This window comes from Chanodichthys erythropterus, chromosome 23 (genome assembly GCF_024489055.1).
Source record: "Chanodichthys erythropterus isolate Z2021 chromosome 23, ASM2448905v1, whole genome shotgun sequence".
Classification (NCBI taxonomy): Eukaryota; Metazoa; Chordata; class Actinopteri; order Cypriniformes; family Xenocyprididae; genus Chanodichthys; species Chanodichthys erythropterus.
Window position 1 is genome coordinate 18581284 of NC_090243.1, and position 72089 is coordinate 18653372.

Below are 72089 nucleotides of genomic sequence, written 5' to 3' on the forward strand. Positions count from 1 at the left end.
ACGTTAGAGAAACGTGTTTTAAAAGGTATGATGTTCCTCAAACATTCTTTCAACTTAATTTTGATTAATTCAACATTGTTTCAATCATTCAAACACCTGCTGTGAACAAACACTGAAAGAAAGAGAAATAAAAACACAAACTACACCTTTCTTCAGCCACAGCCTTAGATGAAATCAAATGAAGATAAAAACCATCAAATCTCTGAAGATCTGATTAAACAACTCCACAAACAGCATTACCAGCTTCACTGAAAAAGTAGCAACTTAACAAAAGTCAAGTGTCAAGAGCTCAACTAAAGAAAACACTGATCACCATAATGGTGACATCATGGCCAAACTAAACATTTTCAACGAAACATCAACATCTAAACCTCTGGTAATTCTCAATAAGAGCTTCTGTAGATGTATGTCAGAAATAAAGTCAGTCTGGTTAGTAATAAGTGAAGCTGGTAATGCTGTTTGTGGAGATGTTTAATCAGATCTTCAGAGATTTTTTTTTTATCTTCATTTGATTTCATCTAAGGCTGTGGCTGAAAAAAGTTGTAGTTTGTGTTTTTATTTCTCTTTCTTTCAGTGCTTGTTCAGAAGGTGTTTGAATGATTGAAAGAATGATTCAGAAACATCATACTGCATTTTCATTCAACATCCAGTAAGACGAGACCCGGTCTGACATTTATCTTCTATCTTTTTTCAAAAAACAGGGGTTTTTTTTAGCAATTTGAGATGAAGGTACATAAAATATGTAATGTTTAAATGTAATAGTTATACTTTACAAATAGTGTGATGCATATTTTTGACACATTACTGGAGCTCCTCTCTTGCCTGCTAAACTTCCATTCCAAGTTTTCAAAAACTCACAGATTCTGTTATTCTGCATTGTCACCATGAAATCAAAATGGACAATTTATTTTTTATGAAATTCTACGGTATTGATTAAAAAAAATAATGGGGGAATGGGGCAACCTGTCACTCACATGAGATCCACCAATAGCAAACCACAACCATCCAATCAATTCCCCACAGACAAAATCAAGCCCCGCCCTACATTTGTTCATTTCACTAGGATATATATATATATCACAACAATATAGGGAAGAAAATATGAGTGCAACATTAGTTTCATGTCAACTTCAAAGTTGCAAAATTATGAAGTTATGAGTTATGAAACAAATACAATTTCAGCTGTAAAGCAGCTCTAAAAAGGCAATAGTGTCATTATTCAGCTCAATTTAGTTCAGTGTTGATGCAGTTTAGTTAAATAACAGTTTTAATGTTGCAAGATTCATGATTTATAAAGCAAACTCAATTCAAATATAAAGCAAAAATAAATATAAAATAGTGGTACAGTAATATTACAGTACATAAATATTAATAATAAAAAAAGGTATATATGAACTTATTTCAGAATCTTGATAATTTCATTATATATTTGATTGTGGGATTGACAGGATGAGATGAACGAGCTCCTCCTGAAACTTCATTTAGAGCCTCATTTAAATACAGAATGAGTTCATTTGCTATTAAATATGTGTTCACACAGTGATAACACACACTTCACACACACTCAACAGTGAAGAAAAACTCAATATGATCTTATTGAACATCACTTTTGTTGAACTGAATCAGTTTTTTACCTTTTTGTGATTTTTTTTGCAAAACATTTTTGTCTCCTGTATAACATAACATCCTTTATGTAGAAATTCAGTCACTTTTGATCTTCACTTCAGTGGATATTTTTCCATTCTTTACTACATTTATGATTTATCCTCATTCTTCTTTCTAAACTGAATCATCACCAGCATCATAAACATGTTCTGCTTGATCAGTTTAATAAGTCTATTGATTTATTAACTTCATCCCTCATAATGCAGATATTAACAGCATAATAAAAAGCATATTTGTCAACTTCAGAACAGATGATAATACCAGATTACCCCAACAGATTAAAAACAGCACATGCATGTCACCAATTATTTTTTTTTTTAATTAATTAATTTATTTATTTTTTGGATTAAGAGACTGGATATAGTGCCAGATACAAGTCTAAATAAATTTAATACACAAACTATGCTTTTTTGAATTTTTAAAGCTTTGAATAGATTATGGGTATGTTTATGTATTGTAAATGATTTATTGTAAATAAATGATCTGTTTTTCAGGCTGTAGAGCTCAGATCACAGTGACTGAACAGCTGCTCAAACACTTTCACACAAACTGTGTTGTTGATTGTGACATAATCAACACAGACACTCAAAATACTACAAATATAAAAAGATGATCTAAGAAAAGATTTTTTAAAGCAGAACATGATCACAACTTGAACAAATGTAACTAAACAGAAGTTTGTTTGAGCGTGTTTATCTAAACCTGTTAATTACAAAAAAGAGCAGAATTATATAAACGACAGTCACTCCAGTGAGAATATTCTTCCGGCATCTCTCCATCTCTCTTTATTTCACTGCAGAAGTCTTGAGTCGAGTTTTGTGACAGAAACAGATCCTCCATCATGGACACGACAGATGTGTTTACCTGCAGCATTAGTGCTGGTGATTTACAGACTCTTTCTGCAAGTTACATCGTTACGCCAGTAGATGGAGACAAGAGACTGACTTTATGAATGCATCAAAGAATCATTAACTCAACTGATTTGTTCAAAACACTGAATCATTCAGGAAAGAAACAAGGTTTTTCAACTCTAAGAAAGCAAATAATGGACTTGTTTTCTCGCGAAGACTGGTCTTGCCTTGAAAGAACGAACTTGGAAGGATACAGAACATGTTGGTGAGAACTGAGATGTGCTGCGATCTTGTTGCTCAAGTGACCGTTCTGATTAAGCAGTAGGACAGTAGACCAATGCACAATAAATGAAACATAACACACAGATGTCATAACCTATTAAATATTTACTTACATTATTATTATTATTTAAATTTTTTATTAAGCGTATTTGTGCAAATGAACGTCACCCCACATGAAAGAATCTATATGTGGATATATGCGCATATATGAAACCTATATGCAGTGTATATGCACATATATGCTGCATATATGCGTATATATGCCACATATAGGCAAAATTGAGGTGCATATATGTGCATATACAGGAAATATAGGTCTCCTGTATTGCTTCTTCATATCCACATATAAGCCCTATACATACAAGATATGTCTTCTACATAGCTAATGGCAGGATCTGGTCATTTTGTAGCTCATATCTCATTTTTGACTGTCATACATGATGCCTAGCTCATATTTTTTATTATCAAGGCAAAAACTAAGAATTAACGAAAAAAAATTATGCAAGAACTTATGTATGTGCGAACACGTGAAATTGGTATCACATGTAATTGGCATGTTATGGAATTTAACTAGTCAATATATTAGGCAACCTGTATGTATCCTTTGGCTCAACCAATGACTTTAGGCCAGGACTACAGTAGCTGTTTGTCACTTTGGGTGACGCAATTGCATATAGTGCTATAATATATAGTGTTTAACCATTTAAATACACACTGGAGCCCCATCTAATAAATTCATCACTGCATTAACTCATTATTATTCACCTCGTCAGTTCCTGTTCATCAGTGTGTCTGTCTGTTCACACCGCCCTCTAGTGGCACAGTGATGTAGTGCAAGATAACATGAATAAAACTGTTGAAGGGTTTCTGTCATCAGTACAGCTGTGATCACCTGCGGTCTCGTACCTGCAGCCGAATTACAGTCGAGCTGATGATCACTAAAGCACTTTTGCTCATGTGATTTTGCTTAGATGATGATAAGTTTCATCTATATTTCATTTTCACAGTGTTTTTTCACATGTGGTTTGAATTGTTCTAAATTTTATGCTACATTTTTAAAGTTCACACTTATATTTGATGTTGTGATTGACAGGATGAGATGAACGAGCTCCTCCTGAACCTTCATTTAGAGCCTCATTTAAATACAGAATGAGTTCATTTGCATATTGATCAGATGCTTCAGTGCTCTGAGAGTGTTTATAGTGCTGTGAGTTTAACACTTCATCACTGACACACACAACAATCTTCATCAACATGACCTTCATCATCATCTGGACGCTCTTATACTGCTTTATACTACAAGGTGAACAGTATACATTTGAAATAAATCGTTTAAATAATACATTTTTAACACCGCTTTAAAATATGTCAAATGATATATACTTTATGGACTAATAAGTGATTTGTTTTTCAGTGTGTAGAGCTCAGGTCACAGTGACTCAAACTACTTTAGTGAAAACTGCTGCACCAGGAGAAAATGTTGAGATGAGCTGTAAACTCAGTAGAGCTGCTACAACCTGCGGCTCAGCATACTGTGTGTACTGGTACTTACAGAAACCTGGAGAAGCTCCTAAACTCCTGATTTATTATGCAAACAGCCGTTATTCAGGAACTCCATCTAGATTCAGTGGCAGTGGATCTAACAGTGATTTCACTCTGACCATCAGTGGAGTCCAGACTGAAGATGCTGGACATTATTACTGTCAGAGTTACCACTATCCAAACAGTAAAGATGTGTTCACACAGTGATAAAGAGTCGTACAAAAACCTCCGTCAGTCAGAGTCACAGTGACTGAACTGATACTGCAGCTGCTCACACACTTTCACACACTTTCACACACACTCAACAACAGACACTCTAAATCATAAAGAGATTCTCTCAGAAAGGTTTCTTTAGATCACTGTAAACTGAACACAATCACAAACTTCAGCAAATGTAGTTGTAAACAGAAGCATGTATGTTCATTCATCTTCAGCTGTCAATCATAACACAAGAGCAGCATATATAAACAGCAGCTTACGTCACTCCAGTGAGAATATTCTTCCTGCGTCCCTCCATCACTCCATCTCCACCTTTATGTCCATTTTAATTCATTTCAGAAGTCCTGATGTTCATAGTCGAGTCTTGTGACAGAAACAGATCCTCCATCATGGACACGACAGATGTGTTTACCTGCAGCATTAGTGCTGGTGATTTACAGACTCTTTCTGCAAGTTACATTGTTACGCCAGTAGATGGAGACAAGAGACTGACTTTATGAATGAATCAATGAATTATTAATCAACTGATTTGATCAAAACACTGAATCATTCAGGAAAGAAACAAGCATATTTGATGGCTCTGTCCCAATGAAGAGGCTGCATGTTCGTTCTGAAGATCAACCAATGAAATGATCCTTCACAGCCACACTGAAATGTTATTGGTTCACGCTATAGTCAGTCTCTGAAGGCAGGAAATCAACTCCTTTTTTTCCCTTATTAATTTAATTATTGCCTCCAGTCCTCTTGACATCATAAAATTTAATATATTAAATTATCTAAAATATTTTATTTCATATATATATGGCTCAGAATATCAAGTCAAACAGTGAAACTGAGTGGAGTTAAATTCATTTGCGTCACATTTGTGATTGTGTTCCTCTGAGAATTGAGCAGATCTCGTTTCATCATGTATCTGCAGGTGTTTTCATGCTCCATTGAGTGAAGTTTATTTATAAAATATGAGCTAAAGCCCTGATCCAATGAAAGAGCCGAAACAAAAATGACACAAAAAAGGACATAATGTTACAATTATGTTTTATTGACTGAATTATAATGAAATCAAGACTGTAAAAGCACACATATAGTCAGCAGATCTACTCTGAACACTGCTGTCTCCTCACAGTGTCTCCAGTGGACGCAGACTGGCCGCTCCGTGTGGCCTCACAGCTCACCGAGACGCTCTTCATCCACTCCTCCTCAGAGAGAGTCAGGCTGCTGCTCCAGCTGTACAGACCGTCCTTCTCCAGGAGCCCAGCGCTGCTCTCCTGAGACCTGCTGCTCCCGTCCACCTTCAGCTCAGGCTCCAGTCTGACGGGAAGCCCTTGTTGGCCACACACACCAGTGTCGCTGTGTTCAGAGAGGAGATCTCTGCGCTGGAGGGCGGCAGGACGCTCACTTTAGGAGGAGTGACGCCTGAGAGAAGCACAGAGAAATCAGTTACCAGTGGCTTTCCATTAGGATTCAAGAGAAAACTAGGAGAAATTCTCCAACAGCGAGAGAAACAACATGAAGAAAACAGTCAAAGAAAATCCCATCATTATTCCTTTAACACATTAATGCTCACAAACTCCTACACATGAAAAGAGAAAATGTTCAGAATTCATTTCACATTCTGGTAAATATGCTGATTAATTATTAAAGCTGCAGTCTGTAAGTTTGCCTCTTTGTCTCCATCTCTGTTTGAAACCTGCAATTGCAGTTATTTGTGGAATGATCTTCCTCACATGGGTTGTGCGTCGGCACGGCTCCTCAGCGCGGACGAATCTAATGTTTTGAGGTGTTTGTGTGGCTGTCAGTCACCGCACTAGTGTGGATCTTCACTTACTTCACAATTACAGATTCAACGTCTTGGAAGTTTGTTCAAAATAAGAAGTTTCACCGGAAAATGTCATCTGAACAAGTACGAAACATGTCTGCCACTTTTGTTCTGAACGACTGAGGAAAAAAAGTTTTATGATAAACCTCGCTACCAATGGCAGGGCTCTACAGTGCGACTGTGAAAAAGTGTTTAGAAGCACCAGTGCGACTGACCCGATCAGACCCGGTTCTACAGGGTACAAAACAGGACAAAAAGATTTTGCAACCACGATGCGTCAGTGTGTATTTGTGTTTCCAGTCTGGAGAGTGTGGAGAGAGAAGGTGTTGTTGCAGCGCTGAGCAATGTAGCCAATCACTGATGATTTCTTGAATACTGTGGCCAATCAGAGGCATTTAAGTTAGACTGTTCAAAACGCTAGGGTTTTGAATATAAAATTATAAATTAATTTTTTTTCTTTTGTTTTAACAAGTTGGAAAAAGAAAATTTTGACTGAGAAAAAAATGACTTTTCAGGTCATTGTGCATCAATTTTACAAACAAGAACCTGTCCTGTACTCTAAAGAATACTTTTTTTTTTTTTTTTTGAGTGACTGTCTTCAGGTAAATGATCTGGAGTGTGTTTGCATATTGATCAGATGCTTCAGTGCTCTGAGAGTGTTTATAGTGCTGTGAGTTTAACACTTCATCACTGACACACACAACAATCTTCATCAACATGACCTTCATCATCATCTTCATCTGGACTCTCACAGCGTTTGCTCAAGGTTTGTGGAGCACAAGTTTGATATCAATTCATTTCTTCAAGTATATTGTCAAAGTTTTGAGTTGATTTTCTTCTTGTTGTGTGTTTCAGAGTGTAGAGGACAGATCACCGTCACTCAGAGTCCCTCAATGACAGCAGCTCAACCAGGACAAACTGTGAACATCAACTGTAAAACCAGCAGAGATGTGTACAGGGATAGTGATGGGGATGATTATATATTCTGGTACTTACAGAAACCTGGAGACGCTCCTAAACTCCTGATTCGTTATGCAAAAAAACTCCAGTCAGGAACTCCATCTAGATTCAGTGGCAGTGGATCTAACAGTGATTTCACTCTGACCATCAGTGGAGTCCAGACTGAAGATGCTGGACATTATTACTGTCAGAGTTATCACTACATCAACAGTAAATATGTGTTCACACAGTGATAAAGAGTCGTACAAAAACCTCCATCAGTCAGAGTCACAGTGACTGAACTGATACTGCAGCTGCTCACACACTTTCACACACTTTCACACACACTCAACAGTGCAGAAACACAAATATGATCTTAATATCAGCTTTGTTGAGCTTCATCAGTCTTTCTTAAGATTAGAAAATTAGAAATTCTTTTGATGTTATCATAATTTTTAGATCATTTATGGTTTATTTATCCTCATTTTCACTCACTAAATATTTTAAAGTCATTGATATTTTTGATAATGAACTTTTATTATTTTTTCTTCCTAATCTTAGTTATACAGTATAGATCATTTACTATAGTTTCATAAAGTTTAATAAAGACCAATATAATTAGTTTGCAAAAAAAAAAAAAAAAAAATCTCCAAAATACTTACAGATCATTCATTTTTATATTAATATTCATTTTATACTATACTATTGAAAACATATTTGTTGTTGCCAGACGTGACTGAATGTATTGCCGTTCAATTGAAGGAAAGAGACAATATTATCTGTCTATTTTAATATAGTACATAGAATAATACTTCCATAAAGAGATATTAAAGACTCATATTTCATTTGAAAAGACACATGGCCATTGCTGTACCATCTACTACACGATTCAAAGTGTTTCTGGATTGAAGTTTCTGAGCTGTAAAAGATCCCAATAACAATTCAAGCTACAAGTTAATCCTATTATGCTAGAGGATGTTCATGTGCATTAAAGCTGTCTAAAGACCAAGAGTTTGTCTTACATTGGCCATATAACCTGTTACGTCCAGGACTACAGTACCTGTTTGTCACTTTGGGTGGCGCAATTGCATACAGTGCTGTAACATATAGCAGGGGTCCTCAAATCCGGACCTTGAGATCCACATTCCTGCAGAGTTTAGCTCCGACCCTAACAGTTAATGATATTAAAGGATTAATTAAGGGATGATTAAGCTTTAATGATGAACACCTGCTGTTAACAAGCAGAATCACTGAAGAAAAGAGAAACACAAGAACTACAACTGACTTCAGTCACAGCCTTGGATGAAATCAACTGAAGATAAAAGACATTAAATCTCTGAAGATCTGATTAAACAACTCCACAAACAACATTACCAGCCTCAATTATTACTAACCAGACTGACTTTATTTGTCACACATCTACAGAGGATCTTATTGAGAATTAATTAGAGGTTTAGATGTTGATGTTTTATTGAAAATGTTTGGTTTGAGGTGTAGCGTATGCACACGTATCAGGATAATCAATAAACTTTGGAATGTTCAGAACGCTTTTAGCATGCTGGACTGGGTTGTAAAACCCCCCCAGAGACTGACCAGATCCACATTCCAACACCCCACACACACAGGGACACACAAAAACACACACACAGACAGACACAGAAACACACAATCATACATTTTGAACTGTATTTGTAAACTACCACTATGCTGAAATATATATTTCATATATTTTTAGGGCCTATGCATGTTTCCTAGTGTTTAAATGAGTGTATTTGTGCTAGTGTGCATTTTAACGATATAATTTTGTCTGTAAACCATAACTTCTCTCCTATGCCTTTCTGCCCTATCGAGTTTGGTCTCTCCGTAAAGCTCCGGACACAAGCTATTCACTGAGATATGTCACACCGCTGATAAATGCATTTTTCTATGTGTTTAATGATACTGTGAAGAATGCACTCCATTTGGAGATCTGATCTGAGAGTCATAAATCATGCAGATTAAGTCGTGAGGCCAAACAAAGGAAAAGCTTTCCCGCCAACTTTGCACCCATGTTATTGGCTACCCCACCTCAAGGAGGTGTGTCGGCTTATCTGTCATAAAAGCAAAGACGCACAATTTCTGGCTCTCTCTCCCGATTGTCTCACGAGCACCTCGTACACGTCTCTCCTCGTGCACGACCACGCGCGGCCATCGCGCTCATCTTCGGGACCACTTCTTTGGACTCTCTCTCTCTCTTCGGTTAAGTTACTTAAGTTTAAACCTCTTTTGAAAACCCCGCCGGAGAAACCCTCTCGGAAAGGACCAACCAAGCCAAGCGCATTGAAACTGCTACTCACGGACTTGAACCAATACGCAAGTATTAGAATTTACCTGAAATTTGTTTAAACTGATTTCTGTGCTGGCTCTCTCAAAAAGGTTTGACTGTGTAATTTGCCATTCTTTGATCATCTTTCTTTTCCTGTCTTTTCTTCATTTTCACTCTTGTGTATATATATGTGTATACCTTCTGTATATATTTTAGACGTAGTATAATCCCTGTAGTCATAGCTGCATATATATTAAACACTTAATTCATGCTCGATTGTTCTGTTTGTTCTTTCAGCTGAAAACCAAGTCACTTTAACGTTTTTCGATCGTTTTATGCTTTGATGTTATAATAGCAAGTTATTTTCATGGCCAGATAATAACTCTGTTTATAATATTCTGTGAGGGACTTAGTTTGCTGGACAAACGAACAGTTTCTCTAAATAATTATTAAACCAGAACTAATCATATATGTAATTGATTATAATTCGTTGTAATTGATTCACAATATATGTTTAATTCCCCGTTGGGTCGATATATGAATCATAATTTATTCATAACCTTATGAATTATTATATTCATATTTCATCCATAAATTGATTAATAACCGCTACACATTCGTTACAGAGGTCACCATCATTGAGTCCAGCGATTGCTTTAATTGAGCTCTTGACCCGTGACGTCCATGATGGTGACCTCAAACCAAACATTTTCAATAAGATATCAACATCTAAACTTCTGTTAATTCTCAATAAGATCCTCTGTAGATGAATGTCAGAAAAAAAAGTCAGTTTGGTTATAAATAAGTAAAGCTGGTAATGCTGTTTGTGGAGTTGTTTAATCAGATCTTGAGTGATTTAATGTCTTTTATCTTCAGTTGATTTTATCTAAGGCTGTGACTGAAGTCAGTTGTAGTTCTTGTATTTCTCTTTTCTTCAGTGATTCTGCTTGTTAACAGCAGGTGTTCATCATTAAAGCTTAATCATCCCTTAATTAAGGCCCCGGTATACAAACGAAATTGAAGAACGAACTGATGTGACGTCATTTCGAACAAAATCAGGCCAAAACGAAGTTCGTTTTGTGTTCTTTTTGGAAGTTCGAAACGGCTTGCCAAAGTGAACGTTCAGGAAAAGTTCGTTCCAGCTGCAAAACACCTTCGTACTACCATTGGTCAGTGACGATAACGTAACAGGAGGTGTGCGCCGAGGCTCCGCCTTCACTCGCGTGGGACGCGTCTTTGACTCATTTCGTGTGTTTGAGTTCGTCGAGGTAAGATCTCTGCAGGTGAAAACATGAACACACTGGATAGCCTTTATAGTACGAAATGAAGTTGTGCTTATAAAAAATGAGGCACTAACACTGTTTTTCATGTTTGATACTGTAAAGCTGCTTGATTTTAAGCGATCTTTTAAATAAAGTGCTATATGAAGATGTGACGTGACTGGAGAGCTAATTTGCAGAGTTTGTGCTAACATACTAATGTTATTATGATCGGACGCTTTTCTTATGCTTTCTATAATAAATGCTTGCTGTTTTCTCATTTTTGTTGTGTTTATTTTGTTACTGAGAAGAAAGTGCACGGCACATATTTACATATTCATCTAAACGTCGCTCTCAACAGTGTGGGCGGCATCACATGTTCGTTTACAGTATATCGCTGGTCACGCATTTTGAACTTCGTTTTACTCCTAAACGAAGAACAAAAAAGAACTTCGTTTGAAGTATATCGGGGCCTTTAATCACTTAATTATATCATTAACTGTCAGGGTTGGAGCTAAACACTGCAGGAATGTGGATCTCGAGGTCCGGATTTGAGGGGGGGGATATATAGTGTTAAACCGTTTAAAGCGGAACTCAGTAAGATTTGTGAAGCTCCCCCTACAGGTTCCTTCAGTGAATCACACTGTCGTAAATACTCCAAGCGCAGCTCTGGACTACAACGACTACAACACTCACCAACGCAGTAGTTTTGCAAATACAGTACAAGAAATCTCGATGGAGGTGGGTAATTTTCGAAATTGTCTTATAAAGTGAAGTCGCTATGTGTATATTGAATTACCGTAAAGCATTTTGTCACTCTTGTGTTACAATACTCTCTAGTTACAATATTATATCAATCAATTATGAAACAAATATAATTTCAGGTGTAAAGCAAGTGTCATTCAGCTCAGTTCAATTCAGTTGATTCAAGTTAGTTAAATAAGTTTTAATGTTGCAAAGTTCATCAGTACTGAAGCAAACTCAATTCATGTATAAAGCAAAAAAAGAAATATTATAAAATGGTATAGTGATGAAGTGAGGATAGCACATCAATATGAATTAAAAAACATATATATGATTATTTTAAGTTTTTCGCACTTCATGTATCATGATAATTACATGATATATTTGTTGTTGTTACTCTGACAGGATGAGATGAATAAGCTCGTCATGATCTGAACCTTCTTTTAGAACCTAATTTAAATGAAAGATGTAAACATTTGCATATTGATCAGATGCTTCAGTGCTCTGAGAGTGTTTATAGTGCTGTGAGTTTAACACTTCATCACTGACACACACAACAATCTTCATCAACATGACCTTCATCATCATCTTCATCTGGACTCTCACAGCGTTTGCTCAAGGTTTGTGGAGCACAAGTTTGATATCAATTCATTTCTTCAAGTATATTGTCAAAGTTTTGAGTTGATTTTCTTCTTGTTGTGTGTTTCAGAGTGTAGAGGACAGATCACCGTCACTCAGAGTCCCTCAATGACAGCAGCTCAACCAGGACAAACTGTGAACATCAACTGTAAAACCAGCACAGATGTGGCCAGTTATTCCGGAACATACTTTTTCAGCTGGTACTTACAGAAACCTGGAGAAGCTCCTAAACTCTGGATTTATGGAACAAACACCCTCCAGTCAGGAACTCCATCTAGATTCAGTGGCAGTGGATCTAACAGTGATTTCACTCTGACCATCAGTGGAGTCCAGACTGAAGATGCTGGACATTATTACTGTCTGAGTTTCCACACTGGTCCAGTGATCACACAGTGATAAAGAGTCGTACAAAAACCTCCGTCAGTCAGAGTCACAGTGACTGAACTGATACTGCAGCTGCTCACACACTTTCACACACTTTCACACACTTTCACACACACTCAACAGCAGAAGGTTTTCAAACACACAGATCTAAACATTCTTCTACAAACGTTTTCTCTCTCATAAACTTTCATCAAGTCAAGTCAGCAGACCAAACACATCTGAAACCAGACAAAATGGACCTGATGGACTCATTTCTGTTTCTAATCATTTATCTTTGGCCACATTTAGCATATGACAAAGATTGGGTATGTGAACGTGTTCAAAGATTTTGACTATAGGAAAAAGAAATATTGAATTGAACTCTATTCAAATAAACAAAATGAACAAAATGACTGAACATAATCTGTTCATGTTCAGTAAAAAGCCTATACCACACATCAGGAAAACAGATTGAGAAAGTGAACAATCTAATCAAATGATCTTGAAGTAATTAAATCCACAATTTCTTTTATGGCTTAATTTAAACAGATTTCAGATGAGGTCGTGTGAAAACAACAACGTCACATACTATCGTTTGCAAAGATTACTTTCAGGTTTATACTTCGTAGTATTCAGTAGGTTCTCCTCATATTTTGATCAATGAATTTCCATGACTTTTCCAGTCATCTGTCATCATGAAAATCATATTTGCACTCATTCATTCACATAAAGCAAATTCTAACCACTAAAATATTTAGAACTCAGTCTTTGGCTTTGTTTTACATTTACATACTTTTATCTTTGTTCCTGATTATTGGTTTTTGCTGCCCCTGTTGGTCATTGGTCCCATGAGCACCACATATTCACAATGCATTCAAACAAAAATTAAGACATTTTTCAAAATTATGCAGTAGAAATGAAAATCATACAGGTTTGGATCATGCATATGAGGGAGAATAAGAGATTTTTAGGTTAAATATCCCTTCAAGACTCTGAGAAGAACCTCTTCTCTGTTTGAACCCTTCACTATTCCCTACATTACTCCACCCAAATGTGCAGCACAAGTCCTGAAAAGTGAAGCCAAAGCATCTCGATGGATGGATGCAGTATAGATCATAAACCCCGCCCTCTCCATGTAATCAAATGAGACGTGAGACAAACTAAACAATGAAATTACACTTCAAATAATTTTTTCCAAAGATGGTTCCTGTCATTTTATATAGACATAATGGGTTGTTCTGCAGTAAAGGAGGAGAAAACAGGACAAACAAAAACAGTGAAAATACTGCAGAGCTCAAAACAGAAGCAGTCATCTTGATGTACCAACTCTCTGCAGGATCACTTCTGCATTTTGTCTCAGCTCAGTAACATCTGGCACAGCGTCAGAAGCCGTTTTCACTAGTGGTTAATTGTGGATACATCACAGAAGAATATGATATTTTACACTCGGTGTTTAAAGGGGTCATAACATGAGAAATTATTCTTGGTCTTTTGGCATATAAGAGGTCTTTGTCTCATTATTACATCCTGCAAGTTCCATAACTTAAAACGTCCTCGTCGTCAATAAAAATAATTTATATAATCAAGCTGTAAAAAAGCTTTGTTTGGAACAGAGGTGGCGTGTGACGTCACATGGGCACAATCATTTGCATATGACTTTTACATCATCGCATCATTGGCCCCGCCCACTGGTGTTCAGTCGATGAGCAGCGAGTGGATCTAAAGTAGGCCGAGATGTTTTTGATAAGATTGATAATAACAAGATTGTGATGTCACACAGATGTTGTGCTGTTCCTGTTTGTGGAAAAACATCATCTTTACATAAGCTGCCGAAGGATCCTGATGTCAGAGAAAAATGAATTCAGTTTATTTTAACGAACGTCCTATAGTCACATTAGCGTACATTTTACCAGCGACTGTTGTGATTGATGGTAAAAATCAGCCTAAGAAGGACCAAACCAGTTCCTCAACACCAAAACAAAGAGACTTCCATGTGGGATCAAAGAAATCTCATGGAAAATACTGATAAACTAAGAAGCTTTGAGTGTGTTGACGTCCACACAAGAGAAAATACATCATTCACCTCTCTGTGTTTAAAGTCACTGAGAAATCAAAATGGACAATTATTGTTTTTATGGAATGTTGCAGTATTTATTATAAAAGATTTATCAATGCACATCATTATTTGTTAATATTCAGCTAAATTTTTAAAGTTCACACTTATATTTGATGTTGTGACTGACAGGATGAGATGAACGAGCTCCTCCTGAACCTTCATTTAGAGCCTCATTTAAATACAGAATGAGTTCATTTGCATATTGATCAGATGCTTCAGTGCTCTGAGAGTGTTTATAGTGCTGTGAGTTTAACACTTCATCACTGACACACACAACAATCTTCATCAACATGACCTTCATCATCATCTTCATCTGGACTCTCACAGCATTTGCTCAAGGTTTGTGGAGCACAAGTTTGATATCAATTCATTTCTTCAAGTATATTGTCAAAGTTTTGAGTTGATTTTCTTCTTGTTGTGTGTTTCAGAGTGTAGAGGACAGATCACCGTCACTCAGAGTCCCTCAATGACAGCAGCTCAACCAGGACAAACTGTGGACATCAACTGTAAAACCAGCAGCAGAGGTGGAGATTCCAGGGGTCAGAAAGTAAAAGTCCTGCCATATTTTTATTCCACCCACTGAAGCATTAATGAGATAAATAAGTGATTAATTGAGTGATGATTGAGCATTATTGAAGACACCTGATGATAACAAGCAGAATCACCAAAGGAGAAAATCACAATTTTTAAGTTACCATCATCGAGGTCAGGGTTTGTTTTAGTTGAGCTCTTGACCCTTGCCTTTTTAATATTAGATTTTGTTTGGGCAGTTTTAACTGCATTAAAACCAACCAGACAAGCAAAGTTAAAAGATGATCAGGTGTTGGTTATGTTTTCTCAAAATCATTATTTGATCTGAATCACTGAGCTCATTTAGAGCCCAATCTCTGAGTTAGTTTTACATTATTGATTACAGCAGCACTGTGATTCTGCAGAAAATCAGCTTATACAATACAGAATTTTTTTAAAAAAAAAGTTGTCCTTATCACAAAAACAAAAAAAAAATTCTTTCAGGCACACACAAACATCAAGAATCAGCCTGTGAATCTCAACAACGGTGACAAGCAACATATTCTGATCAACAGATCAACTCTGAACATTAGAAAACAAGCTACTAAAAAGTCACAGAAAAACAGCAAAATTTTAATAGTGAGAATAAATGAAATTACTAAGACAATTAAGCTCATAATTTATTCATGCAGCAATGCATGATGGGAGCCATGGATGAATTTTGATTGGTGGCTCCCAGAATGCACTGCAACATGCTTTATGATGGCCACCACTGTTGAGATTCACAGGATGATTCTTGATGTCTGTGTGTTTAAATGAGCTCTGCTTTTTTTTTAAAATCAGAACTCTTAAAAAAAAAAAATGTATTGTAAAAGCAGTAATCAATAATGTAAATCTAACTCAGAGATTGGGCTCTAAATGAGTTCAGTGATTCAGAGCAATAATGTTTATGTAAAAACATAACCAACACCTGATCATCTTTTAACTTTGCTTGTCTGTTTGGTTTTAATGCAGTTAAAACTGGCCAAACAAAATCTAATATTAAAAAGTCAAGGATCAAGAGCTCAACTAAAACAAACCCTGACCTCGATGATGGTAACTTAAAAATTGTGATTTTCTCCTTTGGTGATTCTGCTTGTTATCATCAGGTGTCTTCAATAATGCTCAATCATCACTCAATTAATCACTTATTTATCTCATTAATGCTTCAGTGGGTGGAATAAAAATATGGCAGGACTTTTACTTTCTGACCCCTGGAATCTCCACCTCTGCCCAGCAGTAATGTGTATTATCATAGTTCTTTTGGACATTATTTAGCCTGGTACTTACAGAAACCTGGAGAAGCTCCTAAACTCCTGATTTATTATGCAAGCACCCTCCAGTCAGGAACTCCATCTAGATTCAGTGGCAGTGGATCTAACAGTGATTTCACTCTGACCATCAGTGGAGTCCAGACTGAAGATGCTGGACATTATTACTGTCAGAGTTATCACTACATCAACAGTAAATATGTGTTCACACAGTGATAAAGAGTCGTACAAAAACCTCCGTCAGTCAGAGTCACAGTGACTGAACTGATACTGCAGCTGCTCACACACTTTCACACACTTTCACACACAGAGGACAAACACAGGAACTACACATGTGCTCAAAACTGACTTATGACTGAAATCAGCTCTATTAGACTGTGATCTGTCCTGTGACAGACGGGTTTGACTCAAATATGCTCAGATTCAGAGAAAACAGTGTGTGTAAATTAATATATAGATTCATATGTTGTTTTGTTTTTGTACATTAAACTACACTAAAGTCATGGTGTATCAGTAACATGCAGATGTTTTTCAAGCAGCTCCTTCATCTAAAGCTGTTTCTAAATGTATTACTCATAACTCATTTCTCATGAGCAGAAGTGAAAGTGTTCCAGTTGAGAGCGTTGAACCAATCAAAGAGTGAAACTGTGAGTTTGAGGTGAAAATCACATTTGCATTGGCAGGTTTAGTGATTGTGATCCTCTCAGAATAGAGCAGCTCCGTCTCCAGTGACCATGTTCAAACCCCAAGAGCTTCATTTGACATTTCCTGCTAAATGCAGCTGTTCTCAACTATTACAATCAACCAAAAGCAGCTGAAACTTTAGTGCAGGACTTTGAATGAACGACACACTGATCAATGATGCAGTCGGACACAAATGTAACGCGTTCAGAAGCTTTATTGAATGAACAGCAATGGCAGCACATTGAAAGACTGCTTCAGTATTGAGCTGTAAATCACGTGACTGCTGCGAATCCTGCCGGACGCTCAGATACGGCTCGTCTGGACCGGAGAAACATCAGCACTGGGAGCTCTTGAGGAACGAGGCCTCGTGATCAGCTCCGTCATGTCTTACTCTGCAGACGAAGCGATCCGCGCCTTCCCAGCGTGCTTTGCTGAGGCTCAGGACGCTGCTGCGGCTGTAGCATCCGTCCCGCTCGCTCTCTGCGCTGGTCTGAACCCCCTCGGTGACCTCTGACCCGTCCAGCGTCCAGCTCACCGTCGCCCCCTGTGGAGAGTAAGAGCTGAGCAGGCAGAGCAGTGCGGCTGAGTCTCCAGAGATCTGCAGAGAAGAGGGCGGCAGCAGAGACACGGAGGGCTTCACTGCGGGACCAGCTGCACAAACACACACAAACAACACCAACGTCTTTAGATCATCAATTAGTCAGATGTCACACACAGTAATGGAGGAAAAATCACAATCATTTCATCTTTACAGAAATCCCACATCACTGCTTTCTTTCATAAACCACATAGTAATGATCCTGCATTTAAATTTCAATATTCTCAGTTCAAATAAAATATTCACTGCTACTAAATATATGAAGTATAAGATATATGAATAAATATAAATCAGTTCTCTGAAGCAGACATGATATACAGCAAATATTACAGTCATTTCATCTTTTCTGAATAAGGTTCAGTTTAATCTCAAACTCATTTTAAAAACATTGTCCACAAACTGATGATTTATATGTAGAAAACAAATTTAAATGATCATTTCATTATTAACTTAAGACACTCATAATTATCACTAAATGTAAGTTCAAATTATGAATTTTTCAGATCTTTCTACATAAGACGTCTACATAACAGAATTATTTTGTCCGTATCATCAAACTTTTGTTTCATGCATTACAACATTTCTGAATTATTAAATTTACCAAGAATTTTGGACACAATTATGTATTTTGAGAAATAATTGAAAATTTCAGAAAATATTGCAATCAATATATTAAAATACAAACAATGTCAGTTAATATAATATCTGAAATTACTCTTGTTAAAAGAAATAAATATATAAAAGCAACATAAAATATGCCTTGCAATGAAAAAATATAAATATCATGAAATATCACTGAATATAAAAATGTATTTGTAAAAAACCAGACAGATTTAAAGAAATTAGGAAACAATTAAATTTACTATGAAATATTGTAGTTAATTTTTTTTCAAACAATTTTATAATTTTTAAAACCTTTTTGCAAAATGCTTGTTTGAATAATCTAAAAACAAAACAATTATATATGAACATTTTTAGAGAATTTTAGAGACTTACTTCTGATGGTCAGTTTAGTTCCTCCACCGAAAGTCCACCACAGTGCTTCATTCTAGTGAAAGCGTCGTACAAAAACCTCCGTCACACTCAAATGAACACAAACTCCAGCAGAGAAAGAGACGAACGACACTCACACACACTGATATGAGACTCAACAGCAGCTCTTCTCAACATCAACATGATTTAGCTGAAAACACACACTAAATATTCATCTTTAAAAGAAATACTTGTTATTGCATGAAGGAGGAAATTTTATAATTAATCAAAAACTACATTCATCACATTTACAAAACATGTGTGATTTAAATTCTGCTAAATCTAATTAACGGCTTTATGATTAATTCTTTAGCCAGATTGAGATGGTCCTTCTCTATTGGATGACCTTTGACCTGTTCTACAGTATCATGATGATATCAAATCTGCAGCACAGGTATTAAATGCTCTCAGCATCAAAGTCTGAATGAAACTGATCATTAAAACAGTGTTTAGAGGGAGAAGATCCACCCAAAATAACATGAAGTAAATCAGGAGTGTCTGTTTCTGAAAATGATCAATAGAAATTTATTAGCAAAGATACTAAATGACAAAACAGTGTTTCTGCTGTCTTCAGGTAAATGATCTGGAGTGTGTTTGCATATTGATCAGATGCTTCAGTGCTCTGAGAGTGTTTATAGTGCTGTGAGTTTAACACTTCATCACTGAGAGCTTTTCTTCATTCAAACTGAAATTAAACCACCAACAATCAGAATGATGATTATCAGCGTCTGTATCTGGACTCTCATCCTTTCTGTTCAAGGTTCATTTACTCTTTAATAACTCAAAATGTGATTTATATGCATGTTTTTGATGTTCAGTACAGATTTTATATGGACACTTTGACTTTAATAACTGTTATAATTATATGATCTGATGAAATATCATTCACAGAAATTACAGGACAAGTTTCTGTGACTCAAACTCCCTCAGCAGCAGCTGTTCAACCAGGAGAAACAGTTACTATAAACTGTAAAACTAGCAGTGGAATTGGAGATCGTTCAGCGGGTTGTGGAGACTGTCTCGTCTGGTATCTGCAGAAACCTGGAGAAGCTCCTAAACTCCTCATTTATGACATTAGATCACGACAGTCAGGAACTCCATCTAGATTCACTGGCAATGGAGCAAATTATGGAACAGATTTCACTCTGACCATCAGTAGAGTCCAGACTGAAGATGCTGGACATTATTACTGTCTGAGTGTACACAGGATCAACAGTAACTGGGTGTTCACACAGTGATAAAGAGTCGTACAAAAACCTCCGTCAGTCAGAGTCACAGTGACTGAACTGATACTGCAGCTGCTCACACACTTTCACACACTTTCACACACACTCAAAATACTACAATCATAAAGAGATTCTCTAAGAAAGGTTTCCGTAGATCACTGCCAAGAAAAACATGATCACAAAACTTTTATAGGTGTAGCTGTAAACTGAATGTTGTATGCTATGAACAGAAAGCATGTTCATCTAAACTTGTCAATCATTATGCAAGAGCTTCATATATTAACATCTGTTTACATGACTCCAGTGAGAATATTCCTCCAGCGTCCTCATTCTCCAACTTTATGTCCATTTTAATCCAGAAGAGAAGTCTTGATGTACTCAAGATCTGGAGTTTCGTGACAGAAGCAGTTCCCTCATCATCACATGTTTACCTGCAGCATTATTGCTGGATTTTACAGCAACTCTTTCTGCAAGTTACATCGTTACGCCAGTAGATGGAGACAAGAGACTGATTTGAGCGAGTCAATGAATCTTTACCTGAACTAATTTGTTCAAAACACTGATTCATTCAGGAAAGAACAACTTGCTGCAGAACGATAGGCTGAGAAGTGCCGCATGTGATTAAGTTAGTCGTTATGCTTTCTCCAATGGTAAGAGACCCTCTTATCTCCCTATAATAATACAATCTCTGGCTTCAGTGCCATTCATATCCTCTCCCGTGGCCTCATGGGATAGTAAAATTTCCATTGTATGTCCACGTATTTTTCACCTACTGTTTTTCAAAATCTATGAATTGGGGCATACTATGTTGGCATACTGTTTTTCACATATAGCCTACAATATAGTAAAGAAGTATTTGCAGTGACAGTCTTCATGAATGAACAATTGAATCATTCCCTCAAATGATTCATTCAAAGCACTGATTCATTTTAGACACTTTATTCTACTGTGACTTCAATTGGAAATATTTCAGTTTGCCAAATAAAAACAGACAAAGAAACTGTGAAAATTAAAATTACTAAAATGTAAGTTACTCAATAATAGCTTCATGTTTATTAAACTGTATTACAGTAAAAGCAATATCACATTCACAATCGTGCTGTTGGTCTGATAATTAGAAAAACATCTTGCTCATGTGATGTTGCTTTATATCAATAAAGGATTCTGAACTTGAAATCTCAATGAAACCACATTAATCCTGTCACTGCTGAAGCGTTTGCATAGAGAGAGTGTTTTACATGAGCGACACACGCTTCAGTGCTCTGCATGTGTTTATAACTCTGTCAAACATCAAACATGATCAACAACTGTTTTTCACTAGAACTGAACCTACAACCAACAAAAATGACTTTCAGCACCATATTGATCTGGACGCTGGCAGTATTATGTCGAGGTTTGTGTCAGTAAAGATTACAGACATTATTTACTTCTTATTTTTATGTGTTGTGAAGATATATGGTTGTAAAAGTGTTTGTGATTTCTAATCTTTCTCTCTTGTCAGAATCTGTTGGTCAGGTGACAGTGACTCAAACTCCCTCAGAGCTGCTCTCTCAAACTGGACAATCAGTCACTGTGACCTGTAAATTCAACAAAGATCCAACCTGTTGTTGTAGTGGCAAACAGTGTTTTAGCTGGTACTTACAGAAACCTGGAGAAGCTCCTAAACTCCTGATTTATGGAACAAGCACCCTCCAGTCAGGAACTCCATCTAGATTCAGTGGCAGTGGATCTAACAGTGATTTCACTCTGACCATCAGTGGAGTCCAGACTGAAGATGCTGGACATTATTACTGTCAGAGTTATCACTACATCAACAGTAAATATGTGTTCACACAGTGATAAAGAGTCGTACAAAAACCTCCGTCAGTCAGAGTCACAGTGACTGAACTGATACTGCAGCTGCTCACACACTTTCACACACTTTCACACACACTCAACAGCAGAAACACAAATATGATCTTATTGTCAGCTTTGTTGAGCTTCATCAGTATTTCTTAAGATAATTAGAAATTATTTTGAAGTTATCATAATTTTTAGATCATTTATGGTTTATTTATCCTCATTTCCACTCACTCAATATTTTAAAGTCATTGATATTGTAAGACTGATGCCAGAGTGCCTGGACCAAGAAAGGGCCACTCTTTGAGAAAACAAAAGAAAATTAACATTTGAACTCTCTTGCAAAATTAGCATCCCCATTCGAGACGCAATCACACTGAGTCGATCACACCTCAGCATTTGCCTTAATCTACACCCCCCTTCCCCCATCTCTTCTCTCTACATGCAGAGATAACCTGAAATTCACCCAAAATCTATATGGTTTAATGTGAACAGTCATCAAAGAATGCTATACATGTTTGGTATCGTTTGAAATGTCTCAGTGCAACTGTACAATGGCCTTGTCTACATGGAAGTAAACCAAAGGTATTAAAGGTTTTAAGAGTTTAGAGATACTTTGGTTGCAACCATGGGTGTGCCCCTTTCCCAGGGTCTTTCATCCAAATTACCTCCTGTTCCACAGCAAGGTGCACTCAGCAATGTGTATTTTTATAATGTCAGGAATGCATCTTACTCTATTTCTGAGCATTTGATGTTTTGTATTGATCATCTTTGAATTGATTATGTAATTGGCATGATACATTTACCTGACTAATAAATTGTCACATTTGATTTTATTCTGACTTACTCTGAAATTATTGACTCCAGTAGATTACGATGTATCCATTGTAACCGCAAATCTGCGTCAGGTTAGTAACGGACTAAAGTCCAGTTTTGAGTGGAGCATAGGGCACACCAACTGTGATTTTAGAGCTCCGACTAACGCTTGGCATTAGTTCAAGTGTACTTAGACTGTAAAGGCTCAATTAGAATTAGAAAAGGGAATTTCCGTTTAGGACAACAAAATGTTGATCGACCAACCTAAATAGGGTGAACCTTAGCTCTGTTTAATGTAATGTTACTCTAGCTAAGTGTACATGGGAAACCATTATCAGAGATCCAAACACTGAAGGTGTCATCCTCGACCATTTGTCTATTTAACCCCAAATTTATCTGTGTATCATCTAGATACCCTGAAGACATCAAACAAGTGATCAACAGAATTTGGATTCATCAGATTGTTGAGAAGATATAGTTTTATAAGTGTATTGAGCCATGGCTAAATGAACTATCTTCTAAACGCTTTGACTAATTAAAATCCTTTTGATAACTTTTGTCATTAGTGTCTATAGATGACGTGCAAAATTTCGTGTGAATCAGTCAAGTGGTTTAGGAGATCAAAAAAAACTTTTAGCAACTCAAAATGGCCGACGGACTACAACATGTTGTACTAATGTTGTCCACTAGAGGGAACCACAGGAGAAGAAATCTATTTTTTTTCTATCAGTTTCCATCAGTTTAAATGTTTGAATCCAAAATTCACAGAACTTCATACACATGGACAACAAGACTTTCTGAGTAAACATGCCGAGTTTCAGGATTTTTTTTTTTTAAATCAGTCATTTATATGAATGGGATTCAGAGATGAAGGTCATAATACTAATGCTGTCCACCAGAGGGAGCCACAGGACAACAAATCCTTTCAGATCTCGTTATGAAAGTCTGTAAATGGTTCAATAGATTGACTTGTAGTATAAAAATGCATATAGGCCTAAATTCATTATAGTTTCATAAAGTTTAATAAAGCCCAATATAATTAATTATTTCCAAAATACTTACAGATCATTCATTTTCATATTAATATTATATTATACTATTGAAAGCATATTTGTCAAGTTGTCAGACGTGACTGAATGTATTGCCGTTCAATTGAAGGAAAGAGACAATATTATCTGTCTATTTTAATATAGTACATAGAATAATTCTTCCATAAAGAGATATTAAAGACTCATATTTTATTTGAAAAGACACATGGCCATTGCTGTACCATCTACTACACGATTCAAAGTGTTTCTGGATTGAAGTTTCTGAGCTGTAAAAGATCCCAATAACAATTCAAGCTACAGCCGAATTACAGTCGAGCTGATGATCACTAAAGCACTTTTGCTCATGTGATTTTGCTTAAGCCGCGCACGCACTTAACAATTGTAAGGCCGATTATGAATGTAAATTGATACTTATGACTGATTGCGCTCAAACACGTCCAGTCAGAGTCAGTTGTGTTCAGTCTGCGATTACAGTCGGTGTTCAAATTCCATGTGTAAGTATATAAATCTGCTTCAGTCGCAGGAAACAATCGCTGTATGTTGAGCTCAGTCTTAGAATGTTTTAGCTAATCGTTAAATGTGTGCCCGGCTTAGATGATGATAAGTTTCATCTACAGTTCATTTTCACACAGTGTTTTTACACATGTGGTTTGAATTGTTCTAAATTTTATGCTACATTTTTAAAGTTCACACTTATTGATGATTTCATGATACATATTTGATGTTGTGATTGACAGGATGAGATGAACGAGCTCCTCCTGAACCTTCATTTAGAGCCTCATTTAAATACAGAATGAGTTCATTTGCATATTGATCAGATGCTTCAGTGCTCTGAGAGTGTTTATAGTGCTGTGAGTTTAACACTTCATCACTGACACACACAACAATCTTCATCAACATGACCTTCATCATCATCTGGACGCTCTTATACTGCTTTATACTACAAGGTGAACAGCATGTATTTGGAACAAGTTAAATTATATAAATTTAACACAATTTTAAAATGTGAAAAATAATATATATTTTAATGACTGATAAATAATTTGTTTTTCAGGCTGTAGAGCTCAGATCACAGTGACTCAGACTCCTGCAGTGAAAACTGTTAAACCAGGAGAAAATGTTGAGATGAGCTGTAAACTCAGTACTGCTGCTACAGACTGCAGCCCACCCTGTGTGTCCTGGTACTTACAGAAACCTGGAGAAACTCCTAAACTCCTGATTTATTATACAAGCACCCTCCAGTCAGGAACTCCATCTAGATTCAGTGGCAGTGGATCTAACAGTGATTTCACTCTGACCATCAGTGGAGTCCAGACTGAAGATGCTGGACATTATTACTGTCAGAGTGTACATGTCATCAACAGTAAAGATGTGTTCACACAGTGATAAAGAGTCGTACAAAAACCTCCGTCAGTCAGAGTCACAGTGACTGAACTGATACTGCAGCTGCTCACACACTTTCACACACACTCAACAGTCCAGAAACACAAATATGATCTTAATATCAGCTTTGTTGAGCTTCATCAGTCTTTTTTAAGCTAATTAGAAATTATTTTGATGTTTTCATCATTTTTAGATCATTTATGGTTTATTTATCCTCATTTCCACTTACTCAATATTTTAAAGTCATTGATATTTTTGATCATGTTCTTTTATTATTTTTCTTCCTAATCTTAGTTATACAGTAAAGATCTGAGGAACTGAAGCTGTCGATCACACAGCGAGAGTTTATCTGGACACTTCCCAAAACTCCTGTTATAATCAGTGACGCTCTTACACTACACAATCAATCTCTGACTGGATTTACATCGTGTTTGCATTGTTAGTTATGGTGAAAGCATTTCTGGAGTGCAGAAATTTAGTTGTAATGACGAGATCACTGCATTCACACCATCAACAGACTGTCTGTCATCTGCTCAGTTTCTCATCACTGCAACCTTCCCTGTGATGAACAGATCGAAATATAAGGCAATAATCAACACTTTTCACCATTCGTTCATTTAGACAGCTGTAATAGTAAAAATGTAGTGATAGTATTCGAGAAGGTTTCACATGTAAACAATCAGAGCGCTAAAATCAGAGTGGAAATAGCCATTTATTTCTAAATTATGACAATTATTTGATGTAAAAATCATATTAACATTATAAGTGCACCTCAGGAAACATTATAAATAATAATAAATCAGTTGGTGAAGCGACTCAGACGCCTGCAGTGAAATCTGTTCATCTAGGAAACACATTCACCATGTCCTGTAAAAGCAGTCCTGACGTCTATCAGAGTTGGGATCATCAACCTCTATCCTGGTTCAGTGATAAAGAGTCAAAAACCTCCGTCAGTCAGAGTCACAGTGATTTGTGCTAGAAACACTGAATAAGTTCATTCACAAATATGAGGCTGCAGCAGATGAGAAGATTTGAAGTCAATAACATCATTTTAGAGCTTCAGACGACTGAGAATATCGAGCACAGGTGAGATTATCAGAGATCCAAACACTGAAGGGTTCATCCTAGACCATTTGTCTATTTAACCCCAAATTTATCTGTGTATCATCTAGATACCCTGAAGACATCAAACAAGTGATCAACAGAATTTGGATTCATCAGATTGTTGAGAAGATATAGTTTTATAAGTGTATTGAGCCATGGCTAAATGAACTATCTTCTAAACGCTTTGACTAATTCAAATCCTTTTGATAACTTTTGTCATTAGTGTCTATAGATGACGTGCAAAATTTCGTGTGAATCGGTTTAGGAGATTAAAAAAAGTTTTTGGAAACTCAAAATGGCCGATGGACTACAACATGTTGTACTAATGTTGTCCACTAGAGGGAACCACAGGAGAAGAAATCTATTTTTCTATCAGTTTCCATCAGTTTGAATGTTTGAATCCAAAATTCACAGAACTTCATACACATGGACAACAAGACTTTCTGAGTAAACATGCCGAGTTTCAGGAACTTTTTTTAAATCAGTCATTTATATGAATGGGATTCAGAGATGAAGGTCATAATACTAATGCTGTCCACCAGAGGGAGCCACAGGACAACAAATCCTTTCAGATCTCGTTATGAAAGTCTGTAAATGGTTCAATAGATTGACTTGTAGTATAAAAAATTCATATAGGCCTAAATTCATTATAGTTTCATAAAGTTTAATAAAGCCCAATATAATTAGTTCGCAAAAAAACTATCTCCAAAATACTTACAGATCATTCATTTTTATATTAATATTCATTTTATACTATACTATTGAAAACATATTTGTTGTTGCCAGACGTGACTGAATGTATTGCCGTTCAATTGAAGGAAAGAGACAATATTATCTGTCTATTTTAATATAGTACATAGAATAATACTTCCATAAAGAGATACTTAAAGACTCATATTTTATTTGAAAAGACACATGACCATTGCTGTACCGTCTACTACACGATTCAAAGTGTTTCTGGACTGAAGTTTCTGAGCTCAAAACTGACTTATGTGTGCACAGTCCAGCACAAATAAATAAAATAAAAATGTGATAATGTCCACCTCCATCAGCATCATCATCAAAAATATTTCAATAGAAGTGAAGCGAATTGTGATTTTTCTTGCTCAGTGACAAGTTGAGAAAGGAAATGATTTTAGTAGGAACTAAACCTGTAACGAGGTTATTTAAATCGACACACTACCCGGTCAACATATATATGTGTGCCCCACATGGTCTAAGCTTGGGCTACATGGGTACCAAGTGGGGATGGTCCTAAAATGGGCATCTTATCTGGAGCCCACTTGAGTCAAATAAGTAGGTCCTACATGGATGAAAACAGGTGGGCTCCAAATGTGGGTTACTAACTGGAAATGTGTGCATGGGCCTCAAATGGGCAACACTAATGGGTTAGACATGGGCAAACACAATCAGTTCCATCCCAGCCAGCATGTCATTGTGGGCATCATATGGGTTTTTGATGGACTGTCACTTGGACCCTACATGGGCAACCCAAATGGGGCCCAGAGAAATTTGTCCATCAGATACACAAGGGCCCTGTGTATGTTAGTCTATAGGGCACATGATGGGTCCATAGTGGCCCATTTAGATGTTTAATATATGGGCTAATTTGGGTCTCAAATGGCTGCTAATAATGGGACCACACAAAAACCTTATGGGGACCATATGGATGATCACAATGGAGCCACAAATGGCCCTATATTATGGTCTTTTTCATACAATTGTAAATTAGGCACCATTTATTAATTTCAAAATTCACTGTCAAACCACTCAAGCTCTGTTATAATGTTTTTATTCACCTGTACCTGACCAAGAACCAACAAAAAAGTTAATTTGCAGGTTCCACTTTTATATATAAAGATTAAAGAATGAAAAGACAAAATGCAACTTATATGGTAGAAAGAAAGAAAGAAAGAAAGAAAGAAAGAAAGAAAGAAAGAAAGAAAGAAAGAAAGAAAGAAAGAAAGAAAGAAAGAAAGAAAGAAAGAAAGAAAGAAAGAAAGAAAGAAAGAAAGAAAGAAAGAAAGAGCCAGGAGTTGTTTCTAAGTGCAGTTTTCATGTTCTCAGCGTGGGTTTCCTCAAGGTCCTCTGCTTTCTCCCACAGTCCAAAGACATTCAGGTTAGGAGGACTGGATATGAGAGTGAGTGTCAAGAGGAGCATCCAGTGTAAAATCTGTACAGGCCGAATCAAATGTGAGCGTGCAGAAGTGGACCTTAGATGAGCGTTTTTTGGTCAGGTACAGGATTATAAAAACAAAACAGAGCTTGAGTGGTTTGAAAGATAATTTTGCATAGTAGCTCATTATTTGACCCATTTGAATCTTTAAAGAAATTAATAAACGGGGCCCAATTTTCACCCAACGAGGACCCACGAAAAACCATCATAGGGCCATTTATTGGTCCAGTGTGATCACCCATGTGTAGCCCAACTTGGCCCTGTTATTATCAGAACCCCTTTGGGCCAAATATAGGAACTTAAACCTGTCACTGCTGAAGCGTTTGCATAGAGAGAGTGTTTTACATGAGCGACACACGCTTCAGTGCTCTGCATGTGTTTATAACTCTGTCAAACATCAAACATGATCAACAACTGTTTTTCACTAGAACTGAACCTACAACCAACAAAAATGACTTTCAGCACCATATTGATCTGGACGCTGGCAGTATTATGTCGAGGTTTGTGTCAGTCAAGATTACAGACATTATTTACTTGTTATTTTTATGTGTTGTGAAGATATATGGTTGTAAACGTGTTTGTGATTTCTAATCTTTCTCTCTTGTCAGAATCTGTTGGTCAGGTGACAGTGACTCAAACTCCCTCAGAGCTGCTCTCTCAAACTGGACAATCAGTCACTGTGACCTGTAAAACTAGCAGAGATCCAACCTGTTGTTGTAGTGGCAAACAGTGTTTTAGCTGGTACTTACAGAAACCTGGAGAAGCTCCTAAACTCCTGATTTATGGAACAAGCACCCTCCAGTCAGGAACTCCATCTAGATTCAGTGGCAGTGGATCTAACAGTGATTTCACTCTGACCATCAGTGGAGTCCAGACTGAAGATGCTGGACATTATTACTGTCAGAGTTATCACTACATCAACAGTAAATATGTGTTCACACAGTGATAAAGAGTCGTACAAAAACCTCCGTCAGTCAGAGTCACAGTGACTGAACTGATACTGCAGCTGCTCACACACTTTCACACACTTTCACACACAGAGGACAAACACAGGAACTACACATGTGCTCAAAACTGACTTATGACTGAAATCAGCTCTATTAGACTGTGATCTGTCCTGTGACAGACGGGTTTGACTCAATTATGCTCAGAATCAGAGAAAACAGAGTGTGTAAATTAATATGTAGATTCAAATGTTGTTTTGTTTTTGTACATTAAACTACACTAAAGTCATGGTGTATCAGTAACATGCAGATGTTTTTCAAGCAGCTCCTTCATCTAAAGCTGTTTCTAAATGTATTACTCATAACTCATTTCTCATGAGCAGAAGTGAAAGTGTTCCAGTTGAGAGCGTTGAACCAATCAAAGAGTGAAACTGTGAGTTTGAGGTGAAAATCACATTTGCATTGGCAGGTTTAGTGATTGTGATCCTCTCAGAATAGAGCAGCTCCGTCTCCAGTGACCATGTTCAAACCCCAAGAGCTTCATTTGACATTTCCTGCTAAATGCAGCTGTTCTCAACTATTACAATCAATCAAAAGCAGCTGAAACTTTAGTGCAGGACTTTGAATGAACGACACACTGATCAATGATGCAGTCGGACACAAATGTAACGCGTTCAGAAGCTTTATTGAATGAACAGCAATGGCAGCACATTGAAAGACTGCTTCAGTATTGAGCTGTAAATCACGTGACTGCTGCGAATCCTGCCGGACGCTCAGATACGGCTCGTCTGGACCGGAGAAACATCAGCACTGGGAGCTCTTGAGGAACGAGGCCTCGTGATCAGCTCCGTCATGTCTTACTCTGCAGACGAAGCGATCCGCGCCTTCCCAGCGTGCTTTGCTGAGGCTCAGGACGCTGCTGCGGCTGTAGCGTCCGTCCCGCTCGCTCTCTGCGCTGGTCTGAACCCCCTCGGTGACCTCTGACCCGTCCAGCGTCCAGCTCACCGTCGCCCCCTGTGGAGAGTAAGAGCTGAGCAGGCAGAGCAGTGCGGCTGAGTCTCCAGAGATCTGCAGAGAAGAGGGCGGCAGCAGAGACACGGAGGGCTTCACTGCGGGACCAGCTGCACAAACACACACAAACAACACCAACGTCTTTAGATCATCAATTAGTCAGATGTCACACACAGTAATGGAGGAAAAATCACAATCATTTCATCTTTACAGAAATTCCACATCACTGCTTTCTTTCATAAACCACATAGTAATGATCCTGCATTTACATTTCAATATTCTCAGTTCAAATAAAATATTCACTGCTACTAAATATATGAAGTATAAGATATATGAATAAATATAAATCAGTTCTCTGAAGCAGACATGATATACAGCAAATATTACAGTCATTTCATCTTTTCTGAATAAGGTTCAGTTTAATCTCAAACTCATTTTAAAAACATTGTCCACAAACTGATGATTTATATGTAGAAAACAAATTTAAATGATCATTTCATTATTAACTTAAGACACTCACAATCATAATCATCAGCAAATGTAAGATAAAATTAAATTAAATTTTTCAAATCTTTCTCTTTGTCTGATGATGACGTCTACAAAATTATAATTATTTTGTCCGTATCATCAAACTTTTGTTTCACGCATTACAACATTTCTGAATTATTAAATTTACCAAAAATTATGGACACAATTATGTATTTTGAGAAATAATTGAAAATATCAGAAAACATTGCAATCAATATATTAAAAAATAAAGAATGTTAGTTAATATAATATCTGAAATTACTCATGTAAAAAGAAATAAATATTTAAAAGCAACATAAAATATGCCTTGCAATGAAAAAAAGATAAATATCATGAAATATCACTGAATATAAACATGTAATTGTGAAACAGCAGACAAATTTAAAGAAACTATGAAACAAATAACTTCACCATGAAATTTTGCAGTTAATTTTTTTTCAAACTATTTTATCATTTTTAAAACCTTGTTGTAAAATGCTTGTTTGAATAATCTAAAAACAAAACAATTATATATAAACATTTTTAGAGAATTTTAGAGACTTACTGATGGTCAGTTTAGTTCCTCCACCGAAAGTGTACCACAGTGCTTTATTCTAGTGAAAGCGTCGTACAAAAACCTCCGTCACACTCAAATGAACACAAACTCCAGCAGAGAAAGAGACGAACGACACTCACACACACTGATATGAGACTCAACAGCAGCTCTTCTCAACATCAGCATAATTGAGCTGAAAACACACACTAAATATTCATCTTTAAAAGAAATACTTGTTATTGCATGAAGGATGAAATCATTTGTTTCATAATTAGTCCTAAAATGCATTGATCACATTTACAAAACATGTGACTTAAACTCCACTAATTCTATTAAACTGCTTTATAATGAAGTCTTCAGCCAGATTTAGATGGTCATTCTCTATTGGATGACCTTTGACCTGTTCTACAGTATCATGATGATATCAAATCTGCAGCACAGGTATTAAATGCTCTCAGCATCAAAGTCTGAATGAAACTGATCATTAAAACAGTGTTTAGAGGGAGAAGATCCACCCAAAATAACATGAAGTAAATCAGGAGTGTCTGTTTCTGAAAATGATCAATAGAAATTTATTAGCAAAGATACTAAATGACAAAACAGTGTTTCTGCTGTCTTCAGGTAAATGATCTGGAGTGTGTTTGCATATTGATCAGATGCTTCAGTGCTCTGAGAGTGTTTATAGTGCTGTGAGTTTAACACTTCATCACTGACACACACAACAATCTTCATCAACATGACCTTCATCATCATCTTCATCTGGACTCTCACAGCGTTTGCTCAAGGTTTGTGGAGCACAAGTTTGATATCAATTCATTTCTTCAAGTATATTGTCAAAGTTTTGAGTTGATTTTCTTCTTGTTGTGTGTTTCAGAGTGTAGAGGACAGATCACCGTCACTCAGAGTCCCTCAATGACAGCAGCTCAACCAGGACAAACTCTGAACATCAACTGTAAAACCAGCAAAGATGTGTACAGGGATAGTGATGGGGATGATTGTTTATTCTGGTACTTACAGAAACCTGGAGAAGCTCCTAAACTCCTGATTTATTTTGTAAACACCCTCCAGTCAGGAACTCCATCTAGATTCAGTGGCAGTGGATCTAACAGTGATTTCACTCTGACCATCAGTGGAGTCCAGACTGAAGATGCTGGACATTATTACTGTCAGAGTTTACACAGTGGTCCAGTGATCACACAGTGATAAAGAGTCGTACAAAAACCTCCGTCAGTCAGAGTCACAGTGACTGAACTGATACTGCAGCTGCTCACACACTTTCACACACTTTCACACACACTCAACAGACACTAAATCATAAAGAGATTCTCTCAGAAAGGTTTCTTTAGATCACTGTAAACTGAACACAATCACAAACTTCAGCAAATGTAGTTGTAAACAGAAGCATGTATGTTCATTCATCTTCAGCTGTCAATCATAACACAAGAGCAGCATATATAAACAGCAGCTTACGTCACTCCAGTGAGAATATTCTTCCTGCGTCCCTCCATCACTCCATCTCCACCTTTATGTCCATTTTAATTCATTTCAGAAGTCCTGATGTTCATAGTCGAGTCTTGTGACAGAAACAGATCCTCCATCATGGACACGACAGATGTGTTTACCTGCAGCATTAGTGCTGGTGATTTACAGACTCTTTCTGCAAGTTACATCGTTACGCCAGTAGATGGAGACAAGAGACTGACTTTATGAGTGAATCAATGAATCATTAATCAACTAATTTGTTCAAAACACTGAATCATTCAGGAAAGAAACAAGCATATTTGATGGCTCTGTCCCAATGAAGAGGCTGCATGTTCGTTCTGAAGATCAACCAATGAAATGATCCTTCACAGCCACACTGAAATGTTATTGGTTCACGCTATAGTCAGTCTCTGAAGGCAGGAAATCAACTCCTTTTTTCCCTTATTAATTTAATTATTGCTCCAATCCTCTGACATCATATAATTGTATTTTATTTCATATATATATGGCTCAGAATATCAAGTCAAACAGTGAAACTGAGTGGAGTTAAACTCATTTGCATCACATTTGTGATTGTGTTCCTCTGAGAATTGAGCAGATCTCGTTTCATCATGTATCTGCAGGTGTTTTCATGCTCCATTGAGTGAAGTTTATTTATAAAATATGAGCTAAAGCCCTGATCCAATGAAAGAGCCGAAACAAAAATGACCCAAAAAAGGACATAATGTTACAATTATGTTTTATTGACTGAATTGTAATAAAATCAAGACTGTAAAAGCACACATATAGTCAGCAGATCTACTCTGAACACTGCTGTCTCCTCACAGTGTCTCCAGTGGACGCAGACTGGCCGCTCCGTGTGTCCTCACAGCTCACCGAGACGCTCTTCATCCACTCCTCCTCAGAGAGAGTCAGGCTGCTGCTCCAGCTGTACAGACCGTCCTTCTCCAGGAGCCCAGCGCTGCTCTCCTGAGACCTGCTGCTCCCGTCCACCTTCAGCTCAGGCTCCAGTCTGACGGGAAGCCCTTGTTGGCCACACACACCAGTGTCGCTGTGTTCAGAGAGGAGATCTCTGCGCTGGAGGGCGGCAGGACGCTCACTTTAGGAGGAGTGACGCCTGAGAGAAGCACAGAGAAATCAGTTACCAGTGGCTTTCCATTAGGATTCAAGAGAAAACTAGGAGAAATTCTCCAACAGCGAGAGAAACAACATGAAGAAAACAGTCAAAGAAAATCCCATCATTATTCCTTCAACACATTAATGCTCACAAACTCCTACACATGAAAAGAGAAAATGTTCAGAATTCATTTCACATTCTGGTAAATATGCTGATTAATTATTAAAGCTGCAGTCTGTAAGTTTGCCTCTTTGTCTCCATCTCTGTTTGAAACCTGCAATTGCAGTTATTTGTGGAATGATCTTCCTCACATGGGTTGTGCGTCGGCACGGCTCCTCAGCGCGGACGAATCTGATGTTTTGAGGTGTTTGTGTGGCTGTCAGTCACCGCACCAGTGTGGATCTTCACTTACTTCACAATTACAGATTCAACGTCTTGGAAGTTTGTTCAAAATAAGAAGTTTCACCGGAAAATGTCATCTAAACAAGTACGTAACATGTCTGCCACTTTTGTTCTGAACGGCTGAGGAAAAAATAGTTTTACAATAAATCGCACTACCGACCTTCTTTATGAATACAGACGTGACGTAATGACGCAAACTCCAATTTCCCACAGAAACTGACCCGAACCTCAAATCACAAAACATTATTACAATCTTACCGTTGTGAATCGAGCTAATGTAAGAATAGTTTTCAACACTGATTGGTTATGTACTTGCTCAGTAATTCATTTGGGATCAATTTTAAAGAAAATAAGTTACGGACAGCAGCTTTAAATACATTTAAATGAAAATATCATGGAAATTTGAATCGCCACAAAAACTCAAGCTTTCAGTCTATATGGAAACTTAAAAGAAACGCAGCATTTTTAGAGTGAAAAAGACAAATAAGAGTCTGAACGAAACAACAAATTAGAAACAGAAGTACTATTATTTCTCTATAATGTTTGTACTTGATTCACTTTATCAGCATTAAACTTTCAATAAGTTGATCTGAATGTTTTTAGAGAAGAATTTGATGAAAGTCATATTGCAGTAATAGATTTGAAGTGTCATTTTCATGATCAACTTCACTGAAACTCGTTTTGGTTAAAAGAGTCAAAGATCAGATGTGAAGAAACACAAGAACTGCAGGAATTCACTACAATTTAAGATGGACAAAGAAATCATGAAGGAAACATTGTGTGTCTCGTCCACTAGAACTTTAAACTTCATTTCCACAAATATAAACCTTTTCACTCCTCAGAGACGCTTTATTCAGAGAAAATACAGTCAAGAGTTTGGAAATATTGAGTTTAACCATTTATAATTGAATTATCTGTGAGGAAAACAAAGATCCAATGACTATAAACCATCTTTACAATCATTCAATGTGAACTAACTGCACAAAATAATATTAAAAATATGCTAAAAAGCGCATCCTTTCTATAAAGTGCTACAAAGTATTTAACAGTCAGCTGTTGTATTAAAAACATTAATATTAATATCTGATGATTTACTTACTGCCGACATCCAGTTTGGTTTCTAAATATCTCACAGCAGATATTCAGATTAATATACTGAAGTTGGTCTTGATGATTCAGAAATGAACTGAATGATTTTTTTTAACAGTTTGTCTATTAGAAGATTGAATGATATGAAAAAGACTGATTTTTACTAGATGTTCACTTCAGTAATTGTATTTTGTGTCTGTTAATGAGTGACTGTCTTCAGGTAAATGATCTGGAGTGTGTTTGCATATTGATCAGATGCTTCAGTGCTCTGAGAGTGTTTATAGTGCTGTGAGTTTAACACTTCATCACTGACACACACAACAATCTTCATCAACATGACCTTCATCATCATCTGGACGCTCTTATACTGCTTTATACAAGGTGAACAGCATGTATTTGGAACAAGTTAAATTATATAATTTTAACAATTTTAAAATGTGAAAAATAATATATTTTAATGACTGATAAATTAATTGTTTTTCAGGCTGTAGAGCTCAGATCACAGTGACTCAAACTCCTGCAGTAAAAACTATTAAACCAGGAGAAAATGTTGAGATGAGCTGTAAACTCAGTAGAGCTGCTACAGACTGCAGCCCACCCTGTGTGTCCTGGTACTTACAGAAACCTGGAGAAGCTCCTAAACTCCTGATTTATGCAAACAGCCGTCAGTCAGGAACTCCATCTAGATTCAGTGGCAGTGGATCTAACAGTGATTTCACTCTGACCATCAGTGGAGTCCAGACTGAAGATGCTGGACATTATTACTGTCAGAGTAGACATTACATCAACAGTAAAAATGTGTTCACACAGTGATAAAGAGTCGTACAAAAACCTCCGTCAGTCAGAGTCACAGTGACTGAACTGATACTGCAGCTGCTCACACACTTTCACACACTACTGACACACAGAGGACAAACACAGGAACTACACATGTGCTCAAAACTGATTTATGCCTGAAATGCTTTGCTATTTTAATACATTCTGGTGATCTCTGTAATGACCTTGGCCTCTCATGGAGTTCACAGTGACATACTTGTTTCTCTTAGTGATGCAACTTTGTCATTTGATTCATCAGAAAGCCTGACAACACAGACATTCAAAATACTACAAACTGAAAAGATTCTTTTAGAAAAGTTCAGATCACTGTAAAGCAGAATCACAAATTTAACAAATGTAGCTGTAAACAGAAGTTCAGTTGAAAATGTTCATCAACCCCTGTCAATCATAACACAAGAGCAGCATTTATAAACGACTGTTTCAGTGAGAATATTCTTTTGGCATCCCTTCATCACTCCATCTCGCTTTAATTCACTGCAGTCCTGATGTACTTTGAGCTCAAGTCGAGTCGAGTGACAGAAACAGATCCTCCATCATGGATACAGGACAGGTGTGTCAACGCTCACGACCAATTCATACGTATTTTAGGAGCTGGCTCATATGAATTCACAATTTGTCTAAACTCCAGGATGGGTAGGTTTAGGTGCGGGGTTAGGGGTTACGAGAACGAGTTGGATGTGCAGCATTAGTGCATGTGATTTTGCAGCGACTCTTTACGCAAGTTATATCTTTATGCAAATAGATGGCGATAAGACACTAAAACTGGACTGATTTGTATAAAACACTGATTCATTCAGCAACGAAACAAGGGACTGTATTCATGAGTGAATCACTGAAACATTCATTCAAAACAATGATTCTTTCAGGAACTACTGTCGCTGCATCCGAAATCACATACTTCTCTACTATATAGTAGGCCAAAAACAGTATGTGACAAAAGAAATATTTCTGAATTCACAGTACTCGTAAAATTGTAGGCAAAAAAGTACCTGGATGACCTACTACTTCCGGCAAGATTCTGAAGTGTGCATATGATGGACACTTTACTATCCCATGAGGCCATGGGAGAGGATTTGTGAATGGCAGTGATGATTACATTCATTCTACACATTCATACTGTATTGAACATACTTTTTTAGCAGCCATGAAGTAATTACTAATTCAAAATAAGTACCTACTCAAGAGAGCATGTGATTTCAGATGCAGCCTGAGTTGTTCAGAGACACTTTATTCTACTGTGATTCATTTGGAAATATTTCAGCCGAACAAAAACAGACAAAGTAACTTGCAGAATTGTAAATTACTAAAATGTAAGTTACTCAATAATAGCTTCTTGTTTATTAAACGGTTTCATACAGTAAAAGCAATATCACATTCACAATCTTGATGTTGGTCTGATATTCAGAAGCAACATCTTGCTCATGTGATGTTGCTTTATATCAGTAAAGGATTTTAACATAAACTTTTGAAATGTTTTGTGAATGAAACCACATTAAACCATCTTAAACCTGTCCTTCCTGAAGCGTTTGCATAGAGAGAGTGTTTTACATGAGCGACACACGCTTCAGTGCTCTGCATGTGTTTATAACTCTGTCAAACATCAAACATGATCAACAACTGTTTTTCACTAGAACTGAACCTACAACCAACAAAAATGACTTTCAGCACCATATTGATCTGGACGCTGGCTGTATTATGTCGAGGTTTGTGTCAGTAAAGATTGCATACATTATTTACTTGTTATTTTTATGTGTTGTGAAGATATATGGTTGTAAAAGTGTTTGTGATTTCTAATCTTTCTCTCTTGTCAGAATCTGTTGGTCAGGTGACAGTGACTCAAACTCCCTCAGAGCTGCTCTCTCAAACTGGACAATCAGTCACTGTGACCTGTAAAACTAGCAGAGATCCAGCCTGCTGTTATGCTTTAGCCTGGTACTTACAGAAACCTGGAGAAGCTCCTAAACTCCTGATTTATGCAAACAGCCGTCAGTCAGGAACTCCATCTAGATTCAGTGGCAGTGGATCTAACAGTGATTTCACTCTGACCATCAGTGGAGTCCAGACTGAAGATGCTGGACATTATTACTGTCAGAGTTATCACTACATCAACAGTAAATATGTGTTCACACAGTGATAAAGAGTCGTACAAAAACCTCCGTCAGTCAGAGTCACAGTGACTGAACTGATACTGCAGCTGCTCACACACTTTCACACACTTTCACACACTACTGACACACAGAGGACAAACACAGAAACTACACATGTGCTCAAAACTGACTTATGACTGAAATCAGCTCTATTAGACTGTGATCTGTCCTGTGACAGACGGGTTTGACTCAAATATGCTCAGAATCAGAGTGTGTAAATTGATATGAAATCAAACTAACAATAATGGCGTCATATGTTGTTTTGTTTTTGTACATTAAACTACACTAAAGTCATGGTGTATCAGTAACATGCAGATGTTTTTCAAGCAGCTCCTTCATCTAAAGCTGTTTCTAAATGTATTACTCATAACTCATTTCTCATGAGCAGAAGTGAAAGTGTTCCAGTTGAGAGCGTTGAACCAATCAAAGAGTGAAACTGTGAGTTTGAGGTGAAAATCACATTTGCATTGGCAGGTTTAGTGATTGTGATCCTCTCAGAATAGAGCAGCTCCGTCTCCAGTGACCATGTTCAAACCCCAAGAGCTTCATTTGACATTTCCTGCTAAATGCAGCTGTTCTCAACTATTACAATCAATCAAAAGCAGCTGAAACTTTAGTGCAGGACTTTGAATGAACGACACACTGATCAATGATGCAGTCGGACACAAATGTAACGCGTTCAGAAGCTTTATTGAATGAACAGCAATGGCAGCACATTGAAAGACTGCTTCAGTATTGAGCTGTAAATCACGTGACTGCTGCGAATCCTGCCGGACGCTCAGATACGGCTCGTCTGGACCGGAGAAACATCAGCACTGGGAGCTCTTGAGGAACGAGGCCTCGTGATCAGCTCCGTCATGTCTTACTCTGCAGACGAAGTGCTCCGCGCCTTCCCAGCGTGCTTTGCTGAGGCTCAGGACGCTGCTGCGGCTGTAGCATCCGTCCCGCTCGCTCTCTGCGCTGGTCTGAACCCCCTCGGTGACCTCTGACCCGTCCAGCGTCCAGCTCACCGTCGCCCCCTGTGGAGAGTAAGAGCTGAGCAGGCAGAGCAGTGCGGCTGAGTCTCCAGAGATCTGCAGAGAAGAGGGCGGCAGCAGAGACACGGAGGGCTTCACTGCGGGACCAGCTGCACAAACACACACAAACACACACAAACAACACCAACGTCTTTAGATCATCAATTAGTCAGATGTCACACACAGTAATGGAGGAAAAATCACAATCATTTCATTTTTACAGAAATCCCACATCACTGCTTTCTTTCATAAACCACATAGTAATGATCCTGCATTTACATTTCAATATTCTCAGTTCAAATAAAATATTCACTGATACTAAATATATGAAGTATAAGATATATGAATAAATATAAATCAGTTCTCTGAAGCAGACATGATATACAGCAAATATTACAGTCATTTCATCTTTTCTGAATAAGGTTCAGTTTAATCTCAAACTGATTTTAAAAACATTGTCCACAAACTGATGATTTATATGTAGAAAACAGATTTAAATGATCATTATTAATGTTAACCATAATTATCATTAAATGTAAGCTCAAATTATGATTTTTTCAGATCTGTTTCTTTGTCTGATGATGACGTCTACAAAATTATAATTATTTTGTCCGTATCATCAAACTTTTGTTTCATGCATTACAAAATTTCTGAATTATTAAATTTACCGAAAATTATGGACACAATTATGTATTTTAAGAAATAATTGAAAAGATCAGAAAATATTGCAATCAATATATTAAAAAACAAACAATGTTAGTTATTATAATATCTGAAATACACATGTAAAAATAAATAAATATATAAAAGCAACATAAAATATATCATATTCAATATCACTGAATATGAATATGTATTTCTTAAATAGTAGATAGATTATTATGAAACAAATTCGCCATGAAATATTACAGTTAATATTTTTTATTTAAACTATTTTATCATTTTTAAAACATTGTTGCAAAATGCTTGCTTGAATAATCTAAAAACAAAACAATTATATATAAACATTTTTAGAGAATTTTAGAGACTTACTGATGGTCAGTTTAGTTCCTCCACCGAAAGTGTACCACAGTGCTTCATTCTAGTGAAAGCGTCGTACAAAAACCTCCGTCACACTCAAATGAACACAAACTCCAGCAGAGAAAGAGACGAACGACACTCACACACACTGATATGAGACTCAACAGCAGCTCTTCTCAACATTAAATAATGATTATTGGACTGAAGTGACTTTCACAGAAACAGTCTCATCATCTCTAAATGTCTCTTGATGCATGAAAACTATTAAATCTGAATAAATAATATAATCAGAAAGACTCTGTACTGATCATCACACATCTGAACTGTGAGTTTCTAAATGATCATGTATTTCTCAAAGCTTTTTAATAAGTTTTGATGACCTTTGACCTCTGGAATGACCTTTGACCTCTCACGGAGTTCACAGTGAAATACTTGATTCTTTTAGAGATTCAACTCTGTCATTTGATTCATCAGAAAACTGTAGTCTGAACCAGAGACTGAATGAAATAGAAATGATTTATGAAAACACTCGTCTGTTGGATCATGAGAATAAAACACATTTAAAGCCTCAAAACTGATCAGTTTCATCTGCATGTGCTCATTTTCACGTGTGTTTTACTCCAGCAGGGTTTTTGCTCAGAGAGTCACTTTGCATCGGCTCATGCTTCAGCGCTCCGAGTGTTTATAGTGCTGTGAGTTTAACACTTCATCACTGACACACACAACAATCTTCATCAACATGACCTTCATCATCATCTTCATCTGGACTCTCACAGCGTTTGCTCAAGGTTTGTGGAGCACAAGTTTGATATCAATTCATTTCTTCAAGTATATTGTCAAAGTTTTGAGTTGATTTTCTTCTTGTTGTGTGTTTCAGAGTGTAGAGGACAGATCACCGTCACTCAGAGTCCCTCAATGACAGCAGCTCAACCAGGACAAACTGTGAACATCAACTGTAAAACCAGCACAGATGTGTTCAGGGATATTGATGAAGATGATTATATATTCTGGTACTTACAGAAATCTGGAGAAGCTCCTAAACTCCTGATTCGTTATGTAAAAAAACTCCAGTCAGGAACTCCATCTAGATTCAGTGGCAGTGGATCTAACAGTGATTTCACTCTGACCATCAGTGGAGTCCAGACTGAAGATGCTGGACATTATTACTGTCAGAGTTTAAATTGCAGAAGAGGTTCTAATGGTTATTGTGCTGGTGACTATGTGTTCACACAGTGATAAAGAGTCGTACAAAAACCTCCGTCAGTCAGAGTCACAGTGACTGAACTGATACTGCAGCTGCTCACACACTTTCACACACACTCAACAGTGCAGAAACACAAATATGATCTTAATATCAGCTTTGTTGAGTTTCATCAGTATTTCTATAGATAATTAGAAATTCTTTTGATGTTATCATCACTTTTAGATTATTTATGGTTTATTTATCCTCATTTCCACTCACTCAATATTTTAAAGTCATTTATATTTTTGATCATGTACTTTTATTATTTTTTCTTCCTAATCTTATACAGTAAAGATCTGAGGAACTGAAGCTGTCGATCACACAGCGAGTTTATCTGGACACTTCCCAAAACTCCTGTTATAATCAGTGACGCTCTTACACTACACAATCAATCTCTGACTGGATTTACATCGTGTTTGCATTGTTAGTTATGGTGAAAGCATTTCTGGAGTGCAGAAATGTAGTTGTAATGACGAGATCACTGCATTCACACCATCAACAGACTGTCTGTCATCTGCTCAGTTTCTCATCACTGCAACCTTCCCTGTGATGAACAGATCGAAATATAAGGCAGTAATCAACACTTTTCACCATTCGTTCATTTAGACAGCTGTAATAGTAAAAATGTAGTGATAGTATTCGAGAAGGTTTCACATGTAAACAATCAGAGTGCTAAAATCAGAGTGGAAATAGCCATTTATTTCTAAATGATGACAATTATTTGTTGTAAAAATCATATTAACATTATAAGTGCACCTCAGGAAACATTATAAATAATCATAAATCAGTTGGTGAAGCGACTCAGACGCCTGCAGTGAAATCTGTTCATCTAGGAAACACATTCACCATGTCCTGTAAAAGCAGTCCTGACGTCTATCAGAGTTGGGATCATCAACCTCTATCCTGGTTCAGTGATAAAGAGTCAAAAACCTCCGTCAGTCAGAGTCACAGTGATTTGTGCTAGAAACACTGAATAAGTTCATTCACAAATATGAGGCTGCAGCAGATGAGAAGATTTGAAGTCAATAACATCATTTTAGAGCTTCAGACGACTGAAAATATCGAGCACAGGTGAGATTATCAGAGATCCAAACACTGAAGGGTTCATCCTAGACCATTTGTCTATTTAACCCCAAATTTATCTGTGTATCATCTAGATACCCTGAAGACATCAAACAAGTGATCAACAGAATTTGGATTCATCAGATTGTTGAGAAGATATAGTTTTATAAGTGTATTGAGCCATGGCTAAATGAACTATCTTCTAAACGCTTTGACTAATTAAAATCCTTTTGATAACTTTTGTCATTAGTGTCTATAGATGACGTGCAAAATTTTGTGTGAATCAGTCAAGTGGTTTAGGATATTGAAAAAAGTTTTTAGCAACTCAAAATGGCTGACGGACTACAACATGTTGTACTAATGTTGTCCACTAGAGGGAACCACAGGAGAAGAAATCTATTTTTCTATCAGTTTCCATCACTTTGAATGTTTGAATCCAAAATTCACAGAACTTCATACACATGGACAACAAGACTTTCTGAGTAAACATGCCGAGTTTCAGGAACTTTTTTTAAATCAGTCATTTATATGAATGGGATTCAGAGATGAAGGTCATAATACTAATGCTGTCCACCAGAGGGAGCCACAGGACAACAAATCCTTTCAGATCTCGTTATGAAAGTCTGTGTAAATGGTTCAATAGATTGACTTGTAGTATAAAAAATGCATATAGGCCTAAATTCATTATAGTTTCATAAAGTTTAATAAAGCCCAATATAATTAGTTTGCAAAAAAAATCTGTAATCTCCAAAATACTTACAGATCATTAATTTTTATATTAATATTAATTTTATACTATACTATTGAACATATATTTGTTGTTGTCAGACGTGACTGAATGTATTGCCGTTCAATTGAAGGAAAGAGACAATATTATCTGTCTATTTTAATATAGTACATAGAATAATACTTCCATAAAGAGATACTTAAAGACTCATATTTTATTTGAAAAGACACATGGCCATTGCTGTACCGTCTACTACACGATTCAAAGTGTTTCTGGATTGAAGTTTCTGAGCTGTAAAAGATCCCAATAACAATTCAAGCTACAAGTTAATCCTATTATGCTAGAGGATGTTCATGTGCATTAAAGCTGTCTAAAGACCAAGAGTTTGTCTTACATTGTCTTACAATTACAGTCAAGCTGATGATCACTAAAGCACTTTTGCTCATGTGATTTTGCTTAGATGATGATCAGTTTCATCTACATTTCATTTTCACACATGTGGTTTGAATTGTTCTAAATTTTATGCTACATTTTTAAAGTTCACACTTATTGATGATTACATGATACATATTTGATGTTGTGATTGACAGGATGAGATGAACGAGCTCCTCCTGAACCTTCATTTAGAGCCTCATTTAAATACAGAATGAGTTCATTTGCATATTGATCAGATGCTTCAGTGCTCTGAGAGTGTTTATAGTGCTGTGAGTTTAACACTTCATCACTGACACACACAACAATCTTCATCAACATGACCTTCATCATCATCTTCATCTGGACTCTCACAGCGTTTGCTCAAGGTTTGTGGAGCACAAGTTTGATATCAATTCATTTCTTCAAGTATATTGTCAAAGTTTTGAGTTGATTTTCTTCTTGTTGTGTGTTTCAGAGTGTAGAGGACAGATCACCGTCACTCAGAGTCCCTCAATGACAGCAGCTCAACCAGGACAAACTGTGAACATCAACTGTAAAACCAGCACAGATGTGTACAAGGATAGTAATGGACATTATTTAGCCTGGTACTTACAAAAACCTGGAGAAGCTCCTAAACTCCTGATTTATTTAGCAAACCGCCTCCAGTCAGGAACTCCATCTAGATTCAGTGGCAGTGGATCTAACAGTGATTTCACTCTGACCATCAGTGGAGTCCAGACTGAAGATAATGGACATTATTACTGTCAGAGTTTATACTGGCCTGAGAGCATTCAGTGGTTCACACAGTGATAAAGAGTCGTACAAAAACCTCCGTCAGTCAGAGTCACAGTGACTGAACTGATACTGCAGCTGCTCAAAGGAGGATCTGAAACAACATCGTCACACAAACATCTGAAATAAAATCATCTAAATTAATCTGCCACTCTTAATAATTATAGAGGTCAGAAAGAGATTTTGTGCTCTTATAGATCAGTCACACGTTTGAGATCTGAATGATTTCAGTTGCTGCATTTTATTAATAATAGATGTTAATTTTCATAATTCTCCATGGTTATTTGATTTGAGTATCTCATCCTAACATGTCATTTGTTCACTATACACTGTATTCATACTATATACTGCAGACAGTAAGAGTTTTATATCAGCTGCTGTTTTAATTGTAGTCCTGATCAACAGTTCAGTTCAGACACGCCTCTCCCTCCTCTGCACCAATCACAGCCTCTGATCAGAAAGAGCAAGATAAGAATATTGATTTGTGCTTTTAACTGAATTTTTATTAGAAAACTTTTTCCCTAAACTATGAGAAGATACAAACTGGTATCTGATGATAACATGAGCTGATAAACCTCAGTGTAACTGATGAATATGAACAAACCTCTGATCCAATGGAGAGAAACTGGAACAGGAGAAACTTCTTCAGCTGGTCCTTACAGAAACCTGGAGAAGCTCCTGAACTCCTGATTTATTCCACAAACTGCCTCAACAGTGTCATTTACTGAAGTCAAACAGTGAATCTGAGCGAGTTAAACTCATATTTCATCATCAGGTGGAGTGATTGTGTTTCTCTCAGAATAGAGCAGATGTTCATCGTCCTCAGAGGAGTTTGATGATCCTGTGACTCCAGAAACACTCAAAATAACTATTGAGCAGAAAAACATGTAGAAAAGTGTTTTTTGCATTTTGAAATGTTGAATCTATAAAAACTCAATAATAGATTCCTGTTCATCTGATGTTGCTTCATCAATAAAGGATTATATTAACATGTGAAATGTTTTGTGAAATCTCAATGAAACCACATTAAACCATCTTAAACCTGTCCTTCCTGAAGCGTTTGCATAGAGAGAGTGTTTTACATGAGCGACACACGCTTCAGTGCTCTGCATGTGTTTATAACTCTGTCAAACATCAAACATGATCAACAACTGTTTTTCACTAGAACTGAACCTACAACCAACAAAAATGACTTTCAGCACCATATTGATCTGGACGCTGGCAGTATTATGTCGAGGTTTGTGTCAGTAAAGATTGCATACATTATTTACTTGTTATTTTTATGTGTTGTGAAGATATATGGTTGTAAAAGTGTTTGTGGTTTCTAATCTTTCTCTCTTGTCAGAATCTGTTGGTCAGGTGACAGTGACTCAAACTCCCTCAGAGCTGCTCTCTCAAACTGGACAATCAGTCACTGTGACCTGTAAAACTAGCAGTAATCCAGTCTCCTGGTGTAGTAGAAAAAAGTGTCTTGCCTGGTACTTACAGAAACCTGGAGAAGCTCCTAAACTCCTGATTTATGCATCAAGCACCCTCCAGTCAGGAACTCCATCTAGATTCAGTGGCAGTGGATCTAACAGTGATTTCACTCTGACCATCAGTGGAGTCCAGACTGAAGATGCTGGACATTATTACTGTCAGAGTTTACACAGTATCAGTAGTAATTATGTGTTCACACAGTGATAAAGAGTCGTACAAAAACCTCCGTCAGTCAGAGTCACAGTGACTGAACTGATACTGCAGCTGCTCAAAGGAGGATCTGAAACAACATCGTCACACAATCATCTGAAATAAAACCATCTAAGTTAACCTCCTTTATATTTTAAGATCTTTTATATTGAGGTCAGAAATCAAAGCATTAGTTGAGAGAAACAACTAGACAAAAGAGTCGCTTCCCGAGTCTCCCGAACTAACAGATTTTTGTTATAAGAACGTTCTCCAAATATTCAGTGTTGGTTCTGGGAATGTAAAACATGTACAGTTTCCTTGACGTTAGAGGAACGTGTTTTAAAATGTATGATGTTCCTCAAACGTTCTTTCAACTTAATTTTGATTAATTCAACATTCTTTCAATCATTCAAACACCTGCTGTGAACAAGCACTGAAAGAGAAATAAGAACACAAACTACAACTCTCTTCAGCCACATCCTTAGATGAAGATAGAAAGACCTGATTTTGAAGATAAAAACCATCAAATCTCTGAAGATCTGATTAAACAACTCCACAAACAGCATTACCAGCTTCACTGAAAAAGAAGCAACTTAACAAAAGTCAAGTGTCAAGAGCTCAACTAAAGAAAACACTGATCACCATCATGGTGACATCATGGCCAAACTAAACATTTTCAACGAAACATCAACATCTAAACCTCTGGTAATTCTCAATAAGAGCTTCTGTAGATGAATGTCAGAAATAACGTCAGTCTGGTTAGTAATAAGTGAAGCTGGTAATGCTGTTTGTGGAGATGTTTAATCAGATCTTCAGAGATTTTTTTTTTATCTTCATTTGATTTCATCTAAGGCTGTGGCTGAAAAAAGTTGTAGTTTGTGTTTTTATTTCTCTTTCTTTCAGTGCTTGTTCAGAAGGTGTTTGAATGATTGAAAGAATGATTCAGAAACATCATACTGCATTTTCATTCAACATCCAGTAAGACGAGACCCGGTCTGACATTTATCTTCTATCTTTTTTCAAAAAACAGGGTTTTTTTTTAGCAATTTGAGATGAAGGTACATAAAATATGTAATGTTTAAATGTAATAGTTATACTTTACAAATAGTGTGATGCATATTTTTTACACATTACTGGAGCTCCTCTCTTGCCTGCTAAACTTCCATTCCAAGTTTTCAAAAACTCACAGATTCTGTTATTCTGCATTGTCACCATGAAATCAAAATGGAAAATTTATTTTTTATGAAATTCTACGGTATTGATTAAAAAAAATAATGGGGGAATGGGGCAACCTGTCACTCACATGAGATCCACCAATAGCAAACCACAACCATCCAATCAATTCCCCACAGACAAAATCAAGCCCCGCCCTACATTTGTTCATTTCACTAGGATATATATATATCACAACAATATAGGGAAGAAAATATGAGTGCAACATTAGTTTCATGTGAACTTCAAAGTTGCAAAATTATGAAGTTATGAGTTATGAAACAAATACAATTTCAGCTGTAAAGCAGCTCTAAAAAGGCAATAGTGTCATTATTCAGCTCAATTTAGTTCAGTGTTGATGCAGTTTAGTTAAATAACAGTTTTAATGTTGCAAGGTTCATGATTTATAAAGCAAACTCAATTCAAATATAAAGCAAAAATAAATATAAAATAGTGGTACAGTAATATTACAGTACATAAATATTAATAATAAAAAAAGTTATATATGAACTTATTTCAGAATCTTGATAATTTCATTATATATTTGATTGTGGGATTGACAGGATGAGATGAACGAGCTCCTCCTGAAACTTCATTTAGAGCCTCATTTAAATACAGAATGAGTTCATTTGCTGTTAAATATGTGCTCACACAGTGATAACACACACTTCACACACACTCAACAGTGAAGAAAAACTCAATATGATCTTATTGAACATCACTTTTGTTGAACTGAATCAGTTTTTTACCTTTTTGTGATTTTTTTTACAAAACATTTTTGTCTCCTGTATAACATAACATCCTTTATGTAGAAATTCAGTCACTTTTGATCTTCACTTCAGTGGATATTTTTCCATTCTTTACTACATTTATGATTTATCCTCATTCTTCTTTCTAAACTGAATCATCACCAGCATCATAAACATGTTCTGCTTGATCAGTTTAATAAGTCTATTGATTTATTAACTTCATCCCTCATAATGCAGATATTAACAGCATAATAAAAAGCATATTTGTCAACTTCAGAACAGATGATAATACCAGATTACCCCAACAGATTAAAAACAGCACATGCATGTCACCAATTATTATTTTTTTTAATTAATTAATTAATTTATTTTTTGGATTAAGAGACTGGATATAGTGCCAGACACAAGTCTAAATAAATTTAATACACAAACTATGCTTTTTTGAATTTTTAAAGCTTTGAATAGATTATGGGTATGTTTATGTATTGTAAATGATTTATTGTAAATAAATGATCTGTTTTTCAGGCTGTAGAGCTCAGATCACAGTGACTGAACAGCTGCTCAAACACTTTCACACAAACTGTGTTGTTGATTGTGACATAATCAACACAGACACTCAAAATACTACAAATATAAAAAGATGATCTAAGAAAAGATTTTTTAAAGCAGAACATGATCACAACTTGAACAAATGTAACTAAACAGAAGTTTGTTTGAGCGTGTTTATCTAAACCTGTTAATTACAAAAAAGAGCAGAATTATATAAACGACAGTCACTCCAGTGAGAATATTCTTCCGGCATCTCTCCATCTCTCTTTAATTCACTGCAGAAGTCTTGAGTCGAGTTTTGTGACAGAAACAGATCCTCCATCATGGACACGACAGATGTGTTTACCTGCAGCATTAGTGCTGGTGATTTACAGACTCTTTCTGCAAGTTACATCGTTACGCCAGTAGATGGAGACAAGAGACTGACTTTATGAATGAATCAATGAATTATTAATCAACTGATTTGATCAAAACACTGAATCATTCAGGAAAGAAACAAGGTTTTTCAACTCTAAGAAAGCAAAGAATGGACTTGTTTTCTCGCGAAGACTGGTCTTGCCTTGAAAGAACGAACTTGGAAGGATACAGAACATGTTGGTGAGAACTGAGATGTGCTGCGATCTTGTTGCTCAAGTGACCGTTCTGATTAAGCAGTAGGACAGTAGACCAATGCACAATAAATGAAACATAACACACAGATGTCATAACCTATTAAATATTTACTTACATTATTATTATTATTTAAAATTTTTATTAAGCGTATTTGTGCAAATGAACGTCACCCCACATGAAAGAATCTATATGTGGATATATGCGCATATATGAAACCTATATGCAGTGTATATGCACATATATGCTGCATATATGCGTATATATGCCACATATAGGCAAAATTGAGGTGCATATATGTGCATATACAGGAAATATAGGTCTCCTGTATTGCTTCTTCATATCCACATATAAGCCCTATACATACAAGATATGTCTTCTACATAGCTAATGGCAGGATCTGGTCATTTTGTAGCTCATATCTCATTTTTGACTGTCATACATGATGCCTAGCTCATATTTTTTATTATCAAGGCAAAAACTAAGAATTAACGAAAAAAAATTATGCAAGAACTTATGTATGTGCGAACACGTGAAATTGGTATCACATGTAATTGGCATGTTATGGAATTTAACTAGTCAATATATTAGGCAACCTGTATGTATCCTTTGGCTCAACCAATGACTTTAGGCCAGGACTACAGTAGCTGTTTGTCACTTTGGGTGACGCAATTGCATATAGTGCTATAATATATAGTGTTTAACCATTTAAATACACACTGGAGCCCCATCTAATAAATTCATCACTGCATTAACTCATTATTATTCACCTCGTCAGTTCCTGTTCATCAGTGTGTCTGTCTGTTCACACCGCCCTCTAGTGGCACAGTGATGTAGTGCAAGATAACATGAATAAAACTGTTGAAGGGTTTCTGTCATCAGTACAGCTGTGATCACCTGCGAGACGAAATATTGAGCTGATGATTCTTAGATAATGATAATATAGATTTAACACATTTCATCTTATCACAATTTAAATTGGTCATAAATTTTATGTTACATTTTTAAAGTTCACACTTGGTGTATAATGAATACATGATACATATTTAATGTTGAACCCTAACCCTCCTGAACCTTCATTTAGAACCTCATTTAAATACAGAATGAGTTCATTTGCATATTGATCAGATGCTTCAGTGCTCTGAGAGTGTTTATAGTGCTGTGAGTTTAACACTTCATCACTGACACACACAACAATCTTCATCAACATGACCTTCATCATCATCTTCATCTGGACTCTCACAGCGTTTGCTCAAGGTTTGTGGAGCACAACTTTGATATCAATTCATTTCTTCAAGTATATTGTCAAAGTTTTGAGTTGATTTTCTTCTTGTTGTGTGTTTCAGAGTGTAGAGGACAGATCACCGTCACTCAGAGTCCCTCAATGACAGCAGCTCAACCAGGACAAACTGTGAACATCAACTGTAAAACTAGCAGTAGAGTGTATGGTGGTAATCATTTAGCCTGGTATTTACAGAAACCTGGAGAAGCTCCTAAACTCCTGATTTATTACACAAACACCCTCCAGTCAGGAACTCCATCTAGATTCAGTGGCAGTGGATCTAACAGTGATTTCACTCTGACCATCAGTGGAGTCCAGACTGAAGATGCTGGACATTATTACTGTCAGAGTTTATACTGGCCTGAGAGCATTCAGTGGTTCACACAGTGATAAAGAGTCGTACAAAAACCTCCGTCAGTCAGAGTCACAGTGACTGAACTGATACTGCAGCTGCTCAAAGGAGGATCTGAAACAACATCGTCACACAAACATCTGAAATAAAATCATCTAAATTAAGCTTTTTTATAAATTATTGAGGTCAGAATCAGCTGAGAAACAACTAGACAAAGTCCATCAGTGTCACTGTTAAATTTCCTCATATTCATACCCTCTTTAGACTAAAAATGTTGTGGAAAATGTATATCTGCCTTGAGATTTTGTGCTCTTATAGATCAGTGACATGATTGAGATCGACATGTGAGTCGTCCACCATATTGGATCAGTCAGATCTGGTCCGTGAACACTGGAGAGCAAGTGAACTCCTGACTGCATCTGCAACCTCTGTAATAAAGTTTCATGAGAACTAGTTAAATAGTAAAATCACTGTGGGGCATCGATTATAAAACACAAAGTTCATTAGTTGCTTTTATTTGAGATATGGATCAACATGTGGATCAAGGTGTGGTTATTATACAAAAGAACAACAATACTGACATAAATCACAAGTATAAAAACATCAAACACTCATAAATAGTTGCAGAAACCTCAAGCAGCAAAACAATCAAATCAACTTCCACTTGATGAACACACACAGTCCTCTATCAGAACACAGTCCAGACCTCAACTCTCATTCTAGTGATTTCCAGCATGTCCACGAGCTCCAAGAGGAAGATGTGTGGCAGATATTTAAGGAATAATCAGTATCGCCCTCTACTGCCTCATTCCCTTCATAACCTCATTCACATATGAATATCTATATATGCAATAGACATTAGCTGCTATTTTCACAGCATTTAGTTGATCATTAATGTGATTTTACATATTGAGTTATACAAAAACACAAACCAGCACATCCTCACCTCTGAAAGGTTTTCCTCTGTCCGTCTGGAGTTTAAAGCTCAGTGGTTTATATGCTGCACAATGCTGTGATATTTTTGATGAAAGTCATTGATTTGTAAGTGTGAGTGATGAACAGCGTCATGTTGACCGTTGTGTCGATGTGTCCGGAGCGGTCGAATGGGCCTCTATGACACCACCTTATGTTTAACATCATCTTTAAATTCAGTGTGTGTCTTCCGGTATGATCCGCTTACACTTATGTTTAGATGTATAAAACAGCTCATTGTGCTGCTTGATATTGCAAACTGCTGTATTATTTTAATGTATTGTCTTCATTATAAACACACTGGTCTGTAGTGTGAATAGTTTCACTGTTTACTGCACTTTATTATTCTTCTCATTATTTCACTAATGAATCTGAAATCTTGTACATTCACAGAAAACAGTCTATATCTGCACTGAAAAATAAGAAGGATATATATCTAAGCCTCTGGAACAATTACTTTATTTGTTTATGTATGCATGCATTCATATTTATGCAATTATTTATGCATAACTCTATAAATTAAAAATATAAATGCATTATTTATGGATTTAACTACACATGTATTTATTTAATCATGTATTTTGTGTTTTATTTACTTACTGACACCAAGTTTTAACTGATGAGCAAGATAAGAATTGTAATTTACACTTTTAACTGAATTTATGTTTCAGATGTAAACTAATGAATATGAACAAACCTTGTCTCTCTGTTAGTCAAACTCAACTGTCTCAAAGTTTGATGATCCTGTGACACCAGAAACACTCAAAATAACTATAAATGTGTTTGTCATGCATGTGCACCTCAAAAAAAAAATACATTTATATATTCTTTTATCTGTGAGGTTCATAATTTGGCCACATGTTCTTGTTTTTTCATCATGTATCTGCAGGTGTTTTCCTGCTCCTGTAAGACTGATGCCAGAGTGCCTGGACCAAGAAAGGGCTACTCTTTGAGAAAACAAAGGAAATTAACATTTGAACTCTCTCTTGCAAAATTAGCGTCCCCATTCGAGACGCAATCACCCTGAGTCGATCACACCTCAGCAATGCCTTAATCTACATGTCCCTTCCTTCACCCTCTTCCCCATCTCTTCTCTCTACATATGGAGATGACCTGAAATTCACCCAAAATCTATATGGCTCAATGTGAACAGTTATCATACAATACTATACATGTTTGGTATCATTTGAAATGTCTCAGTGCGACTGGTACAAGGGTCTCATTCCCATAGAAGTAAACCAGAAGGTAATAAAGGTTTAAAGACTTTAGAGATATTTTGCTCTCTGTAATGGGTGTGTCCACCTTCACCGGGTCTTTCATGCAAATGGATTTCTGTCCCTAAAAGGTGTAAACTACTCAGTCTGGGACGTTGATTAATGCAAATTACCATTGTGAAGTCATGTTTCCATTTGAAAGAAGTTTCTGTCTTGGTCTGAGTATTTAAAGAGATGTTGCAGGAGGCTCAGGGCTTGATCCTGTGCAGATGAGCCCACATTGCAATGTGCATTTTTCTAATGTCAGGTATTCATCTTTTACTCTGTTTCTGAGCATTTGATGTTTGTATTGATCATCTTTGAGATGATTATGTAATTGGCATGATACATTTACCTGACTAATAAATTGTCACATTTGACTTTATTCTGACTTACTCTGAAATTATTGACTCCAGTAGATTACGTTAAGTCCATAACCCCACTAGTCTACGCTCAGGTTAGTAACGGACTAAAGTACAGTTTAGGTGGAGCAGTGGGGCACACCAGCTGATGTTTTAGAGCTCAGACTAACACATTGGCATTAGTTAAGTATACTTAGACTGTGTAGGCTAATAATGGGTTTTTTCCTTTTAGAGCAACAGAGTGTTGCTAGATCAATCTAAACAGGATGAGCCTCAACCTCTGGTTATGGTGAGATTACTCTAAGTGTCTGTGGGTAAACCACTGCGTGATTATGTAAAGTTACCACTAGAGGAAGCTAAATTGGTCAGCCTGATTTTATGGTAATGGTCACGGCCCCTAGTTAAAGTAATCTTACCTTAATTCGGTGTGTTCAGATCTATGGGGACTAAATAAACATATTCTAGAATGAGCAAAGTGGGTACGGCCTCTAGAATATTAGTCATCGCCTCTGTCTAATGACCAAGACTGACGAGATTGTGCGTATGAGATCGTGTGCGAGACTCAAAGCGTTATAGGAATCCGAATGAACGAGTACAAAAAAGAGTAAAGAGTTAAATAGAGTAATCAAATGTATAGCTAAATTGTTATACAAATGACCAATAATCAATTGACATTCTAAACTAAATTCGAGGTCATAATAACATGGAGTCAGATAAAAGTTTACTTGGAATTAAACTACTTTGCCACAATGAAAAGACTGAATGCACAAGAAACCTTCCCCGCCCGGTGGAAAACTGCCATCAGGCCGATTGGGCGGGCCTTACACTACATTTGAATTCAAACTTATTTTGCGATCATTCAAAAAGTATGTTTTATATGTGTAGTATTAATTTAATCCAGAAGTACTACATTCGCCATGTTGTCATTATCATGTGACCTACCAGCGTCAGTTGCGTCACTTCACCTCCATTCATAAATCCTCTCCCGTGGCCTCATGGGATAGTAAAGTGTCCATCGAATGCACACAACAGAATCTCGCTGGAAGTAGTAGGTCATCCAGGGACTTTTCGCCTAGAGATTTTCAAATACTATGTATTCGGACATAACATGTTGGTGTACTGTTTTTCACCTACTATATAGGGAAGTATTCGATTTCAGACGCAGAGCATCTTTGTATATTTCATTTCACAGGAAATGAAGGACGCATTCGAAGGAGCCTTCGTTGCACAGCAGAGACGCAACTGACCTCTGAATGTGGCCTTTGAAGGATGCAGCCTCTGAATTGGGACACAGCCATAGGGTTCTTCTCATTTATTATTTTTGCATCCTCATTTCCTCCTCTCACTACTTTTCCTCACGTCTTAGCTCCACCCCTCAGGATGCGAGGGAAGGATACACCTGTGTATCTTCACTCATGACTCCTCAGGAAGGTTCCTCGCTCCTTATTCCTCGCCTCCTTGAGCTGTTCAATCGGTTTCCGGGTCACGGGCTGGAGGATGGAGGAGTGAGGAAATGAGGAAGCATCAATTTTTAGTATTGAGAAGCACCAATTATGTCTTTGGAAACAAGGAACAATCTTCATGAGTGAATAACTGATTCATTCACTCAAATGATTCATTCAAAACACTATTTCATTCAGGAACTATTATGAGTCGCACTGCGGTTTTTTTGCAAATATTTCAGTTGGCCGTACAAAAACAGACCAAGTAACTGTTAATATTGTGTCTAAATTTTAAGCTTCTTGTTTATTGAACTGTTGTACAGCAGCAAATTCACAATTAAAGTTGTGCAGATTTTCTGAAAAAAAAGGGGCTCTGGATTATTAACATGTTTCTGAAGTCTGAATGAAACCGAATATTAAACCATCTTGAACCTGTCACTGCTGAAGCATTTGCATAGAGAGAGTGTTTTACATGAGCGACACACGCTTCAGTGCTCTGCATGTGTTTATAACTCTGTCAAACATCAAACATGATCAACAACTGTTTTTCACTAGAACTGAACCTACAACCAACAAAAATGACTTTCAGCACCATATTGATCTGGACGCTGGCAGTATTATGTCGAGGTTTGTGTCAGTCAAGATTACAGACATTATTTACTTCTTATTTTTATGTGTTGTGAAGATATATGGTTGTAAAAGTGTTTGTGATTTCTAATCTTTCTCTCTTGTCAGAATCTGTTGGTCAGGTGACAGTGACTCAAACTCCCTCAGAGCTGCTCTCTCAAACTGGACAATCAGTCACTGTGACCTGTAAAACTAGCAGTGATCCAGAGTGCTGTTATGCTTTAGCCTGGTACTTACAGAAACCTGGAGAAGCTCCTAAACTCTTGATTTATGCAACAAGCACCCTCCAGTCAGGAACTCCATCTAGATTCAGTGGCAGTGGATCTAACAGTGATTTCACTCTGACCATCAGTGGAGTCCAGACTGAAGATGCTGGACATTATTACTGTCAGAGTAGACATTACATCAACAGTAAAAATGTGTTCACACAGTGATAAAGAGTCGTACAAAAACCTCCGTCAGTCAGAGTCACAGTGACTGAACTGATACTGCAGCTGCTCACACACTTTCACACACTATCACACACTATTGACACACAGAGGACAAACACAGGAACTACACATGTGCTCAAAACTGACTTATGACTGAAATCAGCTCTATTAGACTGTGATCTGTCCTGTGACAGACGGGTTTGACTCAAATATGCTCAGAATCAGAGAAAACAGAGTGTGTAAATTAATATGTAGATTCATATGTTGTTTTGTTTTTGTACATTAAACTACACTAAAGTCATGGTGTATCAGTAACATGCAGATGTTTTTCAAGCAGCTCCTTCATCTAAAGCTGTTTCTAAATGTATTACTCATAACTCATTTCTCATGAGCAGAAGTGAAAGTGTTCCAGTTGAGAGCGTTGAACCAATCAAAGAGTGAAACTGTGAGTTTGAGGTGAAAATCACATTTGCATTGGCAGGTTTAGTGATTGTGATCCTCTCAGAATAGAGCAGCTCCGTCTCCAGTGACCATGTTCAAACCCCAAGAGCTTCATTTGACATTTCCTGCTAAATGCAGCTGTTCTCAACTATTACAATCAATCAAAAGCAGCTGAAACTTTAGTGCAGGACTTTGAATGAACGACACACTGATCAATGATGCAGTCGGACACAAATGTAACGCGTTCAGAAGCTTTATTGAATGAACAGCAATGGCAGCACATTGAAAGACTGCTTCAGTATTGAGCTGTAAATCACGTGACTGCTGTGAATCCTGCCAGACGCTCAGATACGGCTCGTCTGGACCAGAGAAACATCAGCACTGGGAGCTCTTGAGGAACGAGGCCTCGTGATCAGCTCCGTCATGTCTTACTCTGCAGACGAAGCGATCCGCGCCTTCCCAGCGTGCTTTGCTGAGGCTCAGGACACTGCTGCGGCTGTAGCGTCCGTCCCGCTCGCTCTCTGCGCTGGTCTGAACCCCCTCGCTGACCTCTGACCCGTCCAGCGTCCAGCTCACCGTCGCCCCCTGTGGAGAGTAAGGGCTGAGCAGGCAGAGCAGTGCGGCTGAGTCTCCAGAGATCTGCAGAGAAGAGGGCGGCAGCAGAGACACGGAGGGCTTCACTGCGGGACCAGCTGCACAAACACACACAAACAACACCAACGTCTTTAGATCATCAATTAGTCAGATGTCACACACAGTAATGGAGGAAAAATCACAATCATTTCATCTTTACAGAAATTCCACATCACTGCTTTCTTTCATAAACCACATAGTAATGATCCTGCATTTACATTTCAATATTCTCAGTTCAAATAAAATATTCACTGCTACTAAATATATGAAGTATAAGATATATGAATAAATATGAATCAGTTCTCTGAAGCAGACATGATATACAGCAAATATTACAGTCATTTCATCTTTTCTGAATAAGGTTCAGTTTAATCTCAAACTGATTTTAAAAACATTGTCCACAAACTGATGATTTATATGTAGAAAACAAATTTAAATGATCATTTCATTATTAACTTAAGACACAATCATAATTATCAGCAAATGTAAGATAAAATTATGAATTTTTCAAATCTTTCTCTCTGTCTGATGATGACGCCTACAAAATTATAATTATTTTGTCCGTATCATCAAACTTTTGTTTCATGCATTACAAAATTTCTAAATTATTAAATTTACCCAGAATTATGGACACAATTATGTATTTTATTAAATAATTGAAAATGTTAAAAAATATTGCAAACAATATATTAAAAAAAAGAATGTTAGTTATTATAATATCTGAAATTACTCTTGTAAAAAGAAATAAATATTTAAAAGCAACATAAAATATGCCTTGCAATGAAAAATAAAATAAATATCATGAAATATCACTGAATATAAACATGTAATTGTGAAACAGCAGACAAATTTAAAGAAACTATGAAACAAATAACTTCACCATGAAATTTTGTAGTTAATTATTTTTCAAACTATTTTATAGGCCTAATTTTTAAAACCTTTTTGCAAAATGCTTGTTTGAATAATCTAAAAACAAAACAATTAAATATAAAGATTTTTAGAGAATTTTAGAGACTTACTGATGCTCAGTTTAGTTCCTCCACCGAAAGTGCACCACAGTGCTTCATTCTAGTGAAAGCGTCGTACAAAAACCTCCGTCACACTCAAATGAACACAAACTCCAGCAGAGAAAGAGACGAACGACACTCACACACACTGATATGAGACTCAACAGCAGCTCTTCTCAACATCAACATGATTGAGCTGAAAACACACACTAAATATTCATCTTTAAAAGAAATACTTGTTATTGCATGAAGGAGGAAATTTTATAATCAGTCAAAAACTACATTCATCACATTTACAAACACATGTGTGATTTAAATTCTGCCTAATCTAATTAATGGCTTTATGATTAAATCTTTAGCCAGATTTAGATGGTCATTCTCTATTGGATGACCTTTGACCTGTTCTACAGTATCATGATGATATCAAATCTGCAGCACAGGTATTAAATGCTCTCAGCATCAAAGTCTGAATGAAACTGATCATTAAAACAGTGTTTAGAGGGAGAAGATCCACCCAAAATAACATGAAGTCAATCAGGAGTGTCTGTTTCTGAAAATGATCAATAGAAATTTATTAGCAAAGATACTAAATGACAAAACAGTGTTTCTGCTGTCTTCAGGTAAATGATCTGGAGTGTGTTTGCATATTGATCAGATGCTTCAGTGCTCTGAGAGTGTTTATAGTGCTGTGAGTTTAACACTTCATCACTGACACACACAACAATCTTCATCAACATGACTTTCATCATCATCTTCATCTGGACTCTCACAGCGTTTGCTCAAGGTTTGTGGAGCACAAGTTTGATATCAATTCATTTCTTCAAGTATATTGTCAAAGTTTTGAGTTGATTTTCTTCTTGTTGTGTGTTTCAGAGTGTAGAGGACAGATCACCGTCACTCAGAGTCCCTCAATGACAGCAGCTCAACCAGGACAAACTGTGAACATCAACTGTAAAACCAGCACAGATGTGTACAATGATGGTTCTGATGATTTGTTAGCCTGGTACTTACAGAAACCTGGAGAAGCTCCTAAACTCCTGATTTTTTGGGCCAATCGCCTCCAGTCAGGAACTCCATCTAGATTCAGTGGCAGTGGATCTAACAGTGATCTCACTCTGACCATCAGTGGAGTCCAGACTGAAGATGCTGGACATTATTACTGTCAGAGTTATCACAGGATCAGTGGCAGCTGGGTGTTCACACAGTGATAAAGAGTCGTACAAAAACCTCCGTCAGTCAGAGTCACAGTGACTGAACTGATACTGCAGCTGCTCACACACTTTCACACACACTCAAAATACCACAATTATGAAGAGATTCTATAAGAAAGGTTTCTGTAGATCACTGCCAAGAAAAACATGATCACAAAACTTTTATAGGTGTAGCTGTAAACTGAATGTTGTATGCTATGAACAGAAAGCATGTTCATCTGAACCTGTCAATCATTACGCAAGAGCTTCATATATTAACATCTGCTTACATCACTCCAATGAGAATATTCCTCCAGCATCCTCATTCTCCAACTTTATATCCATTTTAATCCAGTAGAGAAGTCCTGATGTACTCAAGATCTCAAGTCTCGTGACATCATCACGTTTACCTGCAGCATTATTGTTGGATTTTACAGCAACTCTTTCCGCAAGTTAAATCGTTACGCCAGTAGATGGAGACAAGAGACTGATTTGAGTGAGTCAATGAATCTTTACCTGAACTAATTTGTTCAAAACACTGATTCATCCAGGAAAGAACAACTTGCTGCAGAACGATAGGCTGAGAAGTGCCGCATGTGAACCTCTTACTGTATCTCCCTATAATAATACAATCTCTGGCTTCAGTGCCATTCATGTCCTCTGCCGTGGCCTCATGGGATAGTAAAATGTCCATTGTATGTCCACATATTTTTCACCTACTGTTTTTCAAAATCTATGAATTGGGGCATACTATGTTGGCATACTGTTTTTCACATGGCCTACAATATAGTAAAGAAGTCTTTGCAGTGACAGTCTTCATGAATGAACCATTGAATCATTCCCTCAAATGATTCATTCAAAGCACTGATTCATTTTAGACACTTTATTCTACTGTGACTTCAATTGGAAATATTTCAGTTTGCCAAATAAAAACAGACAAAGAAACTGTGAAAATTAAAATTACTAAAATGTAAGTTACTCAATAATAGCTTCATGTTTATTAAACTGTATTACAGTAAAAGCAATATCACATTCACAATCGTGCTGTTGGTCTGATAATTAGAAAAACATCTTGCTCATGTGATGTTGCTTTATATCAATAAAGGATTCTGAACTTGAAATCTCAATGAAACCACATTAATCCTGTCACTGCTGAAGCGTTTGCATAGAGAGAGTGTTTTACATGAGCGACACACGCTTCAGTGCTCTGCATGTGTTTATAACTCTGTCAAACATCAAACATGATCAACAACTGTTTTTCACTAGAACTGAACCTACAACCAACAAAAATGACTTTCAGCACCATATTGATCTGGACGCTGGCAGTATTATGTCGAGGTTTGTGTCAGTAAAGATTACAGACATTATTTACTTGTTATTTTTATGTGTTGTGAAGATATATGGCTGTAAAAGTGTTTGTGATTTCTAATCTTTCTCTCTTGTCAGAATCTGAATCAGAATCTGTTGGTCAGGTGACAGTGACTCAAACTCCCTCAGAGCTGCTCTCTCAAACTGGACAATCAGTCACTGTGACCTGTAAAACTAGCAGTGATCCAGAATCCTGGTGTAATGGACAGTGTCTTAGCTGGTACTTACAGAAACCTGGAGAAGCTCCTAAACGCCTGATTTATGCAACAAACCGTCTCCAGTCAGGAACTCCATCTAGATTCAGTGGCAGTGGATCTAACAGTGATTTCACTCTGACCATCAGTGGAGTCCAGACTGAAGATGCTGGACATTATTACTGAACACTATATCAACAGTAACAGGGTGTTCACACAGTGATAAAGAGTCAAAAAACCTCAAGCAGCAAAACAATCAAATCAACTTCCACTTGATGAACACACACAGTCCTCTATCAGAACACAGTCCAGACCTCAACTCTCATTCTAGTGATTTCCAGCATGTCCACGAGCTCCAAGAGGAAGATGTGTGGCAGATATTTAAGGAATAATCAGTATCGCCCTCTACTGCCTCATTCCCTTCATAACCTCATTCAAATATGAATATCTATATATGCAATAGACATTAGCTGCTATTTTCACAGCATTTAGTTGATCATTAATGTGATTTTACATATTGAGTTATACAAAAACACAAACCAGCACATCCTCACCTCTGAAAGGTTTTCCTGTGTCCGTCTGGAGTTTAAAGCTCAGTGGTTTATATGCTGCACAATGCTGTGATATTTTTGATGAAAGTCATTGATTTGTAAGTGTGAGTGATGAACAGCGTCATGTTGACCGTTGTGTCGATGTGTCCGGAGCGGTCGAATGGGCCTCTATGACACCACCTTATGTTTAACATCATTTTTAAATTCAGTGTGTGTCTTCCGGTATGATCCGCTTACACTTATGTTTAGATGTATAAAACAGCTCATTGTGCTGCTTGATATTGCAAACTGACATATTATTTTAATGTATTGTCTTCATTATAAACACACTGGTCTGTAGTGTGAATAGTTTCACTGTTTACTGCACTTTATTATTCTTCTCGTTATTTCACTAACGAATCTGAAATCTTGTACATTCACAGAAAACAGTCTATATCTGCACTGAAAAATAAGAAGGATATATATCTAAGCCTCTGGAACAATTACTTTATTTGTTTATGTATGCATGCATTCATATTTATGCAATTATGTATGCATAACTCTATAAATTAAAAATATAAATGCATTATTTATGGACTTAATTACACATGTATTTATTTAATCATGTATTTTGTGTTTTATTTAACTTACTGACACCAAGTTTTCTTATCTGAGCAAGATAATAATTGTAATTTACACTTTTAACTGAATTTATGTTTCAGATGTAAACTAATGAATATGAACAAACCTCGTCTCTCTGTTAGTCAAACTCAACTGTCTCAAAGTTTGATGATCCTGTGACACCAGCCCTGCCAACACAGCATGGTGGGGCCCAGATGGGTGTTACCTGGGCTGCCTAACTGGGGCCCAGCCGATTTTGTCTGGGCCTCTGGAAACCTCAATAACAACTTTTGTAGGTGTGTGTCAGAAATAAAGTCAGTCTGGTTAGTAATAAGTAAAGCTGGTAATGCTGTTTGTGGAGATGTTTAATCAGATCTTCAGTGATTTAATGTCTTTTATCTTCAGTTGATTTCATCGAAGGCTGTGGCTGAAGTCGTAGTTCTTGTTGTTTCTCTGTCCTTCAGTGATTCTGCTCATTATCACCTAATTATCTCATTAACTCCAGCATGTTTCTGTGTTACATTTAACAGCCTGTAGTGTGCACACTGAGCAGTGTTCAGTTCATCTGGACTAACCGGGGCCTCCATGGAAACTGTGGACAAAATCGGCTGGGCCCCAGTTAGGCAGCCCAGGTGACACCCATCTGAGCCCCACATATCTGTACTGGCTGGGAGAAACACTCAAAATAACTATAAATGTGTTTGTCATGCATGTGCACCTCAAAAAAAATACATTTATATATTCTTTTATCTATGAGGTTCATAATTTGGCCACATGTTCTTGTTTTTTCATCATGTATCTGCAGGTGTTTTCCTGCTCCTGTAAGACTGATGCCAGAGTGCCTGGACCAAGAAAGGGCTACTCTTTGAGAAAACAAAGGAAATTAACATTTGAACTCTCTCTTGCAAAATTAGCATCCCCATTCGAGACGCAATCACACTGAGTCGATCACACCTCAGCAATGCCTTAATCTACATTTCCCTTCCTTCACCCCCCTTCCCCATCTCTTCTCTCTACATACGGAGATGAGCTGAAATTCACCCAAAATCTATATGGTTCAATGTGAACAGTTATCACACAATACTATACATGTTTGGTATCATTTGAAATGTCTCAGTGCGACTGGTACAAGGGTCTCATTCCCATAGAAGTAAACCAGAAGGTAATAAAGGTTTAAAGATTTTAGAGATATTTTGCTCTCTGTAATGGGTGTGTCCACCTTCACCGGGTCTTTCATGCAAATGGACTTCTGTCCCTAAAAGGTGTAAACTACTCAGTCTGGGACCCTGATTAATGCAAATTACCATTGTGAAGTCATGTTTCCATTTGAAAGAAGTTTCTGTCTTGGTCTGGGTATTTAAAGAGATGTTGCAGGAGGGTCAGGGCTCGATCCTGTGCAGATGAGCCCACATTGCAATGTTCATTTTTCTAATGTCAGGTATTCATCTTTTACTCTGTTTCTGAGCATTTGATGTTTGTATTGATCATCTTTGAGATGATTATGTAATTGGCATGATACATTTACCTGACTAATAAATTGTCACATTTGACTTTATTCTGACTTACTCTGAAATTATTGACTCTAGTAGATTATAAATCCATAACCCCACAAATCTACGCTCAGGTTAGTAACGGACTAAAGTACAGTTTAGGTGGAGCAGTGGGGCACACCAGCTGATGTTTTAGAGCTCAGACTAACACATTGGCATTAGTTAAGTTTACTTAGACTGTGTAGGCTAATAATGGGTTTTTTCCTTTTAGAGCAACAGAGTGTTGCTAGATCAATCTAAACAGGGTGGGCCTCAAACTAAGTGTCTGTGGGTAAACCACTGCGTGATTATGTAAAGTTACCACTAGAGGAAGCTAAATTGGTCAGCCTGATTTTATGGTAATGGTCACGGCCCCTAGTTAAAAGTAATCTTACCTTAATTCGGTGTGTTCAGATCTATGGGGACTAAATAAACGTATTCTAGAATGAGCAAATTGGGTACGGCCTCTAGAATATTAGTCATCGACTCTGTCTAATGACCAAGACTGACGAGATTGTGCGTATGAGATCGTGTGCGAGACTCAAAGCGTTATAGGAATCCGAATGAACGAGTACAAAAAAAGAGTAAAGAGTTAAATAGAGTAATCAAATGTATAGCTAAATTGTTATACAAATGACCAATAATCAATTGACATTCTAAACTAAATTCGAGGTCATAATAACATGGAGTCAGATAAAAGTTTACTTGGAATTAAACTACTTTGCCACACTGAAAAGACCGAAAGCGCAAGAAACCTTCCCCGCCCGGTGGAAAACCGCCATCAGGCCGATTGGGCGGGCCTTACACTACATTTGAATTTAAACTTATTTTGCGATCATTAAAAAAGTATGTTTTATATGTGTAGTATTAATTTAATCCAGAAGTACTACATTCGCCATGTTGTCATTATCATGTGACCTACCAGCGTCAGTTGCGTCACTTCACCTCCATTCATAAATCCTCTCCCGTGGCCTCATGGGATAGTAAAGTGTCCATCGAATGCACACCGCAGAATCTCGCTGGAAGTAGTAGGTCATCCAGGGACTTTTCGCCTAGAGTTTTTCAAATACTATGTATTCGGACATAACATGTTGGTGTACTGTTTTTCACCTACTATATAGGGAAGTATTCGATTTCAGACGCAGAGCATCTTTGTATATTTCATTTCACAGGAAATGAAGGACGCATTTGAAGGAGCCTTCGTCGCACAGCAGAGACGCAACTGACCTCTGAATGTGGCCTTTGAAGGATTCAGCCTCTGAATTGGGACACAGCCATAGGGTTCTTCTCATTTATTATTTTTGCATCCTCATTTCCTTCTCTCACTTCTTTTCCTCGCGTCTTAGCTCCACCCCCTCAGGATGCGAGGGAAGGATACACCTGTGTATCTTCACTCATGACTCCTCAGGAAGGTTCCTCGCTCCTTATTCCTCGCCTCCTTGAGGTGTTCGATCGGTTTCTGGGTCACGGGCTGGAGGATGGAGGAGTGAGGAAATGAGGAAGCATCAATTTTTAGTATTGAGAAGCACCCATTATGTCTTTGGGAACAAGGAACAATCTTCATGAGTGAATAACTGATTCATTCACTCAAATGATTCATTCAAAACAGTATTTCATTCAGGAACTATTATGAGTCACACTGTGTTTTTTTTGCAAATATTTCAGTTAAATATTATTAAACCAGCTTAAACTTGCTCACAATCTCCTGAAGCGTTTGCATAGAGAGAGTGTTTTACATGAGCGACACACGCTTCAGTGCTCTGCATGTGTTTATAACTCTGTCAAACATCAAACATGATCAACAACTGTTTTTCACTAGAACTGAACCTACAACCAACAAAAATGACTTTCAGCACCATATTGATCTGGACGCTGGCAGTATTATGTCGAGGTTTGTGTCAGTAAAGATTACAGACATTATTTACTTGTTATTTTATGTGTTGTGAAGATATATGGTTGTAAAAGTGTTTGTGATTTCTAATCTTTCTCTCTTGTCAGAATCTGTTGGTCAGGTGACAGTGACTCAAACTCCCTCAGAGCTGCTCTCTCAAACTGGACAATCAGTCACTGTGACCTGTAAAACTAGCAGTAATCCAGACTGCTGTTATGGTGATGGAAAACCCGCTCTGAGCTGGTACTTACAGAAACCCGGAGAAGCTCCTAAACTCCTGATTTATTATACAAGCACCCTCACAGTCACAGTGACTGAACTGATACTGCAGCTGCTCACACACTTTCACACACTACTGACACACAGAGGACAAACACAGGAACTACACATGTGCTCAAAACTGACTTATGACTGAAATCAGCTCTATAAGACTGTGATCTGTCCTGTGACAGACGGGTTTGACTCAAATATGCTCAGATTCAGAGAAAACAGAGTGTGTAAATTGATATGTAGATTCATATGTTGTTTTGTTTTTGTACATTAAACTACACTAAAGTCATGGTGTATCAGTAACATGCAGATGTTTTTCAAGCAGCTCCTTCATCTAAAGCTGTTTCTAAATGTATTACTCATAACTCATTTCTCATGAGCAGAAGTGAAAGTGTTCCAGCTGAGAGCGTTGAACCAATCAAAGAGTGAAACTGTGAGTTTGAGGTGAAAATCACATTTGCATTGGCAGGTTTAGTGATTGTGATCCTCTCAGAATAGAGCAGCTCCGTCTCCAGTGACCATGTTCAAACCCCAAGAGCTTCATTTGACATTTCCTGCTAAATGCAGCTGTTCTCAACTGTTACAATAAATCAAAAGCAGCTGAAACTTTAGTGCAGGACTTTGAATGAACGACACACTGATCAATGATGCAGTCGGACACAAATGTAACGCGTTCAGAAGCTTTATTGAATGAACAGCAATGGCAGCACATTGAAAGACTGCTTCAGTATTGAGCTGTAAATCACGTGACTGCTGCGAATCCTGCCGGACGCTCAGATACGGCTCGTCTGGACCGGAGAAACATCAGCACTGGGAGCTCTTGAGGAACGAGGCCTCGTGATCAGCTCCGTCATGTCTTACTCTGCAGACGAAGCGATCCGCGCCTTCCCAGCGTGCTTTGCTGAGGCTCAGGACGCTGCTGCGGCTGTAGCGTCCGTCCCGCTCGCTCTCCGCGCTGGTCTGAACCCCCTCGGTGACCTCTGACCCGTCCAGCGTCCAGCTCACCGTCGCCCCCTGTGGAGAGTAAGAGCTGAGCAGGCAGAGCAGTGCGGCTGAGTCTCCAGAGATCTGCAGAGAAGAGGGCGGCAGCAGAGACACGGAGGGCTTCACTGCGGGACCAGCTGCACAAACACACACAAACACACACACAAACACACATGAACAACTGTAGAAATTATGATTTGACTTCAAATATAAGTTAAATTTTAAGTTAAAAATAATCCCAGAATGATTTTGAAAAACTTTGTCGAAGTAAATTGATGATTATTTTAAGATTTCATTATAAGATCTAGAAAACAAATTCAAATGATCATTTCAATATTAATTGTATTTTAAAAATATTCTGCTATTCAGACACTCATAATCATAATCATCAGATTCAAATTTTATATTTAAAAATTTATATTAATTTTCAAAATGCTCTTCAACTTAGTTTCTTTTTGTCTGATGAACCCAACAAAGTTATATTTGTCTGTATTATAAAGCTTTTTTCATGCATATAAAAAACCCTTAATTGTTAATTGTATCAAGAATTATAGACAGTTATATATATCAAGAAATAATTGAATAGAGGTTAAAGTACTGCAGTCAATACATGAAATGAATGAAATTTTAGCAATAATACAAACTTAAATTATTATGTAAATTATGTAAAACAATGACATTTAAAGACAATAGGAATATTAAAATTTAAATAAATAATGAAAAATATACTTGTTTGATTTTTTTTTTCAGAATTAAGTTACAAAACATTTGAATCTCAATCTAATTTTTAAAAACATCCACATGAAAATTGATCAATATACTGTGATTTCTTCACAAGATTTAAAAAATTAATTTAAATAATAATTTCAGCATTAATTGTATTTTTAAAACTATTCTTCTTTTTTGACATAATAGTAATTTTCAGCAGTTTCAATTATACATTTTCAAAAAATTCTTCTGTTAAGACACAATCATAATCATCATTAAACTTAATAGTTTAAATTAATTTTTAAAATGTTCAATAATTAAATTTGTCTTTGTCTGATGATAACGCTTACACAATTAGATTTATGTTGTCTGTATTATTAAACTTTGGTGTCATGACTTTAAAAAAACATAATAGTTACATTTACCATTAATTACAGACAGAATTATATATATATCAAGAAATAATTGAATATATCATAAAATACCGCCATCCACACATTAAAATACAATCGAATGTCACCAATAATGTTAAATTGTTCATGTAAAATAATTTACATGATGTAAATTATTAACTATTGCAATTAAAGAAAATTTTTAAAAACCCATTTTTTCTAAGAAATGAATAATCTTGTTAACAAATGTTTGCTGAAACAATCAAAAAATTAAAAATAAATTAATAAGATCATTGAATAAAGACTTACTTCTGATCACCAGTTCAGTTCCTCCACCGAAAGTGTACCACAGTGCTTCATTCTAGTGAAAGCGTCGTACAAAAACCTCCGTCACACTCAAATGAACACAAACTCCAGCAGAGAAAGAGACGAACGACACTCACACACACTGATATGAGACTCAACAGCAGCTCTTCTCAACATCAACATGATTGAGCTGAAAACACACACTAAATATTCACCTTTAAAGGAAATACTTGTTATTGCATGAAGGATGAAATTTTATAATCAGTCATAAACTACATTGATCACATTTACAAACACAAGTGATTTAAACTCCACTAATTCAATTGACCTGCTTTATAATGAAATCTTCAGCCAGATTTAGATGGTCATTCTCTATTGGATGACCTTTGTCCTGTTCTACAGTATCATGATGATATCAAATCTGCAGCACAGGTATTAAATGCTCTCAGCATCAAAGTCTGAATGAAACTGATCATTAAAACAGTGTTTAGAGGGAGAAGATCCACCCAAAATAACATGAAGTAAATCAGGAGTGTCTGTTTCTGAAAATGATCAATAGAAATTTATTAGCAAAGATACTAAATGACAAAACAGTGTTTCTGCTGTCTTCAGGTAAATGATCTGGAGTGTGTTTGCATATTGATCAGATGCTTCAGTGCTCTGAGAGTGTTTATAGTGCTGTGAGTTTAACACTTCATCACTGACACACACAACAATCTTCATCAACATGACCTTCATCATCATCTTCATCTGGACTCTCACAGCATTTGCTCAAGGTTTGTGGAGCACAAGTTTGAGATCAATTCATTTCTTCAAGTATATTGTCAAAGTTTTGAGTTGATTTTCTTCTTGTTGTGTGTTTCAGAGTGTAGAGGACAGATCACCGTCACTCAGAGTCCCTCAATGACAGCAGCTCAACCAGGACAAACTGTGAACATCAACTGTAAAACCAGCAGAGATGTACACAGATGGAGTGGGGATGATCGATTAGCCTGGTACTTACAGAAATCTGGAGAAGCTCCTAAACTCCTGATTTATGGAATAAGCACCCTCCAGTCAGGAACTCCATCTAGATTCAGTGGCAGTGGATCTAACAGTGATTTCACTCTGACCATCAGTGGAGTCCAGACTGAAGATGCTGGACATTATTACTGTAAGAGTTGGCACTACATCAACAGTAAAGATGTGTTCACACAGTGATAAAGAGTCGTACAAAAACCTCCGTCAGTCAGAGTCACAGTGACTGAACTGATACTGCAGCTCAAAGGAGGATCTGAAACAACATCGTCACACAATCATCTGAAATAAAACCATCTAAATTAATCTCCTTTATATATTAATATCTTTTATATTGAGGTCAGAAATCAAAGCATTAGTTGAGAGAAACAACTAGACAAAATCTGTCAGAGTCCGTGCTGCCTCTGACGGGATCGTGCATCGCCAGGTAGACGGGCCCTGGTTATGTCCGACAGGAGACCAGTGCTCAGTGTCAAACGGGTGAGCCCTACCAACCGAAAGACAAGGGGCAACGTGGTTTAAGAATGACCAGCCAAAAGGGGCCCACTCAGCTTCTACCGGGAGCGGCCCCCGGCAACAGGTGAGTGGGTTCCATTGGCTGATGGCGGGATGAAAGAAATTGCCTGGCCAGGAGAGCTCTCGCAGCATCCGATGGGAGACCAAGGCTCCAGGAGACTAATGCTCATGGCATCGGATGGGTAAACCTCACTAGCACACAGGGGTAAAGTAAAGAGCAGAGGCTCGACCGGGCGACTCTCGCGGCGTCCGACGGGAGACCAAGGCTCCAGGAGACCAATGCTCAAGGCCTCGGACGGGTATGCCTCACCGGACAAGGAAAGAAGCATGGACCAGGAGGCTCTCACAGCATCAGATGGGAGACCAAGGCTCATGACATCAGATGGGTAAGCCTCGCTGGTAGACGGCAGAAAGTAAAGCACAGAAGAACGACCGGGAGGCTCTCGCGGCATCCAACGGGAGACCAAGGCTCCAGGAGACCAATGCTCAAGGCCTCGGACGGGTAAGCCTCGCCGGACGAGGAAAGAAGCACTGACTGGGAGGCTCTCGCGGCATCCAACGGGAGACCAAGGCTCCAGGAAAGCAATGCTTGTGGCATCAGACGGGTAAGCCTCGCCGGACAGAGAAGGATAGCAAGATGGAAGCTGACAGGGAGGGCTCTCACTGCATCCGACGGGAGATCAAGACTCACTCTGTCGGACGGGTAAGCCTCACTGGACGGAAAAAGTTAAAAAGATGGAAACTGACCGGGAGGGCTCTCGCTGCATCTGCCAGGAGATCAATACTCGTGGCATCGGACGGGTAAGCCTCGCCGGACAAAGAAGGAGAAAAGATGGAAACTGATCAGGAGGGCTCTCGCTGCATCCGACGGGAGATCAAGACTCAAAGATGCTGGACATTATTACTGTCAGAGTTTCCACTATCCAAACAGTCAATATGTGTTCACACAGTGATAAAGAGTCGTACAAAAACCGTTAGTCAGTCAGAGTCACAGTGACTGAACTGATACTGATACTCCCGGGGAGTGCAGCTTCCCCTGAGACCACAGGAGGATCCGACGGGCCAAGTAATTTAGTTGGCGAGACCGTAGACCCCCCTGATGGTTTATATAGGAGACCACTGACATGTTGTCTGTGCGGACCAGCACATGGTGGTCTCTTAGGTCCGGGAGAAAGTGTTTTAGTGCTAAAAACACCGCCGATTTATGTGCCAAGAGAGTTGATGGTCCTCCCAAAGACCTTGAGCTGAGCGACCACTCATGATTGCTCCCCAGCCCGTGAGGGAAGCGTCTGTCGTAAGCATTGCGTGTCGACCAGAGGCCCCCAACACAGGTCCCTGGGACAGGAACCAGGGGTCTTTCCAGACTGTTAGAGCACGAAGGCATCGTCGTGTGACTTTGATCATACGGAAAGGATTTCCCCTCGGGGAAAACCCCCTGGTCCTGAGCCACCACTGTAGGGGTCTCATGTGCAAGAGGCCAAAAGGAATTATGTTGGACGCGGCTGCCATTAGACCCAACAGTTTCTGAAACTGTTTCACAGTGAGTGACTGGCCTAACCTCACCCCTTTTACGGCTGACAGAACAGAGCTCACACGGGCAGGAGTCAGACGTGCCCGCATTATTGTGGAATCCCACATAACACCTAGATAATTGGTGGTCTGAGCCGGAGTCAGCACACTCTTCTTGGCATTGAGCCTCAGCCCAAGCCTTTTCATGTGAGACAGAACAACATCTCGATGTTGAACTGCCTGTTGCTCTGAGCGAGCTAGACCAATCAGGATCAAGACCTGATCAGGAGGGCTCTCGCTGCATCCGACGGGAGATCAAGACTCAAAGATGCTGGACATTATTACTGTCAGAGTTTCCACTATCCAAACAGTCAATATGTGTTCACACAGTGATAAAGAGTCGTACAAAAACCGTTAGTCAGTCAGAGTCACAGTGACTGAACTGATACTGCAGCTGCTCACACACTTTCACACACTTTCTCACACTACTGACACACAGAGGACAAACACAGGAACTACACATGTGCTCAAAACGTCTCGGGTTACAGATGTAACCCTGGTTCCCTGAGTAAGGGAACGAGACGTTGCGTGAAACGCATTGGGAACCTTCTGCGTGATATCGTCATTGAAGCACTCCTGTAT

At 37.5% G+C, this 72089-nt stretch overlaps 1 pseudogene and 16 gene segments (V, D, J or C); 16 read left to right on the plus strand and 1 right to left on the minus strand.

Moving 5' to 3' along the window:
• The first annotated feature begins 7092 nt into the window (after positions 1–7092).
• On the plus strand, positions 7093–7568 carry LOC137013697 (immunoglobulin kappa variable 4-1-like). The segment is given in 2 exon segments: positions 7093–7141; positions 7231–7568. Coding segments are annotated over 2 exon segments (387 nt in total).
• A 4625-nt stretch (positions 7569–12193) lies between these two features.
• On the plus strand, positions 12194–12657 carry LOC137013698 (immunoglobulin kappa variable 1-8-like). The segment is given in 2 exon segments: positions 12194–12242; positions 12332–12657. Coding segments are annotated over 2 exon segments (375 nt in total).
• A 7460-nt stretch (positions 12658–20117) lies between these two features.
• Positions 20118–22796, plus strand: LOC137014349 (immunoglobulin kappa variable 1-8-like). The segment is given in 3 exon segments: positions 20118–20750; positions 21422–21493; positions 21602–22796. Coding segments are annotated over 2 exon segments (387 nt in total).
• A 1870-nt stretch (positions 22797–24666) lies between these two features.
• Positions 24667–25317, plus strand: LOC137014240 (Ig kappa chain V-III region ABPC 22/PC 9245-like). The segment is given in 2 exon segments: positions 24667–24751; positions 24859–25317. Coding segments are annotated over 2 exon segments (381 nt in total).
• Positions 25318–28370: 3053 nt separating this feature from the next.
• On the plus strand, positions 28371–29561 carry LOC137014351 (immunoglobulin kappa variable 1-8-like). The segment is given in 2 exon segments: positions 28371–28967; positions 29076–29561. Coding segments are annotated over 2 exon segments (435 nt in total).
• Positions 29562–31747: 2186 nt separating this feature from the next.
• LOC137014356 (immunoglobulin kappa variable 4-1-like) lies at positions 31748–33270 on the plus strand. The segment is given in 2 exon segments: positions 31748–32270; positions 32360–33270. Coding segments are annotated over 2 exon segments (378 nt in total).
• A 481-nt stretch (positions 33271–33751) lies between these two features.
• LOC137013699 (Ig lambda chain C region-like) lies at positions 33752–35912 on the minus strand (annotated as a pseudogene).
• Positions 35900–36485, plus strand: LOC137014380 (immunoglobulin kappa variable 1-39-like). The segment is given in 2 exon segments: positions 35900–35956; positions 36060–36485. Coding segments are annotated over 2 exon segments (375 nt in total).
• Positions 36486–38045: 1560 nt separating this feature from the next.
• On the plus strand, positions 38046–38665 carry LOC137014357 (Ig kappa chain V region 3547-like). The segment is given in 2 exon segments: positions 38046–38115; positions 38224–38665. Coding segments are annotated over 2 exon segments (372 nt in total).
• A 2332-nt stretch (positions 38666–40997) lies between these two features.
• On the plus strand, positions 40998–42029 carry LOC137014352 (probable non-functional immunoglobulin kappa variable 6D-41). The segment is given in 2 exon segments: positions 40998–41383; positions 41473–42029. Coding segments are annotated over 2 exon segments (408 nt in total).
• A 2349-nt stretch (positions 42030–44378) lies between these two features.
• LOC137013701 (immunoglobulin kappa variable 4-1-like) lies at positions 44379–44851 on the plus strand. The segment is given in 2 exon segments: positions 44379–44427; positions 44517–44851. Coding segments are annotated over 2 exon segments (384 nt in total).
• A 1170-nt stretch (positions 44852–46021) lies between these two features.
• Positions 46022–46516, plus strand: LOC137014353 (immunoglobulin kappa variable 1-8-like). The segment is given in 2 exon segments: positions 46022–46070; positions 46179–46516. Coding segments are annotated over 2 exon segments (387 nt in total).
• A 4307-nt stretch (positions 46517–50823) lies between these two features.
• Positions 50824–51379, plus strand: LOC137014278 (Ig kappa chain V region K29-213-like). The segment is given in 2 exon segments: positions 50824–50877; positions 50967–51379. Coding segments are annotated over 2 exon segments (375 nt in total).
• Positions 51380–55507: 4128 nt separating this feature from the next.
• LOC137014379 (Ig kappa chain V region 3547-like) lies at positions 55508–56433 on the plus strand. The segment is given in 2 exon segments: positions 55508–55910; positions 56019–56433. Coding segments are annotated over 2 exon segments (423 nt in total).
• Positions 56434–59123: 2690 nt separating this feature from the next.
• LOC137014354 (immunoglobulin kappa variable 4-1-like) lies at positions 59124–61004 on the plus strand. The segment is given in 2 exon segments: positions 59124–59206; positions 59296–61004. Coding segments are annotated over 2 exon segments (384 nt in total).
• Positions 60902–61360, plus strand: LOC137013702 (immunoglobulin kappa variable 1-39-like). The segment is given in 2 exon segments: positions 60902–60950; positions 61059–61360. Coding segments are annotated over 2 exon segments (351 nt in total).
• Positions 61361–68669: 7309 nt separating this feature from the next.
• LOC137014355 (Ig kappa chain V region 3547-like) lies at positions 68670–71953 on the plus strand. The segment is given in 2 exon segments: positions 68670–69181; positions 69271–71953. Coding segments are annotated over 2 exon segments (384 nt in total).
• The last annotated feature ends 136 nt before the right edge of the window (positions 71954–72089 follow it).